Source organism: Oncorhynchus clarkii, chromosome 27 (assembly GCF_045791955.1).
Source record: "Oncorhynchus clarkii lewisi isolate Uvic-CL-2024 chromosome 27, UVic_Ocla_1.0, whole genome shotgun sequence".
In the NCBI taxonomy this organism is placed as follows: domain Eukaryota; kingdom Metazoa; phylum Chordata; class Actinopteri; order Salmoniformes; family Salmonidae; genus Oncorhynchus; species Oncorhynchus clarkii.
In genome coordinates, this window is record NC_092173.1 from 71,570 (window position 1) to 143,192 (window position 71,623).

Consider the following 71,623-nt stretch of genomic DNA (forward strand, 5'->3'; position numbering starts at 1 on the left):
ATACTCGCCAGTCTAGCTTCGCTGCCCCCTGGACACTGATCACTTGGGTACAAAACAGTATACAACCACAGACACAGCTAAGGACAATAATAAAAAGACTACGACCAACACTACATCACAGCAAAACAACGGGACTTTCTCAACGGTACAGACACCCCACGACCTAGACTATTCTACTTACTGTTAAAAGTACACAAGGAACCGGAGACATGGACAATTCCCTTTGAAGTTCCTCCTGGCAGACCGATTGTCTCAGTATGCAATAGTGAATCCTATAACATTTCACAATATATAGATCACCATATCAACCCTCTCTCCACAAGGCACCCCAGCTTTCTCAGGGACACCTACCACTTCATGGAGAGGATTGGACCCATAGTTGTTCCCTCCCATACACACATATTCACGATAGATATTGATAGCCTATACAGCAACAGGAATACAAGCAATTAGAAATATCTTTAAGAGATACCCAGACAACACTAGACCGGACAAAGAAATATTACAACTGTTAGAAATCAGCCTGACTAGCAATGACTTTTTATTCAATGATCATTATTACCTGCAGGTGGAGGGAACAGCTATGGGCAAAAAATGTGCACCTGCTTACGCCAATATATACATGGCTGAATGGGAGAGAGAGGCACTGGCCAAGTGTCCATATCAACCCACTTGTTATTACCGCTTTTTAGATGACATAATAGGAGCCTGGCCCCACGACATCCAGTTATTCACAGATTTTATAAACATTCTCAACGGTCATCATCCATCCATTAAGGTTAAATACACAATTCATCCGCAAGAAGTCAACTTCTTAGACACAACAGTTTTTTTCAGTAATAACAATCAATCACAGAAAACACTACACACTAGAGTTTACGTCAAACCAACAGACACACATGCTTTACTTCATAAACATAGTTACCATCCTAAACATACATTTAAGGGAATAATAAAATCACAAATTATACGGTTCTACAGGATATCATCTTGCAAGCAAGACCTGGATTATGCAATAAATAAATATAACCCTAACCCTAACCCTAATTTACAAATGCAAATATATATTTAACAACCCCCAAAATCCTCGGGGTACATCAAGATTATCCACAAGAACCGCACTCAGACTCTCACCAGAGACAGAGTGAGTAGACATCTATGGTGTCACATAGATAAATGCCTTATTTCTAGGGCCTCGAATTTTGCCTGACCAATTAGGATCCAGTTTTTCCAGGTCTGGTCGTGGACCGCATAACTTTGGTCTTCAACCTGACAAATTGAGGCTCATTCCGTGAATATGCTATTGTATATTACATTAAAGTGTCACGAAAAGGCACAGCTTAACCTTATCATATTCTGCAGTTGTAATTGACATGATTTGTTTGTATAGTATTTGTATCTGTCTTGTGTAAATGTTGCCGTCCTATTGCAGTCATATTATATTCTATTTATCCTGTTGACTGTTTGTACCAGGCCTTTGAGAGCATGCTGAAGTCATGGGAAGACAAGCAGAGGTGCGAGTTCCCCCGTCCGCTGTATACACAACAATGAAGCCTGCAATGTGACGATCTGAGCCAGGTTCTTTTCTGTGAAAGTTGTAATGCTCAGCCTGAAGTTGTCTGGCTACATGACGAACACGGGCTAGAATTTCTTTTCAGAAAGGAAGAATTTGACGTTAACCAATATTTCCAAACTCTAGGGGAGAAGACGAAATGTGGTGTTTATATGAATTAACCTTACAATGTGACCAAGCATATAGATGCTACAAATGCAATGTATACATCTTAAATTGTAATATGTCATTTTGTTGTGCGATTTGATGATTTGTGTTTTGGGATGAAGCCCATATGGGCTGGGCAGTGGGCACCAAATGGTGAATGACATTTGAAAAACAAATCTATCATATCTAAACAACCTACATACAGTAATCACACACATACAATGCACATTGTCCCCCTGCTTCTGTGGTTAACTAAATGCATCTGTGGTTTGTGCAGTTCAGCAGTTGGACCCTCCACAGAAGGAGCAGTTGACTGAAGCCCTCTGGGCACTGTGGCTCAGCAGTTACGTAGACTGTCAGATATACCCTGGCTCTGTCAGCTCATCGAACCTGGGGATGATGAGGTAGATCTAGATGCCATCACACAGACTATTCACACCAGCCATTAACCCCTTACATTTGTGGGAATTGGCCAATAATATGGCTAGGGCTAAATTGAAATGTTTCTTACAGAAGTGAAATATGAAAATAATCTATAACTACGGTAATTAAAAGGGAACAGTTTGGAGATAATGGGGAAATTATTAGACTAAAGGTGAGTAAGTAACAGTTCACCTGACACAAGACTGAATCCAAACATTATACTTTTGATTGTATGTGCATTTTACATTTACTGTACTTTGACACATTTTTTTATATCCAAAGTCATGTCATGGCACTTTTATGACTCAAAGAACAGTCTTCAGCTGCTTTTTGATCTCTCCCAGCTGTGCCGTTGATGAACTATAGTAATCACACTTGTAGTTGTTTTCTTTGGAACACAACCCTGCCACCCAAAATGGTCCGTTTTAAATCGCAATCTGGTCAGGTGGGCATAATTTGAAAACTTGTTCTATTGCCAACATGACTAGCTAAATTATAAAATACTATCTTACATTGTTAGCCTTTCACAAGGCAATTCAGAGAAGCAAAGAAAGGAGTCTTGAGTGCGTTCAATGCGTGGTCTGTGGCAAATCTTTGTCACAATACAGCAAGCAGCCTCATTCTATTCGGGACAACCCAGGGTATAACGCCATATCATTTTGTAACTGTACATCAAACATAGTGATCATAAACGTTTGAAACTGTTTTATGATATGGAAATGTGAAGTGCACATTTGGACTCACAGGTGTTTGGTTTGCTTGTCGGACATCAAAGCAGTACAAAGCAGACGTCTCATCTTTCGAGTCCTCACAATTTACAGCACTTCCCTCACTTAGACAACAATAAATGTGGAAAAGTTGCCCAATTAACGGGAGAGATGGGGGCCACTTCATAGTCTCACGGTGCTCAAGTTCAGAACGGCTGTCAGTCAAAACCCATACAGATCTTTGAAGTGGAGACACTGACGTCATGTACAGTATAACATGTTACTGTGCAGCCACTGTGTTCCAATTTAGGCACTTACTTTTGATAAGATAATCCCTTTATATCCCAAAAAGTCAGTTTAGTTGGCGCCATCGATTTTAGTAATCCACTCGTTCAAAATGCAGAGAAAGGAATCCAAAAATCTTATACCCCTCCACTTTGTTTCAACAAGTTAAAATACATTTCTATTTACTCTACTGATACCATAAAATGTAATCAAACTATAATATTTATTTTGGAAAGAAGTATGTTAAATAGGAAACCGATTTTATTAGGTGCGTAATCTTTTCATGGCACGCACAAACACGAATTTCCAAGACTGTCCCTCTGATAAAACTGATATTTCTTATTCATTTTTACAATCCTGAAACCTTGAACATAGACTGCTGACACCCTGTGGAAGTCATAGGAATTGCATACATGGAGCTAATTTTCAATATGACCTCTCTTTTGCATTTCTAAGAGGATGGTCTTTCTCTCAAAAAATAATTCTGGTTTGTTTCTTTGGATTTTCTCCTACTCCTCTATTGTTATATTCTCATACATTATTTTAACATTTCTACAAACCCAAGTGTTTTCTTTCCAATGGTATCAATTTTATGAATATCCTGGCTTCAGGACCTGAACAAAATTACTTTGGGCACATCATTCAGACAGGAAGTGAAAAAAGGGGCCTAGCCCTAAGAAGTTAAACCATTGATACATTTTAGAAGCTCGATAGCCAAGTCAATAAAGATGTAGAAACTAGCAATCTGCATCTCGAATGACACCCTATTCCTCATATAGTGCACTATTTTTGACTAGAGCTTCATAGGCCTCTGGTCAAGAGGTAATGCAGTGCATGGGGAATACTAGGGCTCCATAGACTATATTTCCACAGTTTCCTTCTATGACTGGATCATAGAAAAGACTGATAGTTTTTTGTGTTGAAATATGCATCTATTTATTTCTTATATGCATTGTACCGGATCTCTTGTCCCAGAGTTTGAATGTGTTTGAACCAGGATATTTCTGGAAATGATGTGGGATGCCAGGTACTGTAATATGCTCCCAAAACAGAGACTGGAAGAGGTCTGAACAACACTTATTATTTATTGTTAGGGAAAAGCCAAACTCAACCATGCCTTAAATAATCTACAAACTGCCACATATCGGGCAGGTTTCAGGGTGTGTGGAGCACGTCTCGACACTCTTCGGTGTTAAGTAGAGTTACAGTAGATCTGTGTCACATTCTTCAAACAATGAACACTGCTTTAAGATTATTCTCATCGGTGAATGTAGTTTCCCAGACCCAGATTAAGCCTACTCCTGAATTAGAAAGGCACACTTAATGGAGAATCTACCTCAGAAGTGCTTTTTAGTTCAGGAGTAGACTCAATCTGGGTCCAAGAAACAGAACGGTAATGCTTTTAGCGCCTCTAGTTTTTCCTGACCATGTTATATCCTGAAACTCAACTCGACCATAGCCGCCCCCCCCCCCCCCCCATTGGCACTTGTGTAGATCTGAGAGGATTGGATAGGAAAATCGCCAATTGCTCTTACCTATATCCTCTTAAGTCTGCACAAGTGAATAAGAGGTAGGGGGTTTATTTGGGATTCAGGGAATAGCTAGGGTATAAAAAGTAGCCCTACCGGTGTACTTCCTGGTCAAGTACCTGGGTCAGGAGAAACTCTTTGGCCAAGTCATGTTCTCTCCCGCTCAGTCTTGTGTGGATGTCAGAGTTGTGTTTTATGTTCTCATGACCATAATAATATCATTTCTCTCCTCACAACCTTTTTTCTTTTTTCTTTGCTTGTCCTGAATCGTGAACCCCTGGTCTCTATCGTTTCAGTATTCATTGATAATGTATACGTTAGAAATAATACTGAATGCTATACCTCCCTTTTCCATGTACATAAGCCTGACCCCCTGGGCTGTAATATACAGTGAAATACCACCATCCTGTAATAGATATTGTCTGTTTGATTTGGGTGTTTCTTTAGTAATTCCATTCACGTTCAAGATTGAAATTGTTTTAAAAATGTTTAGTTCATAAATTGCAGGTGAAACATTGTGCAGAGTATTCCCTGGACACAATTCAGAACTATGGCAGATACAAATGTTTTTCTCAATAAAACATTGTCTCATGATACTTTAGAATCAGACACATGAGTATGATGAGTAGTGCAAAACTGTTGAGTGACCTTGAATGCGGCCCTGGCTAGTGCCAATGATTCACTGTGTCAATATTTAGAATCTAGTTAAAGATCAATTGCTGAGCTTGTGGGGAAAAGCCACCATTTTAGCAAGACACCCATAGAAAACGGTAGGTTCTCTCTCATAACTAAAATCTAGATTAGTGAACCTAGCTGATCCCAGTTCAATCCCTTCAACTTCTACCTGGAGCGGAGAGATGTCGCAGTCTGACGGTTGGCTCCTCACAGTACTTCTGGTCTCAGTCGGTTCCCTGTGTGAAGCAAAAGGTAACCCTTCACCTTGTAGTCAGTGGAAAGTGCCCATTTATTGTACCGTATTTGCAATCTGTAATTAAACCACCTACCTCAATTCTAGCTTACTAGATACTTGATGAGTTATTTACTTTTGTGATGGGTTGATATTCTCACTCCAGTAACTTAAAATGGAACTCAGATCGGTGATATGATTAAGCAACACAACTAAAACCAGCAAATCTCTGCTCGAGGCTCTTGTCAATGGGTTACAGACATCAGTATTGTATGTGAATGCCACTTAGACACTTTTTTTTTCTTCAAAGAAGCTTACAGTACATGGGCCTACATGTATGTGATGGAGTTGAACCCACAACCCTGTCATTGTCAGCATCATGCTCTTACCAACTAAACTACACAGGACTGCAGTGTTGTGCCCACTCTGGGGTTCCCCACTCTGAAATTTCCCCTAGGTACAGATCAAGTATCAGCTTCCCCTCCCTCAATCCTAACCTTAACCATAAGTGGGGAAAATTCTAAACTGACCCAAAATCAACATTTAGGGGCAACTTCACCCTACTCTGTTGTACAGTTTTTCTGGAGCAGAGGCATGCAGTGCAGCTGCTCCGAGGGTCCCGGCGACCCAGGGCCAACTTCTTTCTTGAGGAGATGATGCCCGGCAACCTGGAGCGGGAGTGCTATGAGGAGACCTGTTCCCAGGAGGAGGCTGCCGAGATCTTCCAGACCAAGGAGAAGACGGTACTAGAACAGAAAGCTCTGGTGCAGGGAATTCGCACGAGCACCCTGGACCAGAGTTTATGAACGCTCTGTTCATACTTCGCACTAACGTGTCCTATGTCAGGATTTTGATCACATTCTGATTGTGCCCTCATCTGGACACAGTGGACCAATAATACCATGTATACACTTACTGAACCTTTATAAGATAGATAGTGATCATCTTGACTGGAAGACAAACTTAAGGTTACTTGCGTGACTCCGGTTCTCTGATATTATGAGCGCAAGTATCTCGAAGAACCAATCATATATGTCTGTCGGTGCACCACTGTTCATACTGAAGAGCCACCCGCCTGCCCTCAGATCATTCTTGAGCATACCGAACTTCCTCACACTCTTGCAAGTAGGAAAACGTGGTGAGCCGTCTCACTCATAATATCAAAGGTCCGGAGTTGCATAAGTAGCCTTTAGTTTTCTTTCAATTATTCGTTTCGATATCTCACTATTGGGATATGGCTAACTCCCGTATCGCACACGCTCTCCGAAGCCAGGTAGTCTCAACATCAAGCCTCAGAGGCCCTGTCACTAAGGACAATATGCGCCAAAGAGGGCGCAGTGACGCATCGCAAATCTCCTGCAAGGACGTTCCTTGGAACCGTGCCCACAAGAGGTAGCCATGGCTCTGGTGGAGTGAGCCTTTAGGCCCTCTGGAGGCTGTAACCCCTTGCTTTTATAGGCCAATATAATAGCTTCCACAATATGTGATAACCTTTGACAAGAGAGGGTTCTCCTCTTGCAGGACACGGTTGCTTGCGCAAAGCTTTCATCCTATCTAAGTATATGTCCAAGCCATGCACACAGGCGTTGGGCAAAACACCCAGCACTTGGAAGTCTCTCAACCTTAGTAGGCAAAGTGGTTCTACCCATCCTGAACATGACCGAGCACCCTCTGCAGAACAGGGAGAGGCACTGTCAGATAGACGCAAAGCGGTCTTCCTAGTGTTGCCTGATCAGAGAGAGAATCCTTACGCCTATGTATTCTATTTTCTGTGTTGGCACCGAACAGCTCTTTTTCAGTTGTGTCTCATTCCGTTTCCTCCCAGGATAGGGAGTAAAGCAGGTAATCATCTATGTAGGGCATAGATTCTTAGCCCCTTGTTTCTTAGGGGTGAGAAAGTTGCCTCTACACACCTGCCCGAATGGGACAGCGAGGTATTTGTAGGCTGTGTCCTGAAAAGCAAACTTCAGAAACCTGTGTGCTGGCAGGATGCTTAAGTGAAAATGAGCGTCCAACAGGCTGGACAGGTTGAGCCACAGGGCTCTCTCCCCAACCACTGCAAGGCTCATGGCAAGGCTCAACTGCCTGTTTGCAGACATCAATGAGCAAATATCTCATCTGCCATTGATGCCCTGCTAAGGGCGAAAGAGGACCGAGTGGCTTGCCTAGAGGAGGTCGGTCATACCCTCTCCATCGTCCTCTTCAAAAACGAGGTCCCTTTCCCCCCCTCCACTGGAGCCAAGCCCTGGAAAATTGGGGGAATGTCCTCGGGGTAGCCTAGCAAGATGCCAGCCCATGAGGGCTGGCTCTGCGAAGCAGTCTCCCCACTCGATTTAAGAGTAGGAGATGAACTACGTTGGGCAACTCTGCACACTCTTTGGTGGAGTGTGTTAGCAGCAAAACTTTGCAATGGATGCATGACCGGTGGTTGTTGAATGCTGCTTCTGCGTGTTCGACACCCTGCCCGAAAAATGGTCGCCGCACATAAGCATGGATGTGCCGGTGCTGGGACAGGGGCCGGGGCCTTGCTAGCAGGTTCCATGGCTCCAGAAAACAGCTAATTCGAGAACAAAGTGAAACATAAGCAGCGTTCGCCACTTGGGCTTGGTAGCCTAGCTAGTTAGCACAGTGCTAGCCAAAGCTAACCCTTTAACAATGTGAACATAGCTATCATTCACCATGTGGGCTAGTAGCCTAGCTAGTTAGGACAAAGTTAGAGCTATGTTGGTCTGATGACGAACAAAAGCATGGCTCTTGACCAATAAACAGTGACGCTAGTCGGTCTAATCAATAACGTTAGTGGGTTGAGCTAAACGAGAGCGCAAACTAGTAATTCTACCCTTCCAGGTAGAAAAAAACAGTTGGTAGGATAGCTAGCCTTGCGGTGAAGCAAATTGTTACCCAAAGTTAAAACTTTTCCTTTCGGTAAAGACTCCCAACACAAAAGATTAGAGCTGATAAATCCTGCGCTCGGTGCCGTAACCTTGACAGCGCACCTTTGAACAGTTAGAGGAAAACAGATCAAGTCATGCTGCGATGAGCTAAGTAGAACTCTTCTTTGAAGAAGAGAGGCGAAAATGATCAGAGGGCAGGCGGGTGGCTCTTTAGTATGAGGGGAAGGACTCCCTCATTCGCCACTCGACCTGTATGATTGGTTCTTCAAGCTATACTTAGGAGATTCTGGTGAATTCCAAACAGAATAATTGAAAGAGAACCACATTAGTGATGTGCGGGTCGCCTCCCGACTCTAAAGTGAAAATTTGAGTCCCGCACCCGACCCTAACAGGCAGATTGAAGATGTGCTGTACAGGTTAGGGGACTAGGTAACAGGACATAAGAAACAGAGTAGCAGCAGCTTGTATGTGAGCGGGTGTGTAGTATAAAAGTATCTGCATATAATATGTGAGTGAGCAAATTATGGACTGAGTGTTTGTGAGTGTTGCAGTGACAGTGTGTGTGAGTGTTTAAGGGCCCTGTGAGTGTGCATAGTGGTGCAAAGATTGAATAATAAAGATACAATAAAGATACAAGTTAAACTCAGATAATCCGTGTAGCTATTTTGTTAGCTATTGATCAGTCCTATTGCTGTGGGATAGAAGCTGTTCAAGAGCCTGCTGTTGTCAGACTTGATGCACCGGTACCTCTTGCTGTACGGCAGCAGAGAAAATTGTCTATGGCTTGGGTGGTTGGAGTCTGACGATTTTCCGGGCCTTCTTTTCACAACGCCTGATATAGAGGTCCTGGATCGCAGGACCTCTGTGGCACCATGCGATCAAGGGCGGTGCTATTGCCATACCAAGCAGTGATGCAGCCAGTCAATTGTACAGCTGTGGAACCTTTTCAGGATTAGACGGCCCAATGACAAACTTTTTCAACCTCCTGAGGGGGAAGAAGCACTGACAACGAGGAACTTGAAGCTGTCTACCTGCTCCACTGCCGCACCGTCAATGTGGATGGGAGCGTGCTTTGCACCCCCATTTCCTGTAGTCCATGATCAGCTCCTTGGACTTGCTTAGGTTGAGGGAGAGGTTGTTGCTCCGGCACCACACTGCCAAGTCACCGACCTCTTCTCTGTAGGCTGATTCATTGTCTCCAGTGATCAGACCTACCACCGTTGTGTCATCAGCAAACTTGATAATGGTGTTGGAGTCGTGTGTGGCCACACACTCGTGGTGAACAGGGAGTACAGGAGGGGACTAAGCACAAACCCCTGTGGGGCCTCTGTGTTAAGGGTCAGTGTGGCAGAGGTGATGTTGTTTACCCTCACCACCCGTCAAGAAGTCCAGGATCCAGTTGCAGAGGGAGCTGTTCAGACCCAGAGTCCTAAGCTTGGTGATGAGCTTGGAGGGGACGATGGCGTTGAACGCTGAGCTGAGCTGTAGTCAATGAGCATAATTCTCACATAGGTATATTCCTCTTATCTTGAGGGGTGAGGGAGTACAATTGAGATTGGGGTCGTCTATTGATCTGTTGGGCTGGTATGTAAATTGGAGTGGTTTTAGGGTGGCTGGGATGGAGGTATTGCTGCCAATACCAGCAATCCAAAGCACTTCATGATTACAGAAGTGAGTGCTACAGGGCTATAGTCATTGTGGCATGAAGCCTTAGAGTTCTTAGAAACAGAAATGATTGTGGTCATCTTAAAACATGTGGCGATTACAGACTGGAAGAGATTAAAGATGAATATATGAATATGCCTGCCAGCGGTTCTGAGAAGACGCCCTGCAATCCCGTTGGGATGCTTGGCTAGCTTCACGAGCCTGTTGCGCCTGATAGATAACCAGCAGGGTCAAATAATAAGCACAGTGATTGTAGAGGGTGCCTCAGGAGTAAATGTCAGTTGGCTTTTCATAGCCGACCATTCGGAGGTCAAGACAGCAGGTGCGGTAGAGAAAGAGAGAGTCAAAAACAGCAGGTCAGGGACAAGGTAGCACGTCCGGTGAACAGGCAGAAAAGTTGAAACTGGACCCGGTAGACTGGGGACAGCCAGAAGTCATCAGGCCAGGTAGTCCTGAGGCATGATCTTAGGGCTGGGAGAGAGAGAATTAGAGGGAGCATACTTAACACAGGACACCAGATAAGACAGGAGAATTACACAGGATATAACAGGAGAATAAACCCTAAACCTAAACCCACTCCAATTTACATACCAGCCCAACAGATCAATAGACGACCCCAATCTCAATTGTACTCCAAGCCCCCCGGCACATAGACTATTGCAACATAGATACCGGAGATTGAGACAGGGCTGGGTCGGGGGACACTGTGGCCCCTTCCGATGATACCATCAGACAGGGCCAACCAAGCAGGATATAACCCCACCCACTTTGCCAAAGCACAGCCCCCACACACACCACTAGAGGATTATCAATAGACCACCAACTTAGAACCCTGAGACAAGACTGAGTATAGCGCATAAAGATCAACTCCATCGCACGAGCCCGAAGGGGCGCAAAACCGGACAGGGAGATCACGTGTGTCTCAACCCACTCAAGCGACGCACCCCTCCCAGGGACGGCATGGATGAGCACTAGTAAGCCAGTGACTCAGCCCCGTAATAGGGTCAGACGCAGAGAATCCCAGATGGCATCCGGCCAGGCAGCGGCAGCAAGGGCAGTTCGTCGCTTCAGTGGCTTGTCGTTCACCTTCGCACCCATGGGCCACACTACACTCAATCATAGGACCTACTGAAGAGATGAGTCTTAAAGTAAAGACTTATGTCTCTCACATTTCTAGGCAGATCATTCCATAAAAATGGAGCTCTATAGGCGAAGGACCTGCCTCCAGCGGTTTGCTTACAAATTCTAGGGACAATAAGGATGCCTGCGTCTTGTGACCATGTACGGCAGGACCAAATCGGAGAGATAGGTAGGAGCAAGTCCATGTAATGCTTTGAAGGTTAGCAATAAAACCTAAATCAGCCCTAGCCTTAACGGGAAGCCAATGTAAAGAGGCTAGTACTGGAGTAATATGATCAAATGTTTTGGTTCTAGTCAGAATTCTAGCAGCCGTGTTTAGCACTATCTAAAGTATATTTAGTTCTTTATTCTGATAGCCGGAGGGTAGAGCATTGCAGTAGTCTGATCTAGAAGTGACAAAAGCATGGAATAGCTTTTCTGCATACATTTTGGACAAAACGTTTTTTGCAATGTTTCGAAGATGGAAAAAAGTTATCCTTGAAATATTCTTCATATGTTAGTCAAAAGAGCGATCAGGCTCCAGAAAAACACCAAGGTCCTTCACAGTTTTATTCGAGACAACTGTACAACCATCAAGATTCATTGTCAGATCCAACAGCAGATCTGTTATTTCTTGTTACCTAAGACCTTTCATCTCTGTTTTGTCCGAGTTTAAAAGTTTTAAAAAATTCCGCCATCCACTTCCTTATGTCTGAAACACAGGCTTCCAGGGTAGGCAATTTTGGGGCTTCACCATGTTTCATTGAAAATGTACAGCTGTGTATCGTCCGCATAGCAGTGAAAGTTGACATTGTGTTTCTGAATGATATCACCAAGAGGTAGAATATATAGTGAAAACAATAGTGGTCCTAAAACGGAACCTTGAGGAACACTGAAACATACAATTGATATGTCAGAGGACAAACCATCCACAGAGACAAACTGATATCTTTCCGACCGATATCTAAACTAGGTAAGAACTTGTCCGTGTAGACCAATTAGGCCTTCTAATCTCTCTAAAAGAATGTGGCGATCGACATTGTCAAAAGCAGCACCAAGGTCGAGGAGCATGAGGACAGATGCAGAGCCATTAAAAGGTAATTTACCACCTTGACGTGTGGTAAATACAGGTATTTAGAACCTGTTGTATTTGGCGCATGTGACAAATAAAATTTGATTTTATTTGATTTTGAGTTGATTTTTCCATTTTCCGGGTCAAATTTTCCGGGTCAATATGCTTTATTCTGACACTTTTACACATCCGGTGGATAGGGAGCCATTAATTATGTTCAACATAGGAGGGCCAAGCACAGGAAGTAGCTCTTTCAGTAGTTTAGTTGGAATATGGTCCTATATGCATCTTGACAGTTTAGAGGCCATGACTATTTTAATGAATGTGTCAAGAGTTACAGGATATAAAAACCTTGAGTGTCTACATTGATTATTGGTCCTGGCAGTTCTGTGCAGACTCAGAACAACTGTGATTTGGAGAAATACGCAGATTCAAAGGGGAGTCCGTAATTTGCTTTCTAATGATCATGATCTTTTATTTGAAAAAGTTTATGAATTTATCACCGCTGAAGTGAAAGCTACCCTCTCTTGTTGAATGCTGCTATTTAGTTAGCTTTGCAACAGTATCAAAAGTCAATTTTGGATTGTTCTTATTCTCCTCAATTTGATTGGAAAAATAGGATGATCGAGCAGCACTATTTCTATCAAATCAAAACTGCAATTTGAATTCAAACCAAAAGTATGCTAGACATTTATAGAATAAACCATATCTAGTTTTATGTTTCTGTGACAATCAATTAATTAGTTATTGATTTTTACCATTTTAAATGGCTTTGGGCGAATTTTTGAATGTCTGAATATGAAACCAACTTTACCTGCGCTGATTAAAGTAATTTAATGTCGAGCTAAATAATATATATTTCAGAGGTTTAACAAAGGAACAGAAAGGAACAATATAAACCAGTACTTTTTGGGGGGTTAGAACTGGTTCAGAACTTTAGAACTTTGGTCAGAACCGTGTAAAACAATAAAAAAAAATAATGGAACGAAACGACCCCTGGTTATAACTGATCAATAAAAAATGAATACAATTCTAGTCAGGATAGCCAGAACATGTTAAATTTGGTTTGGTGTCTCTAGCTTGAACAGTTAATAGTTACTGTTGGTTAGTTATTTGATGCTAATTTGTGCTAATGAATAACACATTTTGTTCAAAGGTTTTATAGTTGGTCTTGTAGTTTAATCAAGGAGTAGGACCATTTTGAATTGCAACCACTGTATTCCTATGGTTCTCATTCAAACCTGCCGGGGCAGCAAACTTTTGTAATTTATACTTGAATAACTTTTTAAAAATGGATTCATATATAGTGGGGTGGCAGGGTAGCCTAGTGGTTAGAGTGTTGGACTAGCAACCAGCAAGGTTGCAAGTTCAAACCCCCGAGCTGTTGTTCTGCCCCTGAACAGTTAACCCACTGTTCTTAGGCCGTCATTGACAATAAAAATTTGTTCTTAACTGACTTGCCAAGTTAAATAAAGGTAAAAAACATTATTAATGATGGAGTTGGAGTCGTGCCTGGTCGTGCAGTCATGAGTGAACAGGGAGTACAGGAGGGGACTGAGCATGCACCACTGAGGGGCCCCTGTGTTGTGGATCAGCGTAGCGGATGTGTTGTTACCTATTCTTACCACCTGGGGGCGGCCGGTCAGGAAGACAAGAATCCAGTTGCAGTGTTTAGTCCCAGTGTCCTTAGCTTTGAGGGAACTATAGTGTTGAACACTGAGCTGTCATCAATGAATAGCATTCTCACATAGGTGTTCCTTTTGTCCAGGTGGGAAAAGGCAATGTGGAGTGCAATAGAGATTGCATCAGCTGTGGATCTGTTGGGGCGGTATGCAAATTGGAGTGGGTCTAGGGTTCCTGGGATGTGATATTGATGCCATAACCAGCCTTTCAAACCCCTTCATGGCTGCAGACGTGAGTGCAATCGTTTAGGCAGGTTACCTTAGTGTTCTTGAGCACAGGGACTATGGTGGTCTGCTTAAAACATGTTGGCATTGCAGACTTGGACAGGGAGAGGTTGAAAATGTCAGTGAAGACACTTTCCAGTTGGTCAGCGCATGCTCGCAGTACACGTCCTGGTAATCCGTCTAGCCCTGCGGCCTTATGAATGTTGACCTGTTTAAAGGTCTTACTTACATCAGCTGCGGAGAGTGTGATCACACAGTCTTCCGGAATAGCTGGTGCTCTCATGCATGTTTCAGTATCATTTGCCTCGAAGTGAGCATAGAAGTAGTTTAGCATGGTCTGGTAGGCTCGTGTCACTGGGAAGCTCTCGGCTGTGCTTCCCTTTGTAGTCTGTAATGGTTTGCAAGCCCTGCCACATCTGACGAGCGTCAGAGCCGGTGTAGTGTGATTCAATCTTAGTCCTGTACTGATGCTTTGCCTGTTTGATGATTCATCGAGAGCATAGTGGAATTTCTTATAAGCATCCGGGTTAGTCCCGCTCCTTGAAAGCGGGACTCCAACTCTACCCTTTAGCCCATGGTTTCTGTTTGGGGTATGTACGTACAGTCACTGTGGGGACAGCGTCATCAATGCACTTATTGATGAAGCCAGTGACTGATTGGTGTACTCCTCAATGCCATCGGAAGAATCCCGGAACATATTCCAGTCTGTGCTAGCAAAAGAGTCCTGTAGCTTAGCATCTGCATCATCTGACCACTTCCTTATTGAGATAAGCAGGACGTACCAGTGACTTAGTTAGAAATCAGGAGGATAGAGTTATGGTCAGATTTGCCAGATGGAGGGTGTATGCGTCTCTGTGTGTGGAGTAAAGGTGGTCTAGAGTTTTTTTCCCTCTGGTTGCGCATTTAACATGCTGGTGTAAAGAGGTAAAACGGTTTTACTTTTCCCTGCATTAAAGTCCCCTGGCTACTAGGAGTGCCTCCTCTGGATGAGCATTTTCTTGTCTGCTTATGGCCTTATACAGCTCTTTGAGGGTCGTCTTAATGCCAGAATCGGTTTGTGGTGGTAAATAGACATCTACGAAAAATACAGACTCTCTTGTTAAATAGTGTGGTCTACAGCTTATCATGAGATACTTTACCTCAGGCGAGCAAAACCTTGAGACTTCCTTAATATTAGATTTCGTGCATCAGCTGTTATTTACAAATAGACACAGACTGCCACCCCTGGTCTTACCGGAGGCAGCTGGTTCTGTCTTGCCGATGGATCGAAAACCAAGCCAGCTGTAGGTTATCCATGTCGTTGTTCAGCCACGACTCGGTGAAACAAAAGATAGCACAACAGTTAATGTTCCGTTGGTCCTGATATCCAGAAGAGAGGCAGAAATATTATGTACAAAACAAGTTACAAAAAACGCAAAAAAACACAGAATAGCACAATTGGTTAGGAGCCCGTGAAACGGCAGCAATCTCCTCCAGTACCGACCACTGTTGCTGGACTTTCCTCAGTCAGTCATCGAAGTGAGAAAGCCTCTTTCAATAGAGCATTAGTTAGAGCAACTAGGTAGTTATGACTTTGTGTTAACTGAAAAGATAGCTAGCATAGCTATCTATGCTACCTGTCCTCACAGTCATGACGTTCATGTTGCTTCATATTCTTTTAGAATCCATCAATAAAACATCAAAGATTTTAGCTACAATTTTTTCTCCTATCTCTGACTGTAGCTAGCTATATCTTCATCAGATGCTGAGGCGATCCAGCAAGCTGGCCAAGTGCACCATTCAAAGCAAGCCTAACAGAAACAAGGGTTTACTAGCATTGTGAACTGACCAATCAGCTACAGTAGCAGACTGAGGGCAGTTTTCCTTTCCACTAAAGCGATTCTGCGAATTCAGCATAAGTTCCATCCCCATTAGTTTACAACAAGGGTACGCAGAGAAATGTGCGTGGAATTTTGGGAAGGTGAGCAACGAGAACACTGCAGTTGAAAAATGTCAAATTGCTAATTTGTTCAAGCGTGTTGGAGTGAAGCCTTGTCAAGAGGCTTAAGCGCTTATAGCAGATAACAAATTATGAAATAAAACCTCAATGTAGCCTATAGATATGAACTGCACAGGAATTCTACATTTTTTATGCAATGCTTTCTCTTTATTCACCCACCCGCCTCGCAGCAGGTGATGAGTCAACCCACGCATCACTAAACCACATGTTAAAGCAAGGTGTAACCGGGCCTTAAATGACAAGGATAGTCAGAGGAGTAGGCTCATAAAGCTCAAAAGAACATTCAAACTGACTGTATCCCTTTTGGTCTTCTCTTACAGATGGAGTTTTGGTATAAATATAAGAGTGAGTATGGTATTGCTTCATTAGATTATTTTCAGTTATTTAAAAAACTGCATCAAAAATCCACAGTCACTTAAAAGGAACGCTTGTGATGAGATGTCTTTATGAATTGTGAATTAGATCGGAATCCTTGCCACTACAACCCATGTAAGAATGGAGGAATCTGCACAATCGATCGGGATGGATACCTATCTGACACCTGTCTGTGTCCCCCACGCTACGATGGGAAAACCTGTGCAATAGGTATAGTTTTACTCAATCATAATAGGGGTGGGAAGGGTTGGAAACTTTCCGGAAGTTAAGCCCTGGAATTTGGGGAATTTTGCTTAAATTCATCAAAAAAGTTAGCTTATAACAGTGAATGTTTTTTGTTGGATACACATAAGGCAAATCTAGGTCTTGTGGCATATTTTGGTTAAACTATCCCCAATTCAATGGAATTTGCAACCCTCTGCATGCACATGTACAGCTGATTCTCAAGATCTTGCACACTAATGAGCCCACACTACTACACTGTCTGAGCAAAGGACTACATGCTTTCTTATACGTTTTGATTACAATACTGGGTGGGGTGAAAATATTTTATGAAATACATGATTTTTTGTTAACTAGTAAATAGTAGCCTACAGCAAAGTGTGTTTAAATAATTTTTTACTTGTTCTGCTAGTTAGTTTTTGCTACCATGTGGGTTTTTAGGTTGCTTGAGCCTGCTAACTGAGTGTTAATTCACCTGTTTCCATACATGTTTCATTTTAAAACATGTATCTTACAAAAGAGTTGTTTAATCTAATTGCTTAACTATTTATCTGTACATGGAATTGTATTTGGTTATTTTTTGTGAATTTTACCCCTTTTTTCTCCCCAATTTTGTGGTATCCAATTGTTAGTAGCTACTATCTGAGATGACGGTTGAAAGTCATGCGTCCTCCGATACACAACCCAACTGCTTCTTAACACAGCGCGCATCCAACCCGGAAGCCAGCCGCACCAGTGTTTCGGAGGAAACGCTGTGCACCTGGCAACCTTGGTTAGCGTGCACTGTGCCCGGCCTGCCGGTGTGTGATGAGACAAGGATATCCCTACCGGCCAAACCCTCCCTAACCCGGACGACAATTGTGCGTCACCCCACGGACCTCCCAGTCGCAGCCGGTTACGACAGAGCCTGGGCGCGAACACAGAGTCTCTGGAGGCACAGCTGGCGCTGCAGTACAGCGCCCTTAAACACTGCGCTACCCGGGATGCCTATTTGGATATTTTTTTCTTTACCGAAAAATGCCACGGGCACCATCTGATGTGTGGAGACATTTCACTGCAGCTAATGTAGAAGGAAAAGCGGTGTACATTTGCAAATACTGTGCCAAATCATATGTGAAGAATGCATTAAAGATGCAGAATCATCTGGCCAAGTGCATAAAGATCCCTCAACACTCACAACCTCTGACAAAAGTTCCTCTACTTCTATTCGAGGTGAAAATTATGAATCAGACACCTTATCGATATGCAACAGCTCATGGAATCAGAAGTTTATTTTGACTCAATGGAGGAACGTAGTCAGAGAAATGCTGATGAATGTCTTGCTCGAGCTGTGTAATGCAACTGGTTCACCTCAGGTGCTCACAGGCAATGTCTATTGGAAGAGATTTCTGAATGTTCTTTTCCCAGCATACACCCCTCCTTCAACCATGCTTTATCCAAAAATGTAATGGATGCAGAGTTCAAGTGAAGATCAAGCAAATCATAGAGAAAGCAGACTGTATGGAAATCATCTCTGACGGGTGGTCGAATGTTTGTGGGCAAGGAATAATTAACTACATCATCTCCCACCCCTTAACCAGTATTCTACAAGAGCACAGACACAAGGGACAACAGACACACCGGTCTCTACATTTGCTGAAGGCAGTCATCAATGACCTTGGACCACAGAAGGTATTTGCACTGGTGACAAACAATGTCAGTTCTGGTCCTTGTTTGGGAACACACACACATGAAGGCTGCTTGGTCTAGTGGAGGAGTCCTACCCTCACATCATACCCATTGGCTGTGCTGCTCATATGCATTGAATCTGCTCCTAAAGGACATCATGGCACTGAAAACAATGGATACACTCTACAAGAGAGCCAAGGAAATGGTTATCAAGTTATAGCAGCAATCTACCTCACCAAGCAAAGTGAGAAGAATAAGAGCACCACATTGAAGCTGCCCAGCAACACCCATTGGGGTGGTGTTTGACAGTCTCCTGGAGGGGTCGCTCCAAGAAATGGCCATATCAGTCTGCCGACATGGACATCAAGAGGATCCTCCTGGATTATGTATTTTGGGAGAGTGTGGTAAGCAGCCTGAAACCTATAGCAGTAGCCATTGCACAGATTGAGGGAGACAATGCCATCCTGTCTTATGTTCAGACTCTGCTTGCAGATGTAAGAGAAGAAATCTGTACTGTCCTATCCACTTCACTGTTGCTCCAAGCAATGTCGTGCCAACATATTTGGGGCGGCAGATAGCCTAGTGGTTAGAGCGTTAGACTTGTAACCAAAAGGTTGCAAGATCGAATCCAGAATTGTTTTGCCCCTGAACAAGGCAGTTAACCCACTGTTCCTAGGCTGTCATTTAAAATAAGCTGACTTGCCTAGTTCAATAAAGGTAAAAATAAAATCTCATCAGTTGGAAGGGACTTTGTGGATCTGAGGCTCTTTCCCGTTACCTCCATAATCCCACCAACATCAGTCGCCTCAGAGCGCAACTGGTCCTTGTTTGGGAACACACAAATTTGAGGCTTTTTGAGCCTGACAACGAGCCATCCTCAACAAGGTTGGACAGTGAAGATGGGGCCTCAGTGTTCAAGAGGTGGACATTAAGTTCAATCCAGGGAGAAGACATGGAAGCCTAAGAGGAAGACAACCAAAGCTTTAGTTTCTAGACTATCATTTTACCGATGTATTTTGAAAACATTTTTGGGAGATGTAATGGATCATTGGGGATCATTGTTGTTCAGTGAAATCATTGCATGTGAAGAGTCAACTAATTTAATTAAAGTTCAATTCGTAACTAAATTGTTATTTTATTTCTATTGTAAGGATTTAATCATTTTCAATTATGTCTACTTAAGTAGAAAGGTTTGTTTCGGTTTCCATATGATAAATATAACTAATGCAAAAAACATACATTTAAACGGTATTAACATTAATTTGCATATATTTCCATTAATTCCCACCTCTGAATACTCCCCAAAATGTGCAACCATCATAATACATCTGTGTTTTCCTGTAATGATAGTCTAGAAACTAAAGCTATAGACCTATAAAAACTCTCACTTCCTGAGTTACAGGACCCTGGCCCTCCCAGTCATAGCCTGGAATCCACACTGAGTATTGCTCTGCTACAGTACTGGTGCCGTTCACACTGGAGAGTCCACAACAGAGGAAGCTGGTGGGAGGATCTATAGGAGGCTGGAATGGAATAAATGGAATGGTATTGGTATTTGGTATTTGACTCAGTTCCATTTATTCCATTCCAGTCATTACAATGAACCGGTCCTTTTATTTAACCATAGCGCCTCCCACCAGCCTCCTCTGGTCGACAACCATTGTGCGACACGGCAGATTCTTTTGTGAATGTGACTTCACCGCATCCACTTACAACAGTTGTTGGAAAACCACTTGCAGAACTTACTTTACATTCACATTTTACTCACATACAGTTCTAAGGGAAAACCGACGTATTAAACAATAGAATTGTGATGTCTAATAAAAAACATAGCTAGCAAACTAATTACTGTACTTATAGGAAATATTTATAGGCTATTTTTGATTGACACTGTAGGACCCCTTCAGGTTTCAAATGACCACCTTAAAAGACAGCTAAATGCCTGCTCAATAAAATACAATTAAGGAGTCAATTCTATTCTACTCTTCTAATACCATAAACTTGTATTTTTGTTGACCTTTGAACCTTGCTCTGTTCCTCCAGAGGTGTTTGAGTGCCAGTTTAAAAATGGAGGTTGTCTGCATTACTGCACCAACCAGGAGCGCACCACAGGGGTCCAGTGCAGCTGTGCAGAGGGTTATCAGTTAGATGAGGATGGCAAGACCTGCTCTGAAACAGGTAGACTAAGCACTGAAAAGCATACAGTGCCAGTCAAAAGTTTGGACACACCTACTCATTCAAGGGTTATTTATTTATGTTTTACTATTTTCTACATTGTAGAATAATAGTGAAGACATCAAAACTATGAAATAACATATGGAATCATGTTGTAAGTGTTAAATCTATTTTCTATTTTAGATTCTTCAAAGTAGCCACCATTTGAATTGATGACAGCTTTGCACACTCTTGGCATTCTTCTCAACCAGCTTCATGAGGAATTATTTTCCAACAGTCTTCCAACATATCCTGAGCACTTGCTTCTCATTCACTCTGCAGTCCAACTCATCCCAATTCGGTTGAGGTTGGGTGTTTGTGGAAGCCAGGTCATCTAATGCAGCACTCCACTCTCCTTGGTTAAATAGCCCTTACACAGCCTGGAGGTGTTGTCAAGTGTTGTCAAGTGTTGTCAAGTTGAAAAACAATTGATAGTCCCACTAAGCACAAACCAGATGGGATGGCGTATCACTGCAGAATGCTGAGTTAGCCATGCTGGTTAAGTGTGCCTTGAATTCTAAATAAATCAGACGGTGTCGGGGTGCTTTTCTGGTGACACTGTCACACCTCCTCCTCCATGCTTCAAAGTGGGAACCACACTTGCAGAGATCATCCGTTCACCTACTCTGCGTCTCAAAGCCACAGCAGTTGGAAACAAAAATCTCAAATTTGGACTCATCAGACCAAAGGACAGGTTTCCACCAATCGAATGTCCATTGCTTGTGTTTCTTGGCACAAGCAAGTCTCTTATTATTGGTGTCCTTTGGTAGTGGTTTCTTTGCAGCAAATTGACGATGAACACCTGATTCACGCAGTCTCCTCTGAACAGTTGATATTGAGATGTCTTTTACTTGAACTCTGTGAAGCATTTATCTAGAGGTGGAGTTAACTTATCCTCTGCAGCAGAGGAAACTCTGGGTCGTCCTTTCCTGTGGCGGTCCTCATGAGAGCCGGTTTCATCATAGCGCTTGATGGTTTTTGCGACTGCACTCGAAGTTCTTGAAATGTTCATGACTTTAAGACATGAAGTCAGTCAATGATAGACTATTGTTTCTCTTTGCTTATTTGAGTTGGTCTTTTACCAAATAGGGCCATCTTCTGTATACCACCCCTGCCCTTGTCACAACACAACTGATTGGCTCAAACGCATTGATGACAGAAATTCCACAAATGAACATTTAACAAGGCACACATGCTGAGTGTACAAAGCTGTCAAGGAAAATATATTTTGATTTGTTCAATACTTTTTTGGTTACTACGTGTCATTTCATAGTTGACGTCTTCACTATTATTTTACAATATAGAAGATAGTAAAAAGAAAACCCCCTGAATGAGTAGGTGTCAAGTCAATGTGATGGTTATACTGTACATTGTCATTGCCAGTGGCGTTCCCTTGTGGGAAGAAGCAGAGTGAGGCTTCGCTGGGCCGCTCTCTACTGGACGAGTCCGTGCCCTTCACCCCGACCTTCCGCCACTCTGACATGAACCTCACCATCACCACGGAGGGGGAAAGGAACTCGACCTCCACCCTACTTGCGATTAACTCAACCCAGCCAGGGGAGAACAGCACCGAGTACATGGAGGACGTTAATGAAGACACCCGGATAGTAGGAGGGCAGCTGGAGAGGCAGGGAGGAAGCCCATGGCAGGTAGGCCTACAACACACAGGGCTAAGTGGTGGTAAGCAGGGTCATGTTCAGTAGGCACAAATTGGAAGAAACAGTCCAGAACAAAGTGAAATGGTGGAGGGGGGAGTAAGTGTACTGGAGGCAGCGGCTTTAAAAACTGCATTGTCGTGGTCTAAGAAACATATTGCAGAAATGTAGAAAATTGTAAAAGTGAGGCCCCTGAATAAGTCCAATGAGTAAGTTTTTGTATCTGGTTACAAGGCGGTTTTCTATGGCGTGTCCTACTGACAGAACCATGGAAGGCGTCAGTGGCACTGCAGGCACTAATCTCATAAATCATAGGGCATGTAGTGTATGATAATAGTGTTTGTGGCATACCCCTAATACTAGTCCTACCTGTTCCATGACCCTGCAGGTCATGCTCTGTAGGGAGGATGGATATGGCTTCTGTGGGGGAACTCTGATCAGTCAGCGCTGGGTGGTCAGTTCCGCACACTGCATGCATAAAACCCCTGACCATGTGACTATCGGTGAGACTATGTGATCCCGTGTTTAGAAGTAACTGTTGAATGCTCCAGCAGTTTGAATGTCGATCATGATGATCCACTGTGCCTGTTTAAACTGTCTGTCTGATTTACAGGGGACTATGACAAGCAGCGTCCCGACCCAGATGAGCAGAAGATTAAGGTGGCCAAGGTCGTCGTCCACCCTCACTTCCACGACTACACCTTCGATAGCGACATTGCTCTAGTCTACCTCTCTTCCCCCGTGGTGCTGAGCCCTGTGGCGGTACCCGCCTGCCTCCCCAATGGTCAGCTGGCCAGCCATCTCCAGCGGGAGGATGTGAGGGGCATGGTCACAGGCTGGGGCGCCACACAGTACCTGGGGCACTCCTCACGCTTCCTGAGGAAAGTCACTCTGCCCGTGGTCGACCAGCAGAAGTGCATCGGCTCCACGGAGCAGGTCATCACAGACAACATGTTCTGCGCGGGCTACCTGGAGGCCAGCTTGGATGCCTGCAGTGGGGACAGTGGGGGTCCCTTTGTGGTCAACTACCGCGGTACCTGGTTCCTCACAGGGGTGGTGAGCTGGGGGGAGAAGTGTACCACCAAGGGGAAGTATGGCATCTACACCCGGCTAGGGAACTACCTGCACTGGATACAAGATACTATAGAAAGGCAGGTGCATAACAGTACACATAAATGAGGTGCAGCTCAGAGACGATCCCAATTCATTCCCTACCCCTTGACCCTTCAATGATTGCAGCTCTGATCATCTGAAGGGTCTGGATAGGTGCAAGCAGTTTAGTGGTGACCTTTACTATATTGCTGACACACCTGCAAAGATCGAAGGGTTGGGGGACAAGGGTAAGGCCCAAATTGGGAGCGCTGATGATGAATTCCAAGTCAAACCCTAGCCCCAACAAGGTATTAGTAATACAGTAATAGCTTGTAATTGACCTCTGAGGGAATTTTAGGATACATCCAATCCTTTCAGATTTACAGAAATGCCTGAGTGCATTATGAAATATAAATTGCACCTGGGGTGAGTTCAGGAGAATACAATGCAACAATGTGTTTAGATAAATGCATTTTGAAGACCGGATTTTCTGTCATGATGTAAAATTGGGAATCATGTCAGCTCAATTCATTGCATTATTCTGACTGTTTTAAATTCACTGAACATGACCCTGGTGCTTCAGTTACCTTATTTCATTTGATTGTGAATAACATAATTTACACACAAACTGTGCACATTATTAACCAGGTAAGATTTAGTTCTGAGAGCACTTGATCAGTTTCACCGCCCAATTTAATTTTTTTCCCCCCAAAGTAATACAAAGCTTCACATTTTAGGGCTGTTAAATGGAGTTTGTTGGAGTGTTTCGTGAAAGTACATAAGTTGCCACTAGCAATGAGTAGTTTGAATTATTTCAAACTACTTGTTTTGCATTAAAGTGATAGTTCACTCCAATCAATGTATCATGTTTTTAAGACATCAACAGTGGCCAAATGAGATTGAGAGGAATCTAGCTCAAGGCCATAGGTAACGTTTCAAATAAAGACGACCTAGAGATCTGGTGAAACCCTCTTTATTATGAAAGTAACTTCGGAAACAACCGGCACAGTCAAGACATACAGGCAGCTCCTACGTCTGTACAGCTAGCTTCTTCAGAAACAAAGTAAAACAAAGGCCTAACGTACATTCAATACAGAGCATGGAAAATCCGCGCTATAGAAATTTAAGGCCAACGCTGCATGTCGACACAACTGGAAATTACCTTAAAATCGTACTATAACACCAATCTTCCACACTCCGTATTGAATCTCTAGAGGACCGAAGGCCAACCAGACGGTGAAGCCACACCACTATCATACATTCAGGCTGGCCTGAGGGGGTTTGACGATAGCATGGTCTCATCTATGTGCTTCAGCAAACCGCTTTGACCATCGTCATGCACCATCGTCAAGTTAGAGGAGTTGGCTAAAGCACACAGAACTGGGATCCGGGCCCTAATCAAATGATTTAAATAATTGCATCCTTCCATCCTCCCTTCCTTGGGGGAGCTCTGATATCACAGCTCTGATATTATTAGATCAGTAAAAGCTATGTATTGAAAGCTGTGCTTTCAACCTAGCCGAAAAAGGTTAAAAAAAAAAGAAAGAAAAAAAAAGAACATTTAAATCAGAGGGGCATCCGGTTGCCCTGGACGCTGATCTTCACCGCGTGGCCCGTCTTCGTCATACGCTTTATGTCAGCGAAGCGACGCAACTGTTTGTCCACCCGTGACATGCCCTTCTTAACCGGGGCCTGGGAGACAGAGGGAGGAGAGGATTACAAAAGGAGAGACAGGAAAGTGGAACTACTCTGTCGCAAACATTCACCAAAACACAGTGCGTCTTTGCCACAATATTGGACAGTGGTAATACGGTAGTACCACTACAAGCCTAGCGAGCAAGGTTATTGACACACAAACACACTCGCATCAAATTTGGAATGGTCTGTCGATCTGATATTTCTCATTAAGTTTCGTAACCATATTATTTAAAACTTTGAACACTAAGTTGATTAGGAACACATTCCCACCATGCTGGGCACAAACTCAAGCAACAATGGTATAGCCAAATGTCTTAACCAGGGAAGTTCAAATGTCACAGCTCAAACAGTGTAGTACTGTGTGTTATGTTTTAAACAGGGGACTCATTCATTCATTAGGCGGCTGGGCAACAGTGTGCAGAACCGTTTGACTTGGTAAGTGGTGGGATGGTTGCTCTCCAGTCCACACTGCACACAGTGGCCCTGGGTAGAAGCTTACCCTCTCTCATTCTCAACCTTCACCATTAGTGGGGGTAACAATTAACTGACCTAAGATCAGTTTCTATGGGCAACTTTGTCCAACCAAGGACCAGCAAAAGACATGCAGGTGGCACTTACTGCCCCGTGTGGTGACAGTAGGAATTACAGGGGCATGCCATTGCCATCCACATTGATCTTCACCGCTGTGATGCGCCGCTGTGACCTCTGCTGGGCGATGCGACGCTTGTGCTTTTCCAATCGGCTTATCCCTTTCTTAATGCTTGTCTACAGTCGGGAACCAATCACATTCAGCTCCTTACCGATGCCCACGTCATGTATTGACAAAACATCTAACAGACCCAGTTCAGTCACAACTAACAACTAACTAACAGCTAAAAATGACCTAGAAACGGTTATGTCCGGAATCAAGGATTTCAGGTTGGAGAAGAAAATTGGTCTGATTTATACAGTTAAAAGAAATGGGAAAACTATCCTTTCTCCTCCCTTCTCCCAGGCAGACAGCTGGACGGACAAACACTCACTGCTCTGGACTCGCTCTCCACGTTCCATTTGGGCCGCACAACGTAGTCCTTGTTGGATGGCATGGGCACCCTGGCCCGGGCACAGAACCCAGGGTCGCCTGGGCGCAGAGCTCTGTCGGGCAACAAACACAAGAGGGGTGTCAGCAAAGAGCAACACAGACAACGGACTCAGACACACACACACACACAACATGTGAACACCCAGGTCACTACTCACTTCTCTTCTCCCGTCAGCACTTTCTCCAGGTCTCTATGAGGAGTCTGTCCCCCTGAGCTGTAGGGATAGAGAGAGAGAGAGAGAGAGAGGGGAGAGCGAGATGGGAAGAGAGAGTCTGAGTGACCACTGACTGACCTGGCCACACACAGTTAACGAACAGTAAGGGCAGCTAGCACTCTGCACACTGGTCTTAACACATGCCGTTACTGCCTCTTTCCTGTTCAAAGGTTAGTGTTTGAGAAAGGTAGCAAAGACGGTACAGTAGAAACTGCTTCATCGATAAAAATCCCTGATCATGCTTGTAAGCGATGTCATGGTGACATTGGCTAGCTAAGCTCATGCGCAGAAACACGTCATCGGTTCTAACGGTCGTCTTGTGCCGAACTGCGCATGTCATATCAAAAGGCACTCCTTTGATATGTTGTTTTTGACTCAAATTAAAACGTGTCCGTTGGTCACTTTCACAAGGTTGCAGTAATAACTACTTAAGACATTGGCTCAAATCTAGGTTGTGCTTTTAGATTTGAAGAAAATGAACAACTACAGAAGAATTTTCCCCCTTCTCTCATTGACTTCTCAAACACCAAACCCCAGCCTGGTTTGCTTGGACAGTTTGGCAAGCGTTCCCGGGAAGTCTCAAGATGTTGCGCCTCAGATTTCCCAAGCTTTAAACATCCCAAGGAGCACTGTGCAAGCGATAATATTGAAATGGAAGGAGTATCAGACCACTGCAAATCTACCAAGACCTGGCCGTCCCTCTAAACTTTCAGCTCATACAAGGAGAAGACTGATCAGAGATGCAGCCAAGAGGCCCATGATCACTCTGGATGAACTGCAGAGATCTACAGCTGAGGTGGGAGACTCTGTCCATAGGACAACAATCAGTCGTATATTGCACAAATCTGGCCTTTATGGAAGAGTGGCAAGAAGAAAGCCATTTCTTAAAGATATCCATAAAAAGTGTTGTTTAAAGTTTGCCACAAGCCACCTGGGAGACACACCAAACATGTGGAAGAAGGTGCTCTGGTCAGATGAAACCAAAATGGAACTTTTTGGCAACAATGCAAAACGTTATGTTTGGCGTAAAAGCAACACAGCTGAACACACCATCCCCACTGTCAAACATGGTGGTGGCAGCATCATGGTTTGGGCCTGCTTTTCTTCAGCAGGGACAGGGAAGATGGTTAAAATTGATGGGAAGATGGATGGAGCCAAATACAGGACCATTCTGGAAGAAAACCTGATGGAGTCTGCAAAAGACCTGAGACTGGGACGGAGATTTGTCTTCCAACAAGACAATGATCCAAAACATAAAGCAAAATCTACAATGGAATGGTTCAAAAATAAACATATCCAGGTGTTAGAATGGCCAAGTCAAAGTCCAGACCTGAATCCAATCGAGAATCTGTGGAAAGAACTGAAAACTGCTGTTCACAAATGCTCTCCATCCAACCTCACTGAGCTCGAGCTGTTTTGCAAGGAGGAATGGGAAAAAATGTCAGTCTCTCGATGTGCAAAACTGATAGAGACATACCCCAAGCGACTTACAGCTGTAATCGCAGCAAAAGGTGGCGCTACAAAGTATTAACTTAAGGGAGCTGAATAATTTTGCACGCCCAATTTTTCAGTTTTTGATTTGTTAAAAAAGTTTGAAATATCCAATAAATGTCGTTCCACTTCATGATTGTTGTTGATTCTTCACAAAAAAATACAGTTTTATATCTTTATGTTTGAAGCCTGAAATGTGGCAAAAGGTCGCAAAGTTCAATGGGGCCGAATACTTTCGCAAGGCACTGTATGAAGAAACACCCAAAAAACTAAGATGTTTATTCCTGAACTGGAGAGAGATGTCATTTGAAGAGCAAGAGGATATGACGTACACAGAGGTTAGGCTTAAAAGGTCAGCGGCGGGGGGGGGGGGGCAAATGGCCAGACAACCTTCACTGCTAACTGAGGAAGAGATCCATAGCTATACTCTGCTTTGTGCAAAGATCGAAGCCCTGGCCCAGTGACGCGTTTTAGCTTCTGACAGACATAGTAAGAGTTACAACAGCAAACACTGATCCAACACGGTTAAAATGAAGAGAATCTCCCACACAAACAATACGCTTACAAAGAAGCCTGTCTAACCCTCAACACTGCTCAAAATGAAGCCATACTCACAACAAAGCCTCAGTAACTCGAGGCTCAATCTGACTCTTCTACCATCATTCATACCAACACATATCATTGTCTCTGGGGGAAAAAACATCACCAGATATAACAACCTGGGGGCGGGGGGGTTGAAAATCTGACTGCAGCCAAAGTCACTCCTGTGTCGGAGCAATCATGCAACCACACTGAACCTGAGTTGCTGTGGGGAGAAGACATCTGGTTCCTTGGACCTCTCCACCTTTTGAGGCTGACTGGGGGTGGGGGGGGGGGCACGTTGGGAAGTAGACAGTCATGGAGAGAGAGGGGGATTTGACAAAGATGAGCAGAGTGACACAGTGAAATGAGGAGTGTGAGGACTGAAAAGTAGATGAATATAGAGGACAGGCAGGGGGAATAGATAGGAACAGTGGGACAATGAGCTGGAAAGGGTGGGAGGGGGCTGGTTGGAGTGAACAGACCATGTCTCGTGTGATCCCAGTAGACAACTGCATGCATGTGTTTAAAGGGGTATATTGTATAACAAGTGAGTGTATGTGTGGGACATCAATGAGTGTGTGTTGGGGTTTCCATTCCCCGCCTTAGATTTAATTTGCTGAAAAAAATGAAGCCGACAAATGGCCAGGAGAAACAAAATCCCATTGCAAAATAAATGCGTCTTATTAATTGATGAAAATACCAGTTGATGTAAATACATTTGACAGTCTTGCTTATCGGTCTATAGGTTCATTTGCATAATTTAGTGGAATTAAATTGGCCTGTGTGTATTTCCGTTAGTATCTTATTTATCCAACTATCACAGCCTATATTGTGCAGGATTTCTCCTGCAGCTCCCCAGCTGGAATAAAACCTGCTTTTATAATAAACCCATTTACTGCGCAACAATTCTAAATGCAATGGCCTGTTTAAAACCCCTTTGGTTAAAACCCTTTTGGTGCACAGTTTAAAAAGGACTACTATTTTTATTTCTCAACTAGTAATTGAAGCACAACTATTTACCATTCAAATGCAGGAAACAGGCTATCACCACATCACCCACCAATTCACAATATGAGCTAGAGGCAGTGTGCATTATGAAAACATACTTAATTGTTTGAAACCTGAATTTATTTCATATTTTGATGTATGTCTTACCTTGCTTCAAAGTAGCCTATAGGCTAAATTCAAGCATAGAAACTTGGGAGGAAATTATTTTATAAAGCCTTCATAGGCAGTGCCTGAGTTTCAAGTTGAGGGAAGCAAGCAATTTATCCTACCATTTCTACCATTCTGCGTGCTAGTTTTGATTTTGATAGGAGCATTTACGTGGAACATTTTCATTGCAATAATGTTTTCGTTCCTTAAAATCATTGTCAAGTGGTTAATCATAAAAATTGGAATTAAAATTATATAAATCTGAAAGTTAAAAGTCAACTAATGCGAGTTCACCAGTCTCTTGCCATATGGACACATTGATACATCTTGATCCATTGGCGGCTGAAGAAATGAGCGCATGGAACTCATAGCCTATAGGACAATGCAGCAGTAGGCCTAGAACTTCCATTGCTCTTTCACACAGAGGATTGGTGATTATCGAGGGGGAGATCGTTGATAAGATACTTCAAAATAGCTTACTGTGAGGAACTATAATTGTAATATATTATCATGTTAAAAAAAACAGGTGCAAGTACTTCCTCAACATTATGGAGGACAGAGATACCAGACATGCTCATCACTCACATGGAGCACTACAAACAAAAGACAATGAAAAAATGGATGCATCTCATAAATTATGGTTATAAAATAAACCGTGTAACCTTAGCAGGTAGTGAACTCCGTGAACAACATTTCAACTTCGAGAATGAGAATGGTAAAATGACTAATTAATAGAAAATAAATAACAGGGCAAACAAGATACACAATGAAACAATTGCCATCCCCCCTTCTTGTCTCAACATTTTAAATAATACTCGAGACACTATCTGCACACATATTTTAGATGCTTTTCACTGACAGCCGCAACTCAATAATAGGCTAGGGCTATTGCCACGAGCGCTATCCAAACTGCTTGTGATTTGAAACAATCCACAGCTATTTAAAATTAAAATTAAAAAGATAATGAGCCTCGATTCAGAACTTTTGTGAAATATCACAGCACCGCTGAAAAATATATGGCAAATAGAAATCAAAACTGGATGGTGTTCAGAGATGGATGGGAGAGTTGAGCGAAGCGTAATGGTGGGACTACAAATAACAAAAACAAGATTATACACATTTTACGGACACAGTATATATTACATTCAATGCATTAGGAAAGTATTCAGACACATTTATCAAATCTACACACAATACCACACAATGAAAAAGCAAAAACAGGTGTTTAGAAATGCTGGCAAATGTATTTAAATAAAAAACTGAAATACACATTTACATAAGTATTCAGACCCTTCCCTCAGTACTTTGTTCCAGCACATCTGGAAGCGATTACAGCCTTTAGTATGATGCTATAAGCTTGGCACATCTGTATTTGGAGAATCTCTCACATTCTTCTTCGCAGATCCTCTCAAGCTCTGTCAAGTTGGATGGGGCAGCTATTTTCAGGTCTCTCCAGAGATGATCGATTGGGTTCAAGTACGGGCTCTGGCTGGGCCACACTCCTGCGTCGTCTTGGCTGTGTAGCTTAAGGTCGTTGTCCTGTTGGAAGGTGAACTTTCACCCCAGCTTGAGGTCCTGAGCGCTCTGGAGCAGGTTTTCATCAAGAAGCTTTATGTACTTTGCTCCGTTCATCTTTTCCTCGATCCTGACTAGTCTCCGAGACCCTGCTGCTAAAAAACATCTCAGCATGATGCATGACCGTAGGGATGGTGCCAGGTTTCCTCCAGACGCTTGGCATTCAGGCGAAATAGTTCAATCTTGGTTTCGTCAGACCAGAGAATCTAGTTTCTTAAGGTCAGAGTCTTTAGGTACCTTTTGGCAAACACAGAGGCACTCTAGAGCTCTGTCAGAGTGACCATCAAGTTCTTGGTCACCTCCCGTCTCCCCTGATTGCTCAGTTTGGCCAGGCAGCTAGTACGAGGAAGAGTCTTGGTGGTTCCAAATTTCTTCCATTTAAGAATGATGGAGGCCACTGTGTTCTTGGGGACCTTCAATGATGGAGAAATGTTTTGGAACCCTTCCCCAGATCTGTGCCTTACTTGGACCTCATGGCTTGGTTTTTGCTCTGACAAAACTGTGGGCTCAACTGTGGGACCTTATATAGACAGGTGTGTGCCTTTCCAAATAATGTCCAATCAACTTAATTTACCACAGGTGGACTTCAATCAAGTTGTTGAAATATTTCAAGGATGACTAATGGAAACAGGATGCACCTGACCTCAATTTCGAGTTTCACATCAAAGGTCTGAATACTTATCTAAATAAGGTATCCGTTTTTTGTTTGTAATAAATTTGCAAAATGTTCTTTAAAAAACTGTTTTCGCTTTGTCATTATGGGGTGCTGAGGATTGTTTCTTTTTTAAATCCATTTTAGAATAAGGCTGTAACGTAACAAAATGTGGAAAAAGTCAAGGTGTCTGAATACTTTCCGGAGGCACTGTAGGTTCAGAACAAATGTAAAACATCTTTCTGGTCACGTTTTCCAGCTCCACAATGTCCTAACGGAAACCCCGGGTGCGCGCACATTTACCTGAGGCGTCTTTTTTGCGGCATTTGCTGGTCGAGGTCTCTCTGTTGTCTCTCCTCGCGCGTCATGCCCTTGTAATTAGATGTCAGGCCAAAGATGGGCCTGGACCACTCATCTGTACAGACACAGGAAGTAGCAATACCAAATACTCGAGCAATAACACCAACACTCAAATAAACAAATCTCTGCTACATGCTAACTAGAAGCTGCTGGAACTTGGGGAAAAAACAACACTATGAAACAGTTGAGTGAAAATGAGAGAATTTTAAAAACCCTTTAATGACCTAATTCATTCTTTACTTGACTCAGTCAGACAATACCTGGTCAGCTATTACTTAGGCCAAATGCACATTATTGAATGCACATTTTATATGTTTTTGAGTATAGGTATGTAGGGGACTTACTGATGAGTTTGAGAGCGAGGTCCTTGTTGGGGCGCGACTCCTTGGGGTGTTTGTATAGGAACATGACGGCTCGACCTATCCCGCTGTGTTTGAGAGTCTCCTGACTCACACTGGGGAGCTGGGGGGGGAGAACGGACAACCATTTGAAAACACAGGTCTTTATAAAGATTAAAAACCATGGTGATGTCTGGGCGGGGGTTGCAGAAATGGAATCCCTAGCACTTACTTCCTGGAGGATCTTGAGGAGATCCTCTCTGATTTTGAGGGCCGGAAGACTCTTATCTGGCAACGGGCCGATCCACTCCTTGATAGCCGACATCACCCCGCTGTCAATGAACGTCTCCTTAAGGTCTTGCCTGAACGCACACACATGTCAGACCATATACGCATCCAAAAGACCAAATCACTTAAGTGCTATATGTAAACTCAATGGTACAACATTTTAAATTAAACTCTAAATCATTCAGTCAGAGTTATAAATAAATAAATAAATAAATATATATATATATATATATATATATATATATATATATATAAAAACACACACATACAGTTGAAGTCGGAAGTTTACATTCACTGAGGTTGGAGTCATTAAAACTCGTTATCAACCACTCCACAAATTCACTGTGTCACAATTCGAGGTGTACCTATTTCAATGCCTACCTTCAAACACAGTGCCTCTTTGCTTGACATCATGGGGAAATCAAAAGAAATCAGCCAAGAAAAAAAAGCTGAAATAAATGACTCTACTATTATTCTATAATTTCACATTTTTAAAATAAAATTGGTGATCCTAATTGCCCTAAAACAGGGAATTTTTACTAGGATTAAATGTCAGGAATTGTGAAAAACTGAGTTTAAATGTATTTGGCTAAGGTGTATGTAAACTTCCGACTTCAACTGTACATACACATACACTCATACAAACACATATGCACACACAGTACCAGTCAAAAGTTTGGACACACCTACTCATTCATGGGATTTTTTTATATTTATTTTTTTACTATTTTCTACATTGTAGAATAATAGTGAAGACATCAAAACTATGAAACAACACATATAGAATCATGTAGTAACCCCCAAAAAAGTGTTAAAGAAAACATTTATATTTTAGATTCTTCTAAGTAGCCACCCTTTGCCTTGATAAAGGCTTTGCACACTCTTGGCATTCTCTCAACCAGCTTCACCTGTAATGCTTTTCCCACAGTCTTGAATGAGCTCCCACATATGCTGAGCACTTATTGGATGCTATTCCTTCACTCTGCAGTCCAACTCATCCCAAATTGGGTTAAGGTCGGATGATTGTGTAGGCCAGGTCATCTGATGCAGCACTACAATCACTCTTCTTGGTCAAATAGCCCTTACACAGCCTGGAGATGTGTTGGGTCATTGTCCTGTTGAAAAGGAAATGATAGTCCCACGAAGCGCAAACCAGACGAAATGGCGTATCGCTGTGGTAGCCATGCTGAATAAGTGTGCCTTGAATTCTAAATAAATCACAGACAGTGTCACCAGCAAAGCACCCCCACACCATCTCCATGCTTCCCAGAGAGAACCAGACATGCAGAGCTCATTCATTCACCTACTCTGCGTCTCACAAAGACACAGCGGTTGGAACCAGAAATCTCAATTTTAGACACATCAGACCAGAAGGACCATCATTCCCCCTCAGGAAACTAAAAAGATTTGGCATGGGTCCTGAGATCCTCATAAGGTCCAACAGCTACAACATTGAGAGCATCCTGACTGGTTGCATCACTGCCTGGTACGGCAATTGCGCAGCCTCTGACCGCAAGGCACTACAAAGGGTAGTGCGTACGGCCCAGTATATCACTGGGGCGAAGCTGCCTGCCATCCAGGACCTCTACATCAGGCGGTGTCAGAGGAAGGCCCTAAAAATTGTCAAAGACTCCAGCCACCCCAGTCATAGACTGTTCTCTCTAGTACCGCATGGAAAGCAGTACCAGAGTGCCAAAAAGGCTTCTCAACAGTTTTTACCTCCAAGCCATAAGACTCCTGAACAGGTAATCAAATGGCTACCCGGACTATTTGCATTGTGTGCCCCCCCAAACCCTCTTTTTTGCTGCTGCTACTCTGTTTATCATATATGCATAGTCACTATAACTATACACTCATGTACATATTACCTCAATTGGGCTGACCAACCACTGCTCCCGCACATTGGCTAACCGGGCTATCTGCATTGTGTCCCACACACCACCCGCCAACCCCTCTTTTACGCTGCTGCTACTCTCTGTTCATCATATATGCATAGTCACTTTAACCATACCTACATGTACATACTACACCAAATCAGCCCGACTAACCGGTGTCTGTATGTAGCCTCGCTACTTTTATAGCCTCACTACTTTTATAGCCTTGCTACTGTATACAGCCTGTCTTTTTTACTGTTGTTTTATTTCTTCACCTACCTATTGTTCACCTAATACATTTTTTGCACTATTGGTTATAGCCTGTAAGTAAGCATTTCACTGTTGTATTCAGCGCATGTGACAAATAAACTTTGATTTGATCTCTAGGTCTTCCTTTCCTGTGGCGGTCCTCATGAGAGCCAGTTTCATCATAGTGCTTGATGGTTTTGGTGACTGCGCTTGAAGAAACTTTCAAAGTTCTTGAAATATTCCAGATTGAACGACCTTCATGTCTTAAATGAATGATGGACTGTCGTTTCCCTTTGCTTATTTGAGCTGTTCTTGTCATAATATGGACTTGGTATTTTAACCAAATAGGGCTATCTTCTGTATACCACCCCTACCTTGTCACAGCACAACTGATTGGCTCAAACTCATTAAGGAAAACCTTCCACAAATTGACTTTAACTAGGCACACCTGTTAATTGAAATGCATTCCAGAAGACTACCTCATGAAGCTGGTTGAGTGAATGCCAAGTGTGCAAAGCTGTCATCAAGGCAAAGTGTGGCTACTTGAGGAATCTCAAATATAACATATATTTTGATTTGTTCAACAGTTTTTTGGTTACTACATGATTCCATATGTTATTTCATAGTGTTGATGTCTTCAATATTATTCTACAATGTAGAAAAGAGTAAAGAATAAAGAAAAACCCTGGAATGAGTAGGTGTGTCCAAACTTGACTGGTACTATATATACACACACCAAGTACACAGTAAACATTAAGAACACCTGCTCTTTCCATGACAGACTGACCAGGTGAATCTATTATCCCTTATTGAGGTCTCTTGTTAAATCCACTTCAAATCAGTAGAGACGAAGGGAAGGAAGACAGGTTAAAGAAATGTTTTTTTTTTAAAGCCTTGAGACATGGATTGCGTATGTATACCACTCAGAGGGTGAATGGGCAAGACAAAAGATTAAAGTACTTGAGGAATCTCAAATATAACATATATTTATTTATTTATTTATATTTATATAACCTGCGCACCTGTTTAAGTGTCAAGATCTGCAACACTGCTGGGGTCTTCACGCTGAACAATTTCCTTTGTGTATCAAGAATTGTCCACACACACAACCGTTCAAAGGTTTGGGGTCACTTAGAAATGTCCTTGTTTTTGATCAGAAATACAGTGTAGACATAGTTAATTTTGTAAATGACTACTGTAGCTGGAAACGGCTGATTTTTTAAAAATTGAATATTTACAAAGGCATACAGAGGCCCATTACCAGCAACCATCACATCATGTGTTCCAATTGCACATTGTGTTAGCAAATCCAAGTTTGTCATTTTAATTGATCATTTGAAAACACTTTTGCGGCCTCCCGGGTGGCGCAGTGGTTAAGGGCGCTGTACTGCAGCGCCAGCTGTGCCATCAGAGTCCCTGGGTTCGCGCCCAGGCTCTGTCGTAACCGGCCGCGACCGGGAGGTCCGCACAATTGGCCTATCGTCGTCCGGGTTAGGGAGGGATTGGTCGGTAGGGATCTCCTTGTCTCATCGCGCACCAGCGACTCCTGTGGCGGGCCGGGCGCAGTGCGCGCTAGCCAAGGTTGCCAGGTGCACGGTGTAGCCTCCGACACATTGGTGCGGCTGGCTTCCGGGTTGGATGCGCGCTGTGTTAAGAAGCAGTTGTGTATCGGAGGACGCATGACATTCAGCCTTCGTCTCTCCCGAGCCCGTACGGGAGTTGTAGCAATGAGACAAGGTAGTAGCTACTACAACAATTGGATACCACGAAATTGGGGAGAAAAAAGGGGTAAAAATAAAACGAAAAAAAAAGAAAACACTTTTGCAATTTTGCAGCTGAAAACTATTTAATGAAGCTGCCAGTTGAAGGCCAGCATCCCGGAGTCGCCTCTTCACTGTTGAAGTTGAGACTGGTGTTTCGCGGGTACTATTTAATGAAGCTGCCACAACATTAACAATGTCTACACTGAAGCAAAGGTGGCAGCATCATGCTGTGGGGATGTTTATCAGCGGCAGGGACTGGGAGACTAGTCAGGATGGAGGGAAGGATGAACGGAGCAAAGTAGAGAGATCTTTGATGAAAACCTGCTCCAGAGCACACAGGATCTCAGACTGGGGCAAAGGTTCACCTTCCTACAGGACAACATCCCTAAGCACACAGCCAAGACAATGCAGGAGATGCTTCGGGACAAGTCTCGGAATGTCCTTGAGTGGCCGAGCCAGGCAGGACTTGAACCTGATCGAACATCTCTGGAGAGAACTAAAAATAGCTGTGCAGCGACACTCCCCATCCAACCTGACAGAGCTTGAGAGGATCTGCAGAGAAGAATGGGAGAAACTCCCCAATTACAGGTGTGCCATGCTTGTAGTGTTATAGCTAAGAAGACTCAAGGCTGTAATCGCTGCCAAAGGTTCTTCAACAAAGTACTGCGTTAAGGGTCTGAATACTTATATTTTTTTTATTAAATATTTCTAAAAACCTGTTTTTGCTTTGTCATCATGGGGTATCGTGTGTAGATTTATGAAGGGGAAAACAATTTAAGCAGTTTTAGAATAAGGCTCTAACATAACAAAATGTGGAAAAAGTCAAGGGGTTTGAATACTTTACGAAAGCACTGTATGTGTATACACACCACCAGTCAAAAGGGGTTCTTTTATTTTTTGTATTTCCTACATTGAAAAATAATAGTGAAGTCATAAACAGGTATATGGAATCATGTAGTAAGAAAGTGTTACCCCGAATCAAAATATATTTTATATTTGAGATTCTTCAAGTAGCCACCAAACGCCTTGGTGACAGCTTTGCACACTCTTGGAATTCTCTCAAACAGCTTCATGAGGTAGTCACCTGGAATGGATTTCAATTCAATGTGCCTTGTTAAAAGTTAATTTGTGTAATTTCTTTACTTCATAATGTATTTGAGCCAATCAGTTGTGTTGTGACAAGGTAGGGGTGGTATACAGAAGACGGTGTTTTACCAAGTCCACATTATGGATCAGTCCAAATAAGCAAAGAGAAACGACAGTCCATCATTACTTAAAGACATGATGGTCAGTCAATCTGAACAATGTCAAGAACTTTGAAAGTTTCTGCAAGAACAGTTTTAAAAACCAAGCGCTATGGTGAAACTGGGTCTCATGTGGACTGCCACAGGAAAGGAAGACCCAGCTTTACCTCTACTCTAGAGGATAAGTTCATTAGAGTTAACATGGTCGAATTGTTGCAAAGAAACCACTACTAAAGGACACCGATAAGAAGAAGAGACTTGTTTGGGTCAAGAAACACAAGCAATGGACATTAGACCGGCGGAAATGAGTCCAAATTTGAGATTTTTGCTTCCAACCGCCGTGTCTTTGTGAGACGCAGAGTAGGTGAACGGATTATCTCTGTACGTGTGGTTCACACCATGAAGCATGGAGGAAGAGGTGTGATGGTCAGTAACTCAACAGGACAATGACCCAACACACCTCCAGGCTGCGTAAGGGCTATTTGACCAAGGAGAGTGATGGAGTGCTGCATCAGATCACCTGGCCTCCACAATCACCCGACCTCAACCCTATTGTGATGGTTTGAGATGAGTTGAACCGCAGAGTGAAAGAAAAGCAGCCAACAAGTGCTCAGCATATGAGGGAACTCCTTCAAGACTGTTGAAGCATTCCTCATGAAGCTGGTTGAGAGAATACCAAGTGTGCAAAGCTGTCATCAAGGCAAAGGGTGGCTTCTTTGAAGAATACAAAACAAAATATTTTTAGATTTTGAAATACTTTTTTGGTTACTACATGATTCCATATGTGTTATTTCATAGTTTGTCTTCATTATTATTCTACAATCTAGAAAATAAAGAAAAACCCTTGAAGGAGCAGGTGTTTCCAAACTTTTGACTGGTACTGTACACACCAGTGGAGGTTGCTGAGGAGGGCGACGGCTCATAAGAATGGCTGGAACGGAACGAATGGAATGGCATCAAACCACGCTTCTGATTTACTGATTTTATTCTACTCAGTCTGCTGCAGCCATTACCACGAGCCCGTCCTCCCTAATTAAAGGTGCCACGAACCTCCTGTAATACACACACACACACACACACACACACACACACACACACACACACACAGACAGAGTGTACAAAACATTAGGAACAACTTCCAAATATTGAGTTGCACCCCCCCTTTCCCCTCAGAACAGCCTCAATTCATCTGGGAATGGACTCTACAAGGTATCTAAAGCTGGATGTCCTTTGGGTGGTGGGCTAGTCTTGACACCAACAGGAAACTGTGGGCATGGAAAACACAGCAGCATTGCAGTTCTTGACACACTCAAACAGGTGCGCCTGGAACATACCACGTTCAAAGGCACTAATATTTTGTCTTCCCATTCAACCTCAATGGCACACATACACAATCTATGTCTCAATTGTCTCTAGGCTTAAAAATCATTGTTTAACCCGTCTCCTCCCCTTCAACAGCCTTTCTTAAAGTATGTTAATGGTGGGTCGCGATGTGTCAGAGTAAATGTATAATTATTTAATGAATTATTGGAATTGATTTGGCCAAGTGCAACTGCGGTCTCTGCTCAGTTTGGCAGCTGCGCGATAGGAAGATGCCCTGGTCTTTTTTCTGGAGTTTTGTTGAAGATCACTCCGCGACACACGCTGCAGCGTTGTGGTTCAGCAGCAGGCGATGCGCTGTGGTTCAGCAGCAGACGATTCGTAGTCGTTCAGCAGCAGACGATGCGCTCTCAACTACAGACTCGCCATCAAATAGTGTCATGCTACAAGTTCTGACTGAGCTCAATCGTCATGAAAAGCCAATACACCGATGAGTTTCTCCCTCTTTCACACAAACTTCGAGAAATAACGAGAAGCTCCCTCAATGTTTTTTGTTCGGGGAAGCGCTTAGTAATGAGTCAATCAAAACGAACAAATTCCTATAACGACACGTCCTGATCAAACATCCACAGCGTGACGGTGTACCCAGGGAATTATTTCAGAACAGGGCAGAATGCTTCAGGAAAGTGCTTCCACAGTGGAAAAGTCAGTCAGCTAGCAGGGCATTGTCATTCTATAAACAGATGATGAGCAGAAATAAGGGAATACTAACTCTCATAGTAGTATATGAGAGTTTCTCTTTAAAACAATCCCCTGGCCTTGTACACAGCTAATAGCTAACGTTAGCCAAAGCAAGCTAACTAGCTACTGATAAGTGCAACCCTAAGTAACAGTACAGATGAAGATGAAACATTCAGGCCTACTGTACATTTTACTGTATAAATTATTGTTGAAAACTAGTCTAGGTTGGAACTGTTGCTGTTAAAATACAAGTCATCATTTTTATTCTGAACTGGAATAAACTGATTGAAGCCAGATACTTTTTGAGACAAACGCACACACAGTTCTGGGTTGCTCATCTGCAGCAAGAAGCCATCTCCTGTCTGCCTGAGAAAGCAGTACATGTTCTGGTCAAGTTTGGCACCACATGTCCATGTCAGTCAGGATTCTCAACTCTGGATTACTTAAACACGTACAGAAACAGTCTCAATGCTGAGCATGACCTCGGTGTTGTACTGTCAAAAACTGATCCCAGAATAGACCTGCTTGTTGAAAACATCAACCAGCCACACACCTCATTAGGACTGTGTGTGTGTGTGTGTTTCCTGGTCTACATCTGTGTGATTGTTTTTTTAAATATTTTATTTATTTAAATTTAACCTTTATTTAACTAGGCAAGTCAGTTAAGAACTATTTCTTAATTACAATTATGGCCTATGGCGGCCAAAACTGGTCAACGCTGGGATAATTGCGTGCCGCCTGTGGGACTCCCAATCTCGTCAGGATGTGATACAGCCTGGATCAATCAGTTTGTTCCAGTTCAGAATAAAAATGACGACTTCTATTTTAACAGCAACAGCTCCAACCTAAACTTTCTTTCGACAATAATTTCTACAGTAAGATGTACAGTAGGCCTGATCATTTACTTACGGTTGCACTACCAAAAAGCTTGCGTGTCAGTTCTGTTATGCATCTGTGTGATGTGATCAATCAGTTTGTTCCAGTTCAGAATTTAAATTATTTATTGAATTTTAACAGCAACAGTTCCAACCCAGACTGATATGTAAGAGTTTTTAAATGGGGGAAAATAAACATGAAAAGCTATTGGATATGGCTATTTAATTTCATTGTTATTCGTTTTTGGCTACCATTGCATTTGTTTTATGCATAAGGGCAATAAAATGTACCAATATTTACGTATAGTTTAATACGTTCCTAAGCTTGGGTCTCAGGAAATGAGAATTTCTCATTTGGGTTCCAGGCTGAAAAAGTTTAAGAACCCCTGATCTACAGATTGAGGTGGAATTAACAAGTGACATCGATAAAGGATCATAGCTTTCACCTGGTCAGTCTGTCATGGAAAGAGCCAGTGTTGCTAATGTTTTCTACACTCAGTGTCTATAGACTAGGCTTGTGGTAGTATTGAGAGCCATGGATGGACTCACTTTTTTAGGTGCATAACTACAGTGGGGAGGAGGGTCAGCTTTTTTAACGCTGGCTTCTTCTGAGCGTTCAGTGTTCTGTCCTCCTGTAAATCACATAGAATGGTACACCCACACAAGCATTGTGAAGACCTATGACAGAACACACATTTTGGGGCCAGAACATCACCTCTGCAGCTTCTGTCATCTTGGTGATCATAGCGCTGACCACGTCATCAGCATCACTGATGAACGTTCCCCCGTCGCGGTTCCGTCGGCGCTTCCCGCTCTGGGCCTTCTTACGAGCCAGCATCACGTCGAAGTCCGACATGAAACTGGTGCTGAATAGAAACAGAGTCAGCCATGCTTCCACTATAGAATGAAAGTATAGTGGCAAGTGGAAATCGACTGATTGAAAACATTGAGATACTCACTCTTGGCCACCACCCCTGTCCACGCCCTCATCAGAGTCAGAGTCATCTGCCATTGCTTTCTTCGCAGAGGCCTGAGATTGGCTCTTATCCCCCTCCAGATCCTCCTGATTGAAACCCTATTGGTGCAGAAAAAACAACGTCAGCCGTAGGGAACTTGAATCAGATGCAGTATAGTTTTGGTGTTTAGACAATTCCCGAGAGAGAGTCCCTAAACCTTTGGGGGCGGTTTCCCAGACACATTAAACTTGATTTATGATTGGGAAAACGACCCTTGGTGTTCACAGATCTGAAAGGACTGGCTATGGTTGTTTGACCTTTTCACATTTGAAAGGTTCTAGGGTAAATGTGTTTTATGGGGAATGCATGACCCCAGGCTGGCAACAAATGAATTCTAAGTGTTTTTAAAGGCTTGCTCCAATCTTCAACCAAACTTACTGTTTCCTTCATTGAAAGTATTCAGACCACTTCACTTTTTGTTACGTTACAGCCTTATTCTAAAATGGATTAAAAATAAAACTCAATCTACACACAATACCCCATAATGACAAAGCAAAAACAGTTTTTTTTAAATACACTTTTACCCATTTATTAGCTAAAAACAGAAATACCTTATTCACATAAATATTCAGACTCTTTTTACTCAGGTGCACCCTGTTTCCGTTGATAATCCTGGAGAAGTTTCTACAACTTGATTGTCTACCATTGGTGTCTACCTGTGGTAAATTCTATGAATTGGATTTGGAAAGGCACACCTGTCTATATAAAAAATCCCACAGTTGACAGTGCATGTCAGTTATAAATTATACTTTGGATGGTGTATCAATACACCCAATCACTACAAAGATGCTTTGTCCTGAATACAAAGCATTATGTTTGGGGCAAATCTAACATCACTGAGTACCAATCTACATACTTTCAAGCATGGTGGTGGCTGCATCATGTTATGGGTATGCTCTTCATCGGCAAGGACTAGGGAGTTTTTTAGGGGGGATGAAAATAAACATTATAGCGCTAAGCACAGGCAAAATCCTACAAAAAAAATATAGTTCAGTCTGCTTTCCAACAGACACTTGGAGACAAATTCACCTTTCAGCAGGACAATAACCTAAAACACAAGGCCAAATTTACACTGGAGTTTCTTACCAAGATGACAAATGTTCCTGAGTGGTATGACCGGTTTGACTTTAATTGGTTTGAAAATCTATGGCAAGACTTGAACATGGCTGTCTAGTAATGATCAACAATAAGAGTTTAAAAAACAAAACAGGCAAATATTGTACAATCCAGGTGTGCAAAGCTCTAAGAGACACTGTATATTTGTGTTTTATTTCTCAATATTCTTTAAAAATATATAATTTATTTTACTTTGTCAGAGTATTTTGTGTAGATTCAAAATAAATAAATCTATCCATTTTAATCCCATCTTGTATAAACAAAATGTCAAGGAGTTTGACTACTTTCGGAAGGCACTGTATCTACCTCATACTCCTCCTGCACATGGACTTGGTACTGGTACCCCATGTATATAGCCAAGTTATCTTTACTCACTGTGTATATAATGACTTTGCTATTATTTCTCTATTTTCTTTCTCTCTGCATTGATGGGAAGATACCATAAGTAAGCATTTCACTGTTGTTCACGAAGCATGTGTCGAATAAAATTTGATTTGTACAACTCACCGTAAACTCTTCCCCCTCTTCATCGCCAGAGTCACCAAAAATGTCTGCAATCATTTTCCTATTTGAGAAAGAGCATACCATACTGACTACAACACACACATCCTTTCAGTACATACAGTGCATTCGGAAAGTATTCAGACCCCTTCACTTTTCCACATTTTGTTACATTCTGGGGCGGCAGGGTAGCCTAGTGGTTAGAGCGTTGGGCTAGTAACCGGAAGTAACCGCAAGTTCAAACCCCCGAGCTGACAAGGTACAAATCTGTTGTTCTGCCCCTGAACAGGCAGTTAACCCACTGTTCCTAGGTCGTCATTGAAAATAAGAATTTGTTCTTAACTGACTTGCCAGGTAAAATAAAGGTTCAAAAACTTCAAAAATTCTAAAATGGACTAAATACATTTTTCCCTCATCATTCTACACACAATACCCCATAATGACAAAGCAAAAATAGTATTCAGAACCTTTGCTATGAGTCTTAATTAAGTTTAGGTGCATCCTGTTTCCATTGATCATCCTTGGTGTTTCTACAACTTGATTGGTGTCCACCGCGGGTAAATAAAATGTATTGGCCCACCTGTCTATATAAGGTCCCACAGTTGACAGTGCATGTAAGAGCAAAATGAGGTCGAAGGAATTGTCCGTAGAGCTCCGAGACAGGATTGTGTCACAGATCTGAGGAAGGGTACCGAAAAATGTCTGCAGCATTGAAGGTCCCCAAGAACACAGTGGCCTCCATCATTCTTAAATGGAGCAAGTTTGGAACCACCAAGCCTCTTCCAAGAGCTGGCCGCCCGGCCAAACGGAATAATCGGGGAGAAGGGCCTTGGTCAGGGAGGTGACCAAGAACCCGATAGTCACTCTGACAGAGCTTCAGCTCTACGGAGATGGGAGAACCTCCCAGAAGGACAACCATCTCTGCAGCACTCCACCAATCAGGCTTTTATGGTAGAGTGGCCAGATAGAAGCCACTCCTCAGTAAAAGGCACATGACAGCCTGCTTGGAGTTTTTGGCAAAAGGCACTTAAAGGACTTTCAGACCATGAGAAACAAGATTATCTGGTCTGGTGAAACCAACATTGAACTCTTTGGCCTGAATGCAAAGCGCCACGTCTGGAGGAAACCTGGCACTATCCCTACGGTGTAGCACGGTGGCGGCAGCATCATGCTGTGGGGATGTTTTATCGCGGCAGGGACTGGGGGAACTAGTCAGGATTGAGGCGAAGGTTCACCTTCCAATAGAACAACGACCTTAAGCACACAGCAAGACTACACAGGAGTGGCTTGGGAACAAGTCTCAAAGTCCTTGAGTGGCCCAGCCTGAGCCAGGACTTGAACCTCTTCGAACATCTCTGGAGAGACCTAAAAATAGCTGTGCAGTGACCCTCCCCATCCAACCTGACAGAGCTTGAGAAGATCTGCAGAAAAGAATGGGAGAAACTCCTCAAATACAGTTATGCCAAGCTTGTAGCGTCATACCCAATAAGACTCAAAGCTGTAATCGCTGCCAAAGGTGCTTCAACAAAGTACTGAGTAAAGGGTCTGAATAGTTATATAAATGTAATATTTCAGTTTAATTTATTTAAACAAAAAAAAAACTTTTTTTTAAATATATTTTTTTTACTGTTTTTGCTTTGTCATTATGGGGCATTGTTGGTAGATTGATGAGGGGGAAAAAATGTTCATCCATTTTAGAAAAAGGCTGTAAGGTAAATGTCAAGGGGTCTGAATACTTTCCAAATGCACTGTACATAGCTACTTCATACCACAGCACATTGACCCGGCAATTGTAACTTATTTTTACTCATTGTTATTCACTAAGTATTTATTCCTTTTGTCACTATTTCAATATCAATCTATCTCTAACTCTATTGTTGGAAAGGGACCCATAAGGAACCATTTCACTGTTAGTCTACACCCGTTGTTCACAAAGCATTTGATTGGATTCATGTCAAGTTCCACAATAAAAATACTACTACTTTCATTACAGAAAGAATCTCAAATCGGATAAAAACGAAAGTAAACAAAAATATCATTTGTGTAAGGAAAATCATAACTCAAACTAAAAGGGAGTGTGTGTGGGGGAGAGGGGGATCGGAATACTTACTCTTCCTCGTCGCCTGAATCGCTGTCGCTACCAAACAGTGTTTTCTCGTCCTTCTTCCCTCCTTCCACCTTCTGTCCATCATCCTCGTCTTCGCTTTCTGATCCCAGTTCCCGCAGTTTGGCCATGGTTTTGTCAGGCGCCTCCGAGCCTGCGTCACTGTCGGAGTTGTCATCGTCAGACACGGCGCGGCTCTTCTTCACCACTGAGGAAGAGTCACCACCATTATTATCATCCTCAGCCCCATGGCTCTGACAAAAACTATTTTACATGATTTAACCATGAAGTCCAATTGAGGTCAGAAGACCACTTTTACAAGGGAGACCCAGCCAACAGAGCATGTCAATAAGAAAAAAACACACACCTAACACACTACAGTGTACACTATGTAGGAAATAGAGGGTAATTTAAGATGCAGCCTTAATCGCCACACACTAGCTAACTATCAGACTTCAAGACTGGCCATACTATAGTGCCTCATAAATGGCAACCTATTCCCCATACAGTACATTACTTTTGACTAGAGCCACCCAACTGCACATGCCCAGCTGCCGGTCTGTCATATTACCTGGTTCGTCAGCCTTCTCCTCCTCACCTTCACTGTCTGACAGGATGGCTTTCTTCCTCTTCACTGTAACAGTACATAGACATCAAAATCACATTAACATACAGTTGGGCAAAAAAGTATTTAGTCAGCCACCAATTGTGCAAGTTCTCCCACTTAAAAAGATGAGAGGCCTGTAATTTTCATCATAGGTACACTTCAACTATGACAGACAAAATTAGAAAAAAAATCCAGAAAATCACATTGTAGGATTTGAAATTATGGAGGAAAATAAGTATTTGGTCAATAAACTTTTGTTATCTCAATACTTTGTCATTGCCAACAAAGGGTATTTAAAACAGAGGTCAAATGTTTTCTGTAAGTCTTCACAAGGTTTTCACACACTGTTGCTAGTATTTTGGCCCATTCCTCCATGCAGATCTCCTCTAGATCAGTGAAATCTAAATCTCAAAATATTTTCTATGGGGTTGAGATCTGGAGACTGGCTAGGCCACTCCAGGACCTTGAAATGCTTCTTTCGAAGCCACTCCTTCGTTGCCTGGGCGGTGTGTTTGGGATCATTGTCATGCTGAAAGACCCAGCCACGTTTCATCTTCAATGCCCTTGCTGATGGAAGGAGGTTTTCAAAATCTCACAAAAACAATCAATCATAATCATAATCACATAACTACTAATCCGGTTTAGCAGGCAATATTAACCAGGTGAAATTGTGTCATTTCTCTTGCGTTCATTGCACGCAGAGTCAGGGTATATGCAGCAGTTTGGGCTGCCTGGCTCATTGTGAACTAATTTGCCAGAATTCTACGTAATTATGATATAACATTGAAGGTTGTGCAATGTCACAAGAAAATTTAGACTTAGGGATGCCACCCGTTAGATAAAATACCGAACGGTTCCTCCGTATTTCACTGAAATCATAAATGTTTTGTTTTCGAAATGATAGTTTCCGGATTCGACCATATTAATGACCAAAGGCTCGTATTTCTGTGTGTTATGTTATAATTAATTCTGATTTGATAGAGCAGTCTGACTGAGCAGCAGCAGGCCCGTAATCATTCATTCAAACAGCACTTTAGTGCGTTTTGCCAGCAGCTCTTCGCAAGCACAGCGCTGTTTATGACTTCAAGCCTATCAGCCGAATGGCTGGTGTAACCAATGTGAAATGGCTAGCTAGTTAGCTGGGTGTGCGCTAATACTGTTTCAAACGTCACTCGCTTTTAGATTTGGAGTAGTTATTCCCCTTGCGCCGCAAGGATTTTGTGAAGCGATGGGTAACGCTGTGTGGCTGTTGTCGATGTGTTCCTGGTTCGAGCCCAGGTAGGGGCGAGGAGAGGGACGGAAGCTATACTGTTACACTGGCCATACTATAGTGCCTATAAGAACATCCAATATATATGAAATATAATATATATGTATATATATGTATATGAAATACAAACGGTAGAGAGAAATAGTCCTATAAATACTATATTAACTACAACCTAAAAACTCTTAGCTTGGAATATTGAAGTCTCATGTTAAAAGGAACCACCAACTTTCATATGTTCTCATGTTCTGAGCAAGGAACTTAAGCGTTAGCTTTTTTACATGGCACATATTGCATATTGGCACAGATTACTTTCTTCTCCAACACTTTGTTTTTGCATTATTTAAACCAAATTGAACATGTTTCATTATTTATTTGAGGCCAAATTGATTTTATTGATGTAATTATATTAAGTTAAAATAAGTGTTCATTCAGTATTGTTGTAATTGTCATTATTACAAATATAAATATATTTTTTTTTAAATCATAATCGGTCGACCTCTAATAGCAACAGATAGATGGAGCTAAACTCAGCAAAAAAAGAAACATCCCTTTTTCCGTTAGCGGGATCATTTCCGTCAGCAATCGCTGAATAGCATAGCGCAACAGTCAAATAATATTAGGAGGAACAATGGTGGCTTTACTCAGTTGCGCAAAAACTCACTCCTTTTTCAAAATAAAAGCCTGAAACTATGTCTAAAGACTGCTGACACCTTAGGGAGGCCATAAAAAAGGAATCTGGTTGATATCCCTTTAAATGGAGGATAGGGTGCATAGGAACAGAGGTTTCAAAATAAGAGGCACTTCCTGATTGGATTTTCCTCAGGCTTTCGCCTGCAATATTAGTTCTGTTATACTCACAGACAATATTTTTACAGTTTTGGAAACATCTGAGTGTTTTCTATCCTAATCTGACAATTATATGTATATTCTAGATTCTGTGGCTGAGAAATAAGCCGTTTCAAATGGGTACGAAAACACTGCCCCCTAAACACAAAAGGGGCGGCAGGGTAGCCTAGTGGTTAGAGCGTTGGGACTAGTAACCGGAAGGTTGCAAGTTCAAATCCCCGAGCTGTCGTTCTGCCCCTGAACAGGCAGTTAACCCACTGTTCCTAGGCCGTCATTGAAAATAAGAATTTGTTCTTAACCTGTTAGAGCTCTAGGGGCGCTATTTCATTTTTGGATAAAAAACGTTCCCGTTTTAAGCGCGATATTTTGTCACGAAAAGATGCTCGACTATGCATTATCTTGACAGTTTTGGAAAGAAAACACTCTGAAGTTTCAGAATCTGCAAAGATTTTGTCTGTAAGTGCCCCAGAACTCATTCTACAGGCGAAACCAAGATGATGCATCACCCAGGAATTAGCAGAATTTCTGAAGCTCTGTTTTCCATTCTCTCCTTATATGGCTGTGATTGCGCAACGAATGAGCCTACACTTTCTGTCGTTCGCCCAAGGTCTTAGCAGCATTGTGACGTATTTGTAGGCATATCATTGGAAGATTGACCATAAGAGACTACATTTTCCAAGTGTCCGCCTGGTGTCCTGCGTCGAATTCGGTGCGCAATTGCCAGCTGCTTCTACTTTACCATTTGATTCAGGGGAGAAAGCATGTGTCCAAGAACGATGTATCAATGAAGAGATATGTGAAAAACACCTTGATGATTGATTCTAAACAACGTTTGCCATGTTTTCAGTCGATATTATGGAGTTAATTTGGAAAAAAGTTTGCGTTTTGAGGACTGAATTTTCGAATTTTTTTTGGTAGCCAAATGTGATGTATAAAACGGAGCTATTTCTAATACACAAGGAATCTTTTTGGAAAAACTGAGCATCTGCTATCTAACTGAGAGTATCCTCATTGAAAACATCAGAAGTTCTTCAAAGGTAAATGATTTTATTTGAAGGCTTTTATGTTTTTGTTAATGTTGCGTGCTGGATGCTAACGCTAATGCTAACGCTAAATGCTAACGCGAAATGCTAACGCTAGCTAGCTACTTTTACACAAATGATTGTTTTCCAATGGTTGAGAAGCATATTTTGAAAATCTGAGATGACAGTGTTGTTTACAAAAGGCTAAGCTTGAGAGATGGCATATTTATTTCATTTCATTTGCGATTTTCATAAATAGTTAACGTTGTGTTATGCTAATGAGCTTGCTGATAGATTTACACAATCCTGGATACAGGGGTTTTTTCATAGCTAAACGTGACGCAGAAAACGGAGCGATTTGTCCTAAACAAATAATCTTTCAGGAAAAACTGAACATTTGCTATCTGAGAGTCTCCTCATTGAAAACATCTGAAGTTCTTCAAAGGTAAATGATTTTATTTGAATGCTTTTCTGTTTTTTTGTGTAAATGTTGCCAGCTGAATGCTAATGCTAAATGCTACGTTAGCCATCAATACTGTTACACAAATGCTTGTTTTGCAATGGTTGAGAAGCATATTTAGAAAATCTGAGATGACAGTGTTGTTAACAAAAGGCTAAGCTTGAGAGCTAGCATATTTATTTCATTTAATTTGCGATTTTCATGAATAGTTAACGTTGCGTTATGGTAATGAGCTTGAGTCTGTATTCACGATCCCGGATCCGGGATGGGGAGATCAGAAAGGTTAACTGACTTGCCTAGTTAAATAAAGGTGAAATAAATAAAGAAATAAAAAAAGGTTAACTGTCTAAAATGTGATAAATTCTCTGCAGTTGTGCTTTTGGATTGCTAAATTAGTAGCTAGTTAGCTATCTAGCTAAGAGGTTAGGTTCTTCCAACATCAAGCTTTTACCTTAGCCGCAGAGAATACCCTCCTGAATCAAGGGCCTCGCTGTCTAATTTTTATTGTGTGCGTGCAGTAAACTGTGTACCATTTTTGAGTTACTTGTAGAACTTCATGAGCTGGAATGCCTTTCCTGAAAATAGTTTAGGTCAGAGACTGTATAAAATGTTCGCAATGCGCTCTTTAGCATTTAGTTAGCATTCCGTATGGGATTTTTCATGTACTTGTTTTAAATTTCTATCAGCATGTTAAATGTGCAACCAGAGGAAAAAGAGTTCTGGACCACCTATACTCCACACACAGAGACGCATACAAAGCTCTCCCTCGCCCTCCATTTGGTAAATCTGACCATAATTTTATCCTCCTGATTCCTGCTTACAAGCAAAAATTAAAGCAGGAAGCACCCGTGACAAGATCAATGAAAAAAAGTGGTCAGAGGAAGCAGATAAGCTACAGGACTGTTTTGCTAGCACAGACTGGAATATGTTCCGGGATTCCTCCGTTGGCATTGAAGAGTACACCACATCTGTCATTGGCTTCCTAAGTAAGTGCATTGATGACGTCGTACCCACAGTGACTGTACGTACATACCCCAACCAGAAGCCATGGATTACAGGCAGCATCCGCACTGAGCTAAAGGCTAGAGCTGCCGCTTTCAAGGAGCGGGAGTCTAACCCAGCCGGAAGCTTATAAGAAATCCCGCTATGCCCTACAACGAACCATCAAACAGGCAAAGCGTCAATACAGGGCTAAGATCGAATCGTACTACAGCGGCTTTGACGCTCGACAGATGTGGCAGGTCTTGTGAACCATTACAGACTACAAAGGGAACGCCACCCGAGAGCTTCCCAGTGACACGAGCCTACCAGACGAGCTAAACTACTTCTATGCTTGCTACGAGGGAAATAACACTGAAACATGAATGAGAGCACCAGCTGTTCGGGAAGACTGTGTGATCACGCTTTACCGCAGCCGATGCAAGTAAGACCTTCAAACAGGTCAACATTCATAAGGCCGCAGGGCCAGACGGATTTCCAGGACGTATACTGCGAGTATGCGCTGACCAACTGGCCAGTGCCTTCACTGACATTTTCAACCACTGCCTGTCCGAGTCTGTAATACCAACATGTTTTAAGCAGACCACCATAGTCCCTGTGCTCAAGAACACTAAGGTAACCTGCCTAAACAACTACCGACCCGTAGCACTCACGTCTGTAGCATTGAAGTGCCTTGAAAGGCTGGTCATGGCTCACATCAACACCATCATCCCAGAAACTCTAGACCCACTCCAATTTGCATACCACCACAACAGATCCACAGATGATGCAATCTCCATTGCACTCCACATTGCCATTTCTCACCTGGACAAAAGGAACACCTATGTGAGAATACTATTCATTGATTACAGCTCAGCGTTCAACACCATAGTGCCCCCAAAGCTCATCAATAAGCTAAGGTCCCTGGGACTAAACACCTCCCTCTACAACTGGATCTTGGACTTCCTGGCAGGCCAACCCCCAGGTGGTAAGGGTAGGTAACACATCTGCCATGTTGATCCTCAACACAGGGGCCCCTCAGGGGTGCGTGCTCAGTCCCCTCCTGTACTCCCCATTCACTCATGACTGCACACCCAGACACGACTCCAACACCATCATTACATTTGCAGATGACAACAGTGGTAGGCCCGACAACGACGAGACAGCCTATAGGGAGGTGGTCAGAGACCTGGCCGTGTGGTGCCAGGACAACAACCTCTCAACGTGATCAAGACAAAGGAGATGATTGTGGACTACAGGAAAAGGAGGACCGAGCACGCCCCAATTCTCATCGACGGGGCTGTAGTGGAGCAAGCTGAGAGCTTCAAGTTCCTTGGTGTCCACATCACCAACAAACTAACATGGTCCAAACACACCAAGACTATCGTGAAGAGGGCACGACAAAGCCTATTCCCCCTCAGGAAACTGAAAAAGATTTGGCATGGGTCCTCAGATCCTCAAAAGGTTCTACAGCTGCACCATCGAGAGCATGCTGACTGGTTGTATCACTGCCCGGTACGGCAACTGCTCTGACTCCGACCGCAAGCAACTACAGAGGGTAGTGCGAACGGTCCAGGACCTCTATACACCAGGCGGTGTCAGAGAAAGGTCCTAAAATTTTTCAATAACTCAAGCCACCCTAGTCATAGACTGTTCTCTCTGCTACCGCACGGCAAGCAGTACCGGAACGCCAAGTCTAGGTACAAGAGGATTCTAAACAGTTTCTACCCTCAAGCCATAAGACTCCTAAAAATCTAGTCAAATGGTTACCCAGACTATTTGCAGTGTCCCCCTCCTTATAGTCACTTTAATTAACACTACCTACATGTACATATTCCCTCAACTAACCGGTACCCCCGCACATTGATTCTGTATCGGTACCCACTTGTATAAAGTCTCACAATTGTTATTTCACTGCTGTTACTTTTATCTCTTATCTGTATTGTTCTGAAACTGCATTGTTGGTTAAGGGCTCGTAAGTAAGCATTTCACTGTAATGTTGGATTCGGCGCGTGTGACTAATACAATTTTATTTGATTTCACTCTCCCGAAACGGACAACAAATACAACTGGAGTCGTTATCCCTTTCTTGCCCTGCCTCCAGTCCACTTACCGATATCTGAACAAGAGAGCCTCATCGAAATTGCAACAAGCGGTTCTGTGAAAATTTAATTTAATCAGATTTTGCCAGATTTCTGGATAGGGCTGCGCTCAGAGTATCCTGCCTTGGCAAATCGTGCTGTTAAGACACTGATGCCCTTTGCAACCACGTACCTATGTGAGAGTGGATTCTCGGCCCTCACTAGCATGAGAACTAAATACAGTCAGACTGTGTGCGGAAAATGATTTAAGACTGAGACTCTCCAATACAACCCGACATTGCAGAGTTATGTGCATCCATTCAAGGATGCACTCCCTTCTCATTTACCAGTGGTTATTTAAAAAAAATGATTGAACAAATAAGGTTTTATATGTAAGATGGCTAAATAAAGAGCAAAATTATTGATTATTATATTATTATTTGTGCCCTGGTCCTATAAGAGCTCTTTGTCACTTCCCACAAGCCGGGTGGTGACAAAAACTCACACTCATTCTTATGTTTAATAAATGTATCGTATACTGTGTTTGGCAGGCTTGCAATGATGGCAAAAAACAACATTTGAGAGTGCACTGACCCTGGTACGCAGCTGGAGGTTGAATGTTTGAAGGGGTACAGGACTATAAAAAGTTTGGGAACCCTGGTTTAAACAATAACATGGAACTGTTGTAGTATGAATGTGTGTACTAAACCAGAACATGTCGATATCTAGAGCAAGTGAATAGAAAATATATTTGAATAGGGATCAGTAGATTGTGCACTTATCAAGAGTCAACTCTGATGTAAATTGCACCTACTTGGCATCTCGTCGTCATCCTCACTCACTTCCCCCACCAGTTTTGCGGGACTCTCCTTCTCCTGGTCACTGCCTGCAGCTGCTTTCGCTGGCCGAGCCTCCACCTCATCCTCACTGTCGGAGTGCATTACAGCCTTCCACTTCCCTTTATTCTTGCCACCCTCCTCTCCATCAGACTCTATCTGCGCTTTGTGTTTGGGCGCCTCAATCTCAGAGTCACTGCGTGCAGACGAGTGTCTGCTCCGGGCTGGGGATAGGGGCCGATTCTCGTTCTCAGAGTCGCTCCCGGCTGCATCCCGTTTGGTTTCTTTCTCCTCCATGTCGGAGGTGCTGCCTCCCCGTTTGGGCCGGGACTCCACCATGTCGGAGGTGCTGCCTCCCCGATTGGGCGGGGACTCCTCCATGTCGGAGGTGCTGCCTCCCCGTTTGGGCGGGGACTCCTCCATGTCGGAGGTGCTGCCTCCCCGTTTGGGCGGGGACTCCTCTATGTCGGAGGTGCTGCCTCCGCGTTTGGGCGGGGACTCCTCTATGTCGGAGGTGCTGCCTCCGCGTTTGGGCGGGGACTCCTCTATGTCGGAGGTGCTGCCTCCGCGTTTGGGCGGGGACTCCTCTATGCCGGAGGTGCTGCCTCCGCGTTTGGGCGGGGACTCCTCTATGTCGGAGGTGCTGCCCCCGCGTTTGGGCGGGGACTCCTCCTTGTTATCTCTGTCTGCAGGCCCAGGGGCCTCCCCGTCAGAGTCCCTGTCCGCCCGTTCGGGGCACCTGTTGCCTGACCCGCTGGCCACGCCGTTTGTCTCCATGGCCTGAGCAGCTCCCTCACCATCATTCTCATCCTGAATAAAAAAAACAGAAATATAAAATGCTTTATAATTCTACAGTTAGGAATGGATACAAGGATCTAGTGTGACCATTTTACTTACATATGTCCCTAAATATTTTGCTGTTCAACCTGAAATTTTTATTTAGTGGCCCTAGAAAAAATATTATTATTTTGTGTCAATTATTACCTCATTTTTCATTGTGCTTCTAAATTTCTGTGTGAGCCTACATTTTTCTTTCCAAAAACGGTCAGCATAGAGCCATGGGATATTACAGTACCAGTCAATGGTTTGGACACACCTACTCATTCAAGGGTTTTTCTTTATTTTTTTACCATTTTCTACATTGTAGAATAATAGTGAAGACTTCAAAACTATGAAATAACACATATGGAATCATGAAGAATCTCACACTTTTTTGTTTACTACAAGTAGCCACCCTTTGCCTTAATGACAACTTTGCACATTCCCTCATGAGGTAGTCACCTGGAATGCATTTTAATTAACAGGTGTGACTAGCTAAAAATCTTGCGATTTTTGGTTCTAACCGCCGTGTATTTGTGAGACGCAGAGTAGGTGAACGGATGATGTACACATGTGTGGTTTCTACCGTGAAGCGTGGAGGAGGTGGTGTGGGATGCTTTTCTGGTGACACGGTCAGTGATTTATTTTGAATTCAAGGCACACTTAACCAGCATGGCTACCACAGCGATACGCCATCCCATCGGGTTTGCGCTTAGTGGGACTGTCATTTGCTTTTCAACAGGTCCTGGACTTCCTGACTGGCTGCCTCCAGGCGTTGAAGGTAGGAAACAACATCTCCACTTTGTTGATCCTCAACACTGGGGCCATGCACGCCTCCAACAGACGACACTACAGTAGTAGGCTTGATTACCAACAATGACGTGATAGCCTACAGGGAGGAGGTGAGGGCAATTGGAGTGTGGTGCCAGCAAAACAACCTCAAACTCAATGTTAACAAAACAAAGGAGATGATCATGGACTTCGGGTAACAGCAAAGGGAGCACCCCCCTATCCACATCAACGGGACAGCCGTGGAGAAGGTGGAAAGTTTAGTTCCTCGGCGTACACATCACGGACAAACTGAAATGGTCCACCCACACAGACAGTGTGGTCAAGGCGCAACAGCGCCTCTTCAAACTCAGAAGGCTATAGAAATTTGGCTTGTCACCTAAAACCAAACTTTTTTGTACCGCCTGGAACAGCAACTGCACCGTCCACAACCGCAAGGCTTGCCAGAGGGTGGTGGGGTCTGCACAACGCATCACCGGGAGCAAACTACCTGCCCACCAGGACACCTACAGCATCCGATGTCACAGGAAGGCCAAAAAGATCTTCAAGGACAACAACCACCCGAGCCACTGCCTCTTCACCCCGCTACCACCCAGAAGGCGGTGCATCAAAGCTGGGCCCGAGACTGAAAACACCTTCTATCTCAAGGCCATTAGACTGTTAAAAAGCCATCATTGACAGAAAGGCTGCTGCCTACATACAGACTCGAAATCATTGGCCACTTCAACAAATGGATCACTAGTCACTTTAATAATGTTTACACATCTTGCATTACTCATCTCATATGGATATACTGTATTTTATACGATCTATTGAATCTTGCCTATGCAGCTCGGTCATTGCTCATCCATATATTTATATGTACATATTCTTATTCCATTCCTTTACTTAGATGTGTGTATTAGGTAGTTGTGGAATTGTTAGATTACATGTTAGATATTGCTGCACTGTCGGAACTTAGAAACACAAGCTTTTTGTTACACTCAATAACATCTGCTAACCATGTATATGTGACCAATAAAATTTGATTTGATTTTGAAACACACCTCCAGGCTGTGTAAGGGCTATTTGACCAAGAAGAAGACTAATGGAATGCAGCATTAGATGACTTGGCATCCACAATCACATGACCTCAACCCAATTGAGATGGTTTGGGATGAGTTGGACCGCAGAGTGAAGGAAAAGCAGCCAACAAGTAATCAGCATATGTGGAAACTCCTTCATATGTTGGAAAAGCATTCCAGGTGAAGCGGGTTAAGAGAATGCCAAGAGTGTGCAAACCTGTCATCAAGGGTGACGCCTTTGAATCATCTCAAATATAAAATATATTTTATTTGTTTAACACTGTTTTGGTTACTACATGATTCCATATGTGTTATTTCATAGTTTATGTCTTCACTATTATTCTACAATGTAGAAAATAGTCAACTTTTGACTGGTACTGTATATTTATTTTTAAATGTTAAATCGGTATGTGCAAGATGGTCTGGAAATCAAGAGGGCTTGACCACCATACTGGTTATCTTAACGTCTTGCTTAGATAACTATCACCCTACCTCAGAGTGGCGTGGCTCATTCCTCATCTCCTCTTCCCCATCCGAACCAGGAGCATGTTCGTCCTGTACCGGGGTGCCACCACCATCTACAGGACCAGGACATAACCAACACTTTTTTTGGGCATTCCAGAATTAATGTTTACAAATATTAGTATCATATACAACGAGCATGAGGACCGTGCACACAATAACAATGATGCAACAGTAACCCTCGTTTTGTCACAGCTGGACTACTGCCCAGTTGGCTATTCAGGTGCCATATAGGGACTTGGGAAAATTACAGCTGACCCTTAAATGTACACGGAGAGCTAACATTAATAATACGCATGTCAATCTCTCATGGCTCAAAGTAGAGGAAATATTTACTTCATCACTACTTGTTTTTGTAAGAAGTGTTGACAAGAGGAATGCACCGAGCTGTCTGTTTAAACTACTAACACACAGCTCTGACACCCATGCATACCCCACAAGACATACCACCCGAGTGGCCAGAGGGCACACACTTAATGTATTGTAAAACCTGCTGTAAAATGTATTTTAATGTTTAAAATGATATTATAATGTACTTCCTTAGGCTAACGTTAGCAAGCTACAGTATTCAGCGCTGAGCCGGGATCAAAGTAGGTCTTACCAGAGTGGTTCCCGGAGAAGAATTCGTCCTCTTCGCCATCCATTTGTCCGAAGGACACTATGGACAATCAACTCAGTACCTAGGCTCGGCGAATAATCAATTGTATCTGTGGTAATTGAGTCAACGAGAAAATGCAAGTTTCCCGAAACAAGCAATCTGAATCGAAAATGGGCCCTGCTGCTAGCTAGTTAGCAACCACAACTTGAACAATGTCACGATCCAGCTAAGGAAATAAGACCCTCTGGGCAGATGAGTCGGGAAGGTAGCCAGCAATGATAGTGTCTCTGGCCGGTCAACAAATTAAAGCAATAGCTAATTGATCAACATTAGCAAGTAGCTGTATAAAACAGTCCTGCGATGTCCAAAATGGGGTCAAAGGACTGGCGCCGTCATATGCTCATGCGTTCAGTTTAGGTCGCTCTTCGAATGACGTAGTCTTATGCGCATGTATTTTAAAATTCTTCGAGACTTGTTGTACAGTAGGCTACCTTACATTAAAGGAAAATGTTTCTTTTTATAACCAAATCTCTCTTTTTTTTTAATGTAAATAGGGTCCAGACACCTTTCTTGAGATTTCACATGTTTTAGAGAAACATACCCCAAACAGCACTGCCTCACCCTCGTTGTGTTGTATTAGGGGCCCTGAAAAAAACATGAACAAAACACATTAAAACGTCATTTTAGAAACGGCAAATCTCTCAGTATAGTGATGCAGGTCTAGATGTTGTACACATGAAATTGTATCATTCCAAACTTTATCCGCAATGTTATATTTATTCCCTTTTCCAGCGGTCCCATTTTCCCATTTGCTGCTACTGCCAAAATAACGGAAACACCAACACCTTATAGGGCGTTGAGACACCACAAGCAGCCAGAACAGTTTCAGTGCACCTTGGTATATATTCTACAAGTGCCTGGAACTTCCTGTGTGGAAGCACTCCATGCTTTCAATATACACTGCTCAAAAAAAATAAAGGGAACACTAAAAATAACAGATCCTAGATCTGAATGAATGAAATATTCTTATTAAATATTTTTTTCTTTACATAGTTGAATGTGCAGACAACAAAATCACACAAAAATGATCAATGGAAATCAAATTTATCAACCCATGGAGGTCTGGATTTGGAGTCACACTCAAAATTAAAGTGGAAAACCACACTACAGGCTGATCCAACTTTGATGTAATGTCCTTAAAACAAGTCAAAATGAGGCTCAGTAGTGTGTGTGTGGCCTCCATGTGCCTGTATGACCTCCCTACAACGCCTGGGCATGCTCCTGATGAGGTGGCTCGTCCCAGACCTGGACTAAAGCATCCGCCAACTCCTGGACAGTCTGTGGTGCAACGTGGCGTTGGTGGATGGAGAGAGACATGATGTGCTCAATTGGATTCAGGTCTGGGGAACGGGCAGGCCAGTCCATAGCATCAATGCCTTCCTCTTGCAGGAACTGCTGACACACTCCAGCCACATGAGGTCTAGCATTAGGAGGAACCCGGGGCCAACCGAACCAGCATATGGTCTCACAAGGGGTCTGAGGATCTCATCTCGGTACCTAATGGCATTTCAGGCTACCTCTGGCGAGCACATGGAGGGCTGTGCGGCCCCCCAAAGAAAAGCCACCCCACACCATGACTGACCCACTGCCAAACCGGTCATGCTGGAGGATGTTGCAGGTAGCAGAACGTTCTCCACGGCGTCTCCAGACTCTGTCACGTCTGTCACGTGCTCAGTGTGAACCTGCTTTCATCTGTGAAGAGCACAGGGCGCCAGTGGCGAATTTGCCAATCTTGGTGTTCTCTGGCAAATGCCAAACGTCCTGCACGGTGTTGGGCTGTAGCACCCACCTGTGGACGTCGGGCCCTCATACTACCACCCTCATGGAGTCTGTTTCTGACCGTTTGAGCAGACACATGCACATTTGTGGCCTGCTGGAGGTCATTTTGCAGGGCTCTGGCAGTGCTCCTCCTGCTCCTCCTTGCACAAAGGCGGAGGTAGCGGTCCTGCTGCTGGGTTGTTGCCCTCCTACGGCCTCCTCCACGTCTCCTGATGTACTGGCCTGTCTTCTCTGGTAGCGCCTCCATGCTCTGGACACTACGCTGACAGACACAGCAAACCTTCTTGCCACAGCTCGCATTGATGTGCCATCCTGGATGAGCTGCACTACCTGTGCCACTTGTGTGGGTTGTAGACTCCGTCTCATGCTACCACTAGAGTGAAAGCACCGCCAGCATTCAAAAGTGACCAAAACAGGAAGCATAGGAACTGAGAAGTGGTCTGTGGTCACCACCTGCAAAACCACTCCTTTATTGGGGGTGTCTTGCTAATTGCCTATAATTTCCACCTGTTGTCCATTCCATTTGCACAACAGCATGTGAAATTTATTGTCAATCAGTGTTGCTTCCTAAGTGGACAGTTTGATTTCGCAGAAGTGTGATTGACTTGGAGTTACACTGTGTTGTTCAAGTGTTACCTTTATTTTTTTGAGCAGTGTATTTTGTACCCCTCATTTAGTTCAGTGTTTCCTTTATTTTGTGTTTCCTTTATTTACCTGTAAAATGGACAGGGGTATCTCTGGAGTCACAACAAAATGGAATATGAAGTTGTGTATAAAGTTTGGTATGACACAATTTCATGTGTACAACAGCTAAAGACCTGCATCACAATACTGAGAGCTTTGCTGTTTCTAAAAATATGTATTTTTTTGTTGTTGTGCCTTTTTCATGTCTTTTTTGGGACCCACAGGCTGGGACACAACGAGGATGAGGTAGTGATTTGCTGTTTGGGGTCAATTTCTATAAAAGGGGAAATCACAAAATATTTGTCTGGACCCTTCTATAACAACCATTTACATAACAAAATAGAGATTTGTTTGTAAAATATAACTTTTCCATCAAGGACTGTACTCATCATTTACTCATTATTTCAATCACATCTGTGCACCATAATCCAATAAAAACTCAAAACAGTATTGACGCATTTTTATTATATCTGACTGTGCCACAGTAAAATCACATATAATAGGCCTATATTTAAGCAAGGGCCCAAGGGGATGTGGAATAATGGCCATATACCACAAACCCCCAAGATGCCTAATTGCCATTATAAACTGGTTACCAACACAAGTAGAACAGTAAACAAGTATTTCTGCGTCATATTGTCTGATATACACACAGCTGAAATGCTGTTTCAGACAATTATAATCCAGGACCCAAACTACCCACTTTATAATACATTCTAAATCCCTGCATTCTCGTTTTATAGTTTTGGTCCACTTATTTCCTCTGCAAACAAAAACATAATATTTTATAAGGAGCCATTGCTTTCAATGGGATTGATCCAGACTCAAATTGAAAGATTAACCGGGGTGTAATCATTAGTACACACTGTAACAAAAATGTTTCACAACAGAAAATGTTCTGCAATGAAAACGAGAGTTCTTATTGGACAGATTTGGGTAGGTCCCTCCCTGTTTCGTCCTGTTTGGCTCCTAGTGAATACACCCCACATTCAGCAAGAATCAACTGTTGCCTCAGATGACATGTAAGTAGCAACATGTATAGGCTATTGCATGCAGCAGTTCAGTCAGTAAGTGTAAGTCATCTAATAACATCTGAAATATTGGAGTTGCTAATAACAATACATAAATATAATACTTTAGTATTTCAATATGTAACCCTTTTATATTCCTTATGTATGTCCTTTTTGGTCATTACAGCAGACTGTGCAAACACAGTTCATATGCATCCATCCTATGAAACATCCATTCACAAGAATGGGAGCATTCATTCCTTGAGGGTTTAAGGGTCTACTGACCAGTATTCAAGACTGTAACATTTAATATTAGAAGTTCTAAACAGGATTGAGATCCTGAGACCGTTTGCTTCCTTTTAGCAGTAGGCCTAGTAGTTTAAGTTTTCTTTTTCTTTGTAAAAACTGTTCAGGTAACTTTTCTAATAACTTCAAAAGTGTGCCTCAAAACTGAAGCAAGTTTAAAAAAAATGTTTTTACTATGTTCAAGTCAGAATTTGATTTGTTATTTAACTGCTGAGGCACAATGACAACTGTCAGACACTGCAGCCTTGAAGGACCAGGAGGGTGCAACTTTACAGAATGTTTAGATATACTGTAAATGTTTTGTATATATTAGGTGTGAGTGTTTGTTATGTAGAACTGAGAGTCATGTCATTTCTACCTGCAACAATGTGAATGTTTCACCTCATTGAATTCACCCCTGGGTTCCCCATTCTTGACCTGAAAAGTGGTAATGACCCTTTCCTTTATAATTCCCAACCCTAGGTCTCCTCCTCTTTATTTACATGGGAGAATCTCTATTGCATAATCCTTGCATCCTCTCTCCTCACCTCCTTCTCAAAACCCATTGGATGAGAATGCCAGAGGCCCCACCCGTCTGATCTTTCCTCCAATGGGTTTTTAGAAAGAAACAAGATGAGAGGACACGAGGAGTATGCAATTGAGAGTCTCCCTTATGTGTCTTCCTCCTCCTTCTCTGCCTTGTGCTGGTCATTCACCATCCTCTTGTCCTGTCCCTCCGCTTCTCCGCTTCTGCTGAACTGTCGACGGGTCAGTCTTTCTGGATCGTGAGAAGCCATATCACTGAAGTCACGGAAGATGTCTTGAAATGTCTCATCGTCACCTGGAAAGAAACACACAAGCATTTCAGCAACATTTTGTGTTTCGATTAAGGGTTGTGTTTAGTAGGCATGAAATGAAACAGAGTGAAACAGGCTGAACTATCTGTACTTGTTCAATAAGAACAAGCCATTTTAGTCTTCATTGCAAAACATTTAGCTATGGTGAGCCCTAATTAATACAACCCAGCACAGCAAAATAACATTGTAGGAGTTTTCACATTCAGCACGGAGAGAGAAGTCTGGCTGATACCAAAACTCGAAGTCCTCCTGACTTCAGAGTCTAGGGAGGCTGTTAGATGCTGTCAGCACGATGCATCAATAATGAAGGGGGCTGTGCTTTTACTGGTTTGTTCTCCTCTTCGTCTTTCTCTCTTAAACACCCTCATGGACAGCCTCACACAGCCCCGGAGCACCGCCCTCTTCCTTTACAAATGTTAGATTTTCACATCCAAACGAGAGGTCTCAGCGTTTGAGATAGCCAATCAAAGCGTGCTCTATTTCTGAGTGAATATTGCACCAACAAATGAATTCCTGTCCAGACCAGTGGGACACAGCTCTACCTAGCTGTGTACCACATGGGTGGCATCAGTCAAGCTAGAAGGTGAAAGAACAAAGTCTACTCACAAAGTTTAGATAAACATTGTTGGGTCGATTGGTTCATCTCAACTCTGGAAATCAATACGACTTGCAACTCCATGGGAATTGGACTATACGGATAGGGCTAAATTTAAATGTTTCTTACAGAAGAAATATGAAAAGCACATGCATAAGCATGGTAGCAATTCAAAGGGAACAGTTTGGAGATTATGGGGAAATTATTAGACCAAAATTGAGGACACAACAGTTCACCGCAGAACTGTTTTCTGTGCATTTTATACTGAACAAAAATAAAAACGCAACATGCAACAATTACAGTTCATATAAGAAAATTAGTCAATTGAAACAACCACTGGGGAGCCAGGCCCAGTCAATCAGAATGAGTTTTTCCACGCAAAACAGAAATACTCCTCAACACCCCCCTCAGACGATCCCACAAGTGAAGAAGTCGGATGTGGAGGTCCTGGGCTGGCATGGTTACACGTGTTACACGGTTACACGTGGTCTGCGGTTGTGAGGCCAGTTCGACATACTGCCAAATTCTTTAAAACGATGTTAGAGGCAGCTTAGTGTAAAGAAATAAACATTTAATTCTCTGACAACAGCTCTGGTTGACATTCCTTCAGTCAGCATGCGAGTTGTATCCCCCTCAAAACTTGTGGCATTGTGTTGTGCTACAAAATTGCACATTTTAGAGTGGCCTTATATTGTCCCCAGCACAATTACTGTTGTTGTTTACTCAATCCAAAAACGTCCCATTGTAAATGGCAATTTACAATGGTCAGGTGGGCATAATTTTGAAAGCTTGTTCTATTGCCAACATGACTAGCTAAGTTATAAAAATACAATCTTAAAAAGGAGTCATAAAGGAGTCATGCGTGCATTTAGGTGCATGTTCTGCCGCAAATTTTCTTCACAATAGACAAACATTGGCTCATTCTGTTTATAACAACCTAGGGTATGAAGCCATGTCATCTTGTAACTGTACATCAACACAGTGATCATAAACGTTGACACTGTATATGCCCATGAGTTTTATGGAAATGTGAAGTACACATTTGGATTCACAGGTGTTTGGCTTGCTTGTATGACATCACAGCGGTATTTATTATAATACTCAACGTATCATCTTTCAAAAATACACTTAAAATACCTCTTAATTTACAGCATTCCCCTCACCTCACTTTCCAATTAGTGGGAAGGATGGGGGCAACTTCTTGTCACGTGTGGTGCTCAAGTTCAGAAAAGTTGACAGGTCAAAACCCATACAGAGCTGTGAATTGGAGGCCCTGAGCTCTGATGTCATGTATAGCATGTTACTGGGCAGCCACTGCGTTCCAATTTAGGCTCTTCTCAGTTAACATATCTTCCATTTTCAACCCGTATACAGGTTTCTCACAGGCGAGAAACAAATAAAAGGTATCAGCATTTTATTAAACATCAACATAGTGAATGTTACCCATAGATCCAAAGAATCCCTCTGAGTCTCTCATCTCTTCATTCATGCGAGCCATTCGTAGTCTGGAAAACAGTCCCCAAAAAATACAGGCCATTAACAAACTACCACAAAGCTTCTACTTTTCCTGCATTTCAGAGTGGATTTACTTACAGGGTTACAATATCGGCATGTGCTGTCTCTATGGCAATGGCGAGTGGGTCCTGCCCCCTCTCGTCAACTGCATACTGATTGGCTCCCTTTTTTAGAAGTAGACACACTTGCCTGTGAGAAACATGATACACACGTTATTCATTTGCACCCACCAAACAGATTTTAACCAATCATAGACTGATATACTATAGCCTAAGACATCAGTGGTTCTCAAAGTGGTACAGCAAGGGGTCAGCAACCAAATTATTTAAAAAAATAAGAAAAGGGGCCAGATACTTGGTTAGTCCGATCATGCACTGCAGAAATCATAGTAAAACTCTTTGCATGCTTTTTTATTGAATTCTCAAGTAGGAGTTGTGTTCTGATTATGAAGGGGTCCCGGAGGAATTTGCCATCACAAAAGGGGTCCCTGACCCCAAAAACTTAAGAGAACCCCTGGCCTGACCTGGAAGTACGTGCTTCTACACCTGCATTGCTTGCTATTTGGGGTTTTAGGCTGGGTTTCTGTACAGCACTTTGAGATATCAGCTGATGTACGAAGGGCTATATAAATACATTTGATTTGATTTGATACTGCTATATGTAGACCAAGGACTTTACCCTGACCATAAACTCTGGGTCCTAGTTACAGGCACTGTTCCAATAGCATAACAGTTAAAACGAAGCTACGTTTTGGGCATGCATAGTGTAGATATTGTAAAATAGCCAGCCATAGTCTATGGTGTTGCTCATCCCTGCTCTATATACTGTATTCCCTGACTGTGTTATGGTTGGACGATGTTATCGCCCCTATTGGCCAAAGTGAAACTGATTTATGTGTCTTTGTGACACATGCCATGATGGAGCAAAGTGTCAGTCAAATGGGCCGTCTCACAGTAGTGAGTTATAAATCATGGGCTGAATAGAAGCAAAGTCTACTGCCTTTAGAACTGGATAATAATCGCTTTAGGACTATTTGCCTCCTCCTCTCTTAATATTGTTTGTTCTATCGCTCTCATAAAGCTGTGATTGAGAATAGCCTACGCCTAGGTCCTATAGACTCCGACTTTCATTCGTGTTCCTTTTTAAAGCGTCAACCTTCTTCGGCTATTTGAATATTTGGGATATAGGCTACTGTATATCATTCTAACTTGTCTTAAAGCTTTTATGATAGGCCTAGTAGGAGGATAGGTTATTGGCCATGGAGGGTCAGGGGGTTTTCTGACCCACACAGATCATTTATTTCCAACGGTCTTGACATTCAGGCTACCTAGCTGTCAATCATCGTCAATAGACGATACTATAGTAATATTGCCCAACCCTAGTCTGTGTGAAAGCATTGGTGTGAATTAAATAGAACTCTATTCAACACCATACATATAATGTATATGTAACTGATGTATCTCTATGGGTGTGACCCTCACCCTGTGTGGCCCCAGGTGGCTGCAGTGTGAAGGGCACCTTGGCCGCGCTGGTCACGGTAGTTTACATTGGCTCCATTCTGCAGTAGGAACTCACAGGCCGATAGGGAGCCCTGCAGACAGACAGAAAATGTAAGACAAGTGCACACCCCATGTTTATGGCCCTGAAGTTTAAAAAAAAAATACACATAAAACAAACTACCTAGTCAGGATAAACTTGGGGGCCTACCATGCTAAAGTATAAATATAACACAATCTATGTCAAACAGACTTAGCAATATTACATTGCCGTGATGTTGCAGATAAGCATGATGCATCACGATTCACTCAAGAGTATCACAGAATAGCTGCACATCTGCATCGGTGCACTTCAATAGAGTCAATGTGATAACTGCAAAACCGAAACAGCAGAGAAGTTTAGCCCTGGGATTGAATGTCCTTAGCAGCTTGATATTGCTGACTACTTTGTGCATCGCTGACTGTACCTTTAAGTAATGTCCATGGCGCTACTCACCCCAAAAGTTGAGCCAATGAGAGCAGTGCGTCCCTCCTCTTCAGCGTGGCTCCAGTTCACCTCTGCACCCTGCGCCAACGCTGATGCCATGGTGACCAGGTCCCCTTGGAAAGCAGCCTGGTACAACTGGCGCCCTGCATTCTCCCTCCCAATCTCTACAGTAACAATAATAGCGTCATTGAAAGAGGACTGGACTGAGAGGAAATTTAGGAGTAGGACTCATTAAATTCACACAGAGACACACAAACAACATCAAACCCGTGCAGAGCTGAGTAGTACGATAGGGACCTACGTGTTTCAGGCGAGCTGGCATCCTTCACAAATCTTTTCTCCACATATTTCTCTTTAATCCATGTCTCTTTCTCTGGGCTGAAAGAGAGCGAGAACTGTTCAGGAACTGTTAAAGCAGGGGACTGTGCAGGGAGTTCTATTAGTAGTTTTGTTTCAAATCAAACATTGTAAAGCCCTATGTGAAGTCTTTTGAAACCTACTCCAGTGTTCACTCTTAGAAAAAAAATTGTTCCACGTAGAACCCTGTGGAAAGGGTTCTACCTAGAACCCAAAAGGGTTCTTCAAAGGGTTCTCCCATGGGGACAGCCGAAAAACCCTTTCAGGTTCTAGATGGAACCTTTCTAAGAGTTCAGCTCATTCAGTGTAGCTCTTTTATAATCAATGCCTTTCAATTGATGGAGTAAGTCTCTTTCAATCGGAACAGACTTAATATAAGGGGTTTTATTTTAGTCCAAAATAGCGAAGTAATGGGAATATAAGGGGTTTGACAGTGTTGCCAAAGAAACGGTTGCGAAATGCTTACCGAGGGCTGCCAGCACTAGGCTTTACTCTGCCCTCTGCTGCACACCTGGACTCATATATCCCATTGATGACATCATTACCCAGACCACACAGCAGCTGCAGAGTAGAACAGAGCAGAATAGTTAAGAAACTAACCTCATACTTAGGGGCCCCTCATTTTTTCCTGACCATGAGCTCTGACCAGTAAAACTCTTGGCCCTAGGTATAGCCAGCTGGTCATGCAGTCAGGAAAATCTCAGGGCTACTACTCATAATTGTAATATTTTATCTTGAGCTACTCAACTTTAATTTGTAACATGTATGTGAGACTTCCGCTACAGTACCTTCAGCTGTTCGGGATCCCAGGAGTCTAGGGTGAGAGATCGCACTTTGGAGAGATGGACCCCGAGGCTCCTGTTAAAAAAACACAACACAACAGAAACATGGTGGTCAGTAACACCGGTCTTGGGAAGCTCCAGGGGGACTGACAGGACTTCCAGCCTAGCACTAACACACCTGATTCAACTAATCAAGGTATATGTGAGACCTTGATCTGTAAAATGAGGTGTGAAAGTGCTGGACTGGAACAAAAGCCTGCACGCCCTGTAGTCCTGTCAGTCCCCCAGGACTATAAACACCACACACTAGCAAGGTAGTACCTGTGGATGCCGGAGCACTCGATGCACATGGTGATACCCAGGTTGACGCTGGCCCAGCGTGGCTCCTCCTCACTGCAGTCGCAGCAGCGGTGGTTCCCCGGACTTTGGAGGGCCACAACCAAAGCTGCAGGCCTTTGAGGAGGCTGTCCTGGCTGGGGGTCTGAGGGGCTCTGGAGGGGCAGAGGGTTTTCTTTGGGCTAGGCACACAGAGAGGCATAGTTAGAATGTATTTGTATTTGCCTCCTTAATAAGTCAATAGGACACTGACGGTATGCTGTTTTGTTTAGTTAAATGTGACTTTGTTTTTGTTTTCTTTGTACAATTTTTCTTTTACACAAAAATCTAAGTGCTCGACAATTGTAGTTAAATATTGTAGCATGGAAAATCTGTTAATGTGTCTGTATGCTTGTCTGAGTTGTAAATACCTGAGGCTGCTGGGACTCTACTCTCTCGCGGTAGGCCATGTCTATGCTCCCTTGAACAGCACTGATCCAAGCCTGCTTCAGCTCCTCTGAGTCAGCCTGGAGGGCACAGCATCTGGGCAGAGGAAGACAGACAGGTCAATGAGGGATAACTTGGACTTGAGCTCTGCTTTAATGCAATGCGTCACATGCAAAATATAAGTAAAATATTTCCACTGTATCTGAAATCAGCTGCGAAGCTTGCACTGTTAAATCTTCAATGACTGAGTTTTTATTATCTCACAGATAAAGCCTCACGGAGATACATTTAAACAACATTTAGTGGAAAACTTCAGAAAAAATTTAAATAGAACAAAAAATATAGAAATTAAAACTGCTTAGCTACTTTTTAACAGAAACCAGCTCAAAACTGAAGCGGCGGTCAATGCTGTCCAGAGACTTCACCGCACACAGCCTGAGGTCATCAAACAGCGACACAGGCTCCTCCTACAGGAAGATAACTGTCAATCCCAACTATTCAAGGACACAAACATTTCTGTAATAAAATTCTGCAGTACAACTATAATAAATGATTGCTCAAAAGACCAAATAAATACATAAATACACTTTCCTACCTTATGTGACTTTGTGTACACCAATTGGTTGTCTTTAATGGAAAACCAGCATCTACAGCAAGATTTGAGATTTAGTGACGTGTTGAATACATTGTGTGACATAAGTTGTAAGGTATCACAGTAAAGAATTTGTGTTTCTCTCGCTCACCTCTTCCATGTCTTGTTCTTTCTCCGAGATCTTTTGAAGAGGTAGCCCTGTATGGTTTCCCCACCACCAGGACAGGAACTTAGTATGGGCTCCCCTGAGGCATCCTGGACACAAACACACACATTTGTGTTAGTTAAGTGATAATCTTTCAGTAACTGTGAGCGTCTGGCATCTGATGATAACACTCACTCTCTGCTGGACCAGTAGGTGGGTATTCTCCAGGTCCTTTCTTTTAGCTGTACATTCAGTCGAGAGCTGGGCGAGCTGTCAAGAGGCATATTATCAGAAATCTCAATGAACCAGTAGACAATGATATTGGCAGCCGCATTCTGGACTATATACTCCCCGAGTGGCAGGCACAAGTCCAGATAGGGCTCAACCAGTGCCAGAGCACCTGCCCTTTTGACCTCCTCTGAAAAAAGGTCCTCCTCGCGCAGAATTTTTTTATTCATGACTTTTTAAATTGTATTTTTAGTCTCTTTTCAATGTTTCGAAATGTAACACATTTCACATTAAACTAGCTAATTTAATTAACTCTTGGGAAAAATCCCCCTCCCCACCCCACCCTCCAGTTTAAAGAGCGCACGTCTGACTTCTGTATGCAATCAGTGGCCACTGACACAGAACGGAGAGTATGTCCTTTTTTGTTGTTGTTGAGAACCAGAATATATATATATTTTTTTTACAGTCAAGCCAGGTACTTTTAGCTACAGAGTTTTTCCTGGTCAGGTCGCGTGGTCAGTAAAAACTCATGTCCCTAGTTATAGTGACTTTCCCTCAACTAACAATCACATCGTCTAGTCTGTCACTGTAGTCTCACCTGTGCGGCCATGGACTTCATAGTGGGCTCCAAGTCTCTCAGCAAGTCAAAGCCTTGGTGGAAGAAGGTATACTGGGCATGGAAGTATGAGAACACCTGAAACAAACAATATAGGAATGACTGATAATTCTACATCTGACATGCCCACTCTCCAATGTTCTTCACAATTCACGTTTTAATTATTTATTGTCATTCATTACACTGAGTTCACCTGGGTATTTAACTACGTTTGCATTTAAGATCACCCACTACAGCTTAGAAACTGGGACTCACAGAATTTAGGATGTCCAGCTTCTGCTGGGCCTTGAAGTTATTCAGCTGCAAGAAGAGCAATGGATAAAAGGACAAATTAACAAAAACAATGCAAGCCACAATCTAAAAATCTGTTGAACTTCACAAAATAAATTTCAAAGCATTGAACGTATTAATATGACCTCACCAATCGCTGAAGAAACCTAAATGAATGCCGTAACTCCGTTAACTCTGGGTTCTGTTTATTAGGCACCAAACAGAAGAACATGGACTGAAACAAGGAGGGACTTCCTTCACTTATCCAATAAGAAACGCTCATATTTTGTTTTCTGTTGCATTTATTATTACTTTAATTCCACCTTAATGAACACGACCCCAGGCCTCATCCTTGTCATTAATAGCCGTCCTAAAATGCATGTTTGCTAATGTCTAGCCATGTCATGGGTTGTCTGGTTATGCGCCGGCCTGTTTATGATGACAAACAGTATCTGTTCCTGCTCTGTTAGACGTACCTAAACGTGTTCTCTCACCTGCTTACTCAAACCTTAAACAAATAAACCCCTCCCGCTGTTCCAGGATGTCTTTGCCAGTGAGTCCTTTGTCGTCTGAGTTCTCTGCTAAATAGTCTCTGCTGGGAATGCCCTACTTCAGCAGCCATCATCTGCTCTCTGAGGAATCACACATTCGTTCAATTTCCAATCTGGCCCTCATACCATCATCGTAACCTAATCATCTCCCTTCATTCCCTCTCCTCCCCCCTGTAACTATTCCCTAAGTCATTGCTGTAAATGAGAATGTGTTCTCGGTAAACTTACCTGCTAAAATAATGGTAAAATAAAAAAGAAATCACAGCTGAGTGTACTTTACACTATGAGCAGAATGAAAAAAATAATCTAAGTAAGAATTACCTGAGTGCTACTCACTCCGCTAACAATTCCTATCCTGTGTAAACATCCCTAATCCCAAGTAGGGTTGCAAAATTCCAGAAAATGTCTCCAAAGTTCGCAGGTATTTTCAGAATTCCGGGCTGGAGACTTTTAACACCTTTCCGAAATTTTGCAACCCTAATTAGTACCTCCTCAAACTAAATTTGACTATAACTAGCAGTTTATTTTCCAATTGTATGTATTGATCTGTGGTTATGCATCTGGCTATTGCATTTACCTGCAAGCAGTAATCAAGGGCAAAGTGCTGGTGACATTTGCGTGTGGCCAACAGAAGATGGCTGGCGCGCTCTGCATCGGTGACTTTGTGGCGGTATATCTGGGAATTTTTCACCGCCGCCGTCTCCAGATCCTCCCCAATCCGCACAAACTCCTTCCTAGTCTCTCCTATCTGGGGTATGAACCTAAATGACAAAGACATAAAGGACATTTATAGTGCATTATGATGCAGTTATAATGCATTGTAAAACTTGTCATGAGCACACACACACACAGGTGTACTTATAACTTGTTATAAGCATGAGCCTTAATAATGTCTTATAATAAGGCTTAGGTCTCTCGATATTTCAACTTACTCAAAATGTCTGGAATCTAGTCAGGATCATTATCATT

General features: G+C 42.8%; 3 protein-coding genes across 6 annotated transcripts in view; 1 reads left to right on the plus strand and 2 right to left on the minus strand.

Annotated features, from left to right (window-relative positions):
* The first annotated feature begins 5,369 nt into the window (after window positions 1-5,369).
* On the plus strand, window positions 5,370-24,022 carry LOC139386314 (coagulation factor IX-like). Its single transcript, XM_071131835.1, has 8 exons — window positions 5,370-5,591; window positions 6,148-6,314; window positions 16,548-16,572; window positions 16,690-16,812; window positions 20,536-20,670; window positions 22,090-22,355; window positions 22,750-22,864; window positions 22,975-24,022. Exons 1-8 carry the CDS (start codon window positions 5,522-5,524, stop codon window positions 23,538-23,540), a joined length of 1,467 nt encoding a protein of 488 aa, XP_070987936.1. The 5' UTR covers window positions 5,370-5,521; the 3' UTR covers window positions 23,541-24,022.
* Window positions 24,023-24,407: 385 nt separating this feature from the next.
* On the minus strand, window positions 24,408-58,017 carry LOC139386313 (protein IWS1 homolog). 4 transcript variants are annotated; one of them, XM_071131832.1, is made up of 17 exons: window positions 57,587-58,017; window positions 56,956-57,041; window positions 53,770-54,601; window positions 46,263-46,325; window positions 45,698-45,899; window positions 43,594-43,651; window positions 41,914-42,029; window positions 41,670-41,820; window positions 41,504-41,586; window positions 32,833-32,962; window positions 32,607-32,724; window positions 32,206-32,317; window positions 28,736-28,795; window positions 26,391-26,447; window positions 26,174-26,285; window positions 25,770-25,916; window positions 24,411-25,145 (listed from the first exon to the last, which is right to left on the minus strand). In XM_071131832.1, exons 1-16 carry the CDS (start codon window positions 57,627-57,629, stop codon window positions 25,794-25,796), a joined length of 2,346 nt encoding a protein of 781 aa, XP_070987933.1. In that variant the 5' UTR covers window positions 57,630-58,017; the 3' UTR covers window positions 24,411-25,145; window positions 25,770-25,793. The 4 variants fall into 4 exon arrangements, with proteins under 4 accessions (XP_070987932.1, XP_070987933.1, XP_070987935.1 ...); XM_071131831.1 differs by lacking the exon at window positions 25,770-25,916 and having other exon boundaries at window positions 24,408-25,145; XM_071131834.1 differs by lacking the exon at window positions 28,736-28,795.
* Window positions 58,018-60,551: 2,534 nt separating this feature from the next.
* Window positions 60,552-71,623, minus strand: part of LOC139385662 (arf-GAP with coiled-coil, ANK repeat and PH domain-containing protein 2) — a 13,147-nt gene continuing 2,075 nt past the window's right edge. The window contains exons 6-22 of the mRNA XM_071130908.1: window positions 71,232-71,415; window positions 70,089-70,133; window positions 69,816-69,911; window positions 69,185-69,259; window positions 68,996-69,099; window positions 68,848-68,899; window positions 68,619-68,719; window positions 68,237-68,348; window positions 67,812-68,008; window positions 67,497-67,566; window positions 67,175-67,269; window positions 66,653-66,729; window positions 66,361-66,515; window positions 65,850-65,959; window positions 64,447-64,557; window positions 64,297-64,358; window positions 60,552-62,242 (exon numbers count right to left, since the gene is read on the minus strand). Of these exons, the coding sequence (XP_070987009.1) occupies window positions 62,073-62,242; window positions 64,297-64,358; window positions 64,447-64,557; window positions 65,850-65,959; window positions 66,361-66,515; window positions 66,653-66,729; window positions 67,175-67,269; window positions 67,497-67,566; window positions 67,812-68,008; window positions 68,237-68,348; window positions 68,619-68,719; window positions 68,848-68,899; window positions 68,996-69,099; window positions 69,185-69,259; window positions 69,816-69,911; window positions 70,089-70,133; window positions 71,232-71,415 (1,816 nt within the window). The 3' untranslated portion in view covers window positions 60,552-62,072. The remainder of the gene's footprint in view (window positions 62,243-64,296; window positions 64,359-64,446; window positions 64,558-65,849; window positions 65,960-66,360; window positions 66,516-66,652; window positions 66,730-67,174; window positions 67,270-67,496; window positions 67,567-67,811; window positions 68,009-68,236; window positions 68,349-68,618; window positions 68,720-68,847; window positions 68,900-68,995; window positions 69,100-69,184; window positions 69,260-69,815; window positions 69,912-70,088; window positions 70,134-71,231; window positions 71,416-71,623) is intronic.

Excerpts from the sequence above, each read along its gene's own strand:
- LOC139386314 (XM_071131835.1), top strand. The coding sequence starts at position 5,522 with ATGTCGCAGTCTGACGGTTGGCTCCTCACAGTACTTCTGGTCTCAGTC. Across the intron at positions 16,813-20,535 it reads TGGGAAAACCTGTGCAATAG|AGGTGTTTGAGTGCCAGTTT; the intron begins GTATAGTTTTAC and ends CTGTTCCTCCAG. Across the intron at positions 22,356-22,749 it reads AGGGAGGAAGCCCATGGCAG|GTCATGCTCTGTAGGGAGGA; the intron begins GTAGGCCTACAA and ends ATGACCCTGCAG.
- LOC139386313 (XM_071131831.1), bottom strand. The coding sequence starts at position 57,629 with ATGGATGGCGAAGAGGACGAATTCTTCTCCGGGAACCACTCTG. Across the intron at positions 41,821-41,913 it reads GACAGGGGTGGTGGCCAAGA|CACCAGTTTCATGTCGGACT; the intron begins GTGAGTATCTCA and ends GTTTCTATTCAG. Across the intron at positions 26,448-28,735 it reads TTCTCCCCACAGCAACTCAG|CTCAGGGGGACAGACTCCTC; the intron begins GTTCAGTGTGGT and ends CTATCCCTACAG.